The following is a 72,089-nucleotide window of genomic DNA, read 5'->3' as shown; positions in this document are numbered from 1 at the left end:
GAATGCATATAAACTGAGAAACTATCGAAAACTACGGAAGATTGATCAACTATCTCAACCCCTGGTGACATCCCGAAAGCACACTTCATATAAGTTCGATATATCCAATGCATCCTGGTTTCTGCTCATTTTTGAGTTATTATCAGTCAATCGGGATAAAAATGTTTCAAACCAAACTCATAAATGATATATAGGTTCTAGTTATATAAAACTTCTAATCAAAGTATTTTGAAGAGAAACATAATGAAGTCTTCATTCGCAACTAGCCTTCCGTTACTGTCTTCGAATACTATATAGATCAGAAAAGTATAACATAATATACCCAAAACCTGTCACCTCCCTATCACTGAATAAATATCGTTAATATTTATTTCTTTATAATTTTTGTAATCACTAAACGGTAATCAACCATTTAATACGACCTCTCAACATTCTTACTAGTTACTATACAGCCTGCCAAGTTCATAATAACTAAATTATTTATGAAATAATACTTTTAATAGTGACTATATTCAACTTATTATTTGAATATCTTTCTTAATTCATACTCTTCTATTGTTTCTTCACTAGTAAAGATTTAAAATTATCTTGTTGTTAATAGTCAGGACAAAATATTGATCACATTTTGTGCACACATTTATATAAAATGCGCTTCACTTCCGTTTAGATGTTTTAAATCCAAGTTATCAAATATCATACACACTGAACAATTTATGGTACTATGTGGTGCGTGCTACTTATATTGATATAATTAGTATATGGCGCGAGTCAGTAATGTAATGTCTGGCAGCAGAAGATGAGGAAGATCAAGAAAGGAAGAGCGGGAATAGAAAGCATTTAGTATGGAAACTCAAGAACAACAAAGTTCGAGACAATTATTGAACATTTTGCAAATTAAGTATTATAGTATGGTTTTTCTAGTTTACCAAGTAACTCTGTGATTGTGTGCTAAATATAATTCGATTTTCCCCACACGTGTTCTGTTCACATGAATTCATATTCCTTATAGTATATGTATCAGATATACGGTTTTATAAGTCTATTAGCTAATAGCTATAGAAAATAAACAGTAATTAATTAATGGTGAATAAATTAATAGCATCATAAATTCCTATTCATCTAAAATGGTCACAAGGACTGATCAAAGAGGAGATTTAATTCTTAAAGTAGAATAATCTCAATATAATGGTTTTGATATAATAAGTAGATTACGGCATACAGTATTACAAATGACAATACATGATAACCGGTATGAAAACTGGAATATTTTGCAAAATGATCACACTTTTGTACACGACTATGCACGATTAGAGAGAATAACAACGACATATATAATTAGGGACATAGGATAAGACCGAGAAGTAAGTTTAAAATCACTCTATCATTTATGAAAACGTTTAAAACATCAATTTCAAAAGTATTAAGATAGATCAAGTAAATTTTCTTCTGAATTAAAATACTCTTTTCGTCAGATTGGATATCGATAGCTTCAACAGTATGTAGTAGATGTTTGAAAATTAAGAAGCAAAGTATTTGGATTTTTATAGATGATTCGAAATTCAAAAGGAGCCTTTATGTTTATTAAAAAAAATGAAAACGTTTCAGCAGAGGTAATTTTATTTTCATCGAATTTCTTTTCCTAAGCTTTGCAATTTGTAACCTACAGCAAATCAGATGAGTGTTATAAAATCAGACTCATTCAAGTATCGGATGTAAAAAGTCAGTGAAAAAGAAGTAGTGGTGTATAATATAGTCAAGAAATATTTTAGGAATTAGATATAATAACTAATAAACGGACGGATATTATTTCAAAGTAACCAGAGTTGCTTGAAAATTATCAATACTGATATTTTATTTGATGTCAATCAAATAAAACAACAGGATTCTAAACTGCCTATTAAATTTTTATTTGGTTGCTCGTGGTAAATTAAAAAGTCGATTTAATTGTTCTGTTTAGGTAGTTGAGCTTTTAATTAAGCATATTTTAGTTTAGACTTATATTAAAAGCTTAGTTATATGGTAACATAAATTTACCATACTTTTAGCTGACAATAAATTTGTTCACTAATCCACATACTTTCATTTTAAAACAGTCTTATCCTTCTTGTTCACAAAGAAGTAACTTATGGTCTCTACTTTAATTGACCGAAAGTAGTACTGTTGTGTAGATCGTACAGTTAGTTAATATATACACTGACAGAGTAATTCTTAGGCAATTACTTTCAAAAACTAAATTAACTGCGCAATATTACCATCGAACGGATAGAAAAAACAGGATAACTTACCAGTAAAACTAGTCACTCTTACAAGGAACATCACATATCTATGCTTAAAAATATTTAACAAGGGGATGGGCATGAATGTATATGAAATAAAACATAATTCATAGCAGGATCCATTTTATACGTCATCCACAAGTCTATGAAATTAACAAATTATTAAATTCAATTCTTACCACAAATTCTTTCCCAGAATATATATCATATGCTGTACCTTAAGGCCTGAACGTCTGTAGTGGTTACCACCTGACTGAAAAACCTCTGTCCTCCCAAATCGCTGAAATATTTACTTCCTCAAATTTTGTAATTATCTAGAGGCTAACTGTGACCTCTTTAAGAAGAACTGCCTAACGTTTAGAAAGAATATATGGAAAAAAACTTCATTCTAGTCGAGTCGAATGAAATGAACATCGTCGATGTACTGGATGAAATACACTGAATATAGCAAATAAGTTAAATTTAAAAATATGAAGTTCAACATTATTTCTTAGCAATCCATAAATAAAACAGTCGTTCATCGCTTCCTGATTTTTAATAGTTAACTAGCCGAAGTAAGACAGTGATGTAAATTATATTTAATTTTTAAGAGTTTTAGTATCGACGTTAGAGATTGAAATAAATCTATTTATATTCAGGCGCATAAGTGTCAAAGTAATTTTATCTCAATAATATAATATTGTTCTATTTCAGATTGAACATAAAAATTTGAGAACTTGTCTTTATTTTTTGAATGATTTGATACAAACTATGTCTTCTGTAATTGTGTTGGTAAATGTAAGTTTATGATTTTCGAGTTTCAAGAAAAAATCTGAAAAGAACAAATACATTTAATTCATTTGGTATTGTTTTGCTTGTATCTTCCTATTGTTGTTCAGGACTGAAATTGATCAGCTAAGTAGATAACGTGATGGCGTTTAAAGCGAACAGAATTGGGTTCGAGCCCTCGAGCGAACATCAACTCTGAGATGTAGGTACACCCAGCTGACGAGTCCCAGATAGGACGAAACGCACGTTCTGGATTCCATTGCTAGCCAACATTCATCTTTGCTAATAAATACATTTGCTTAAACGTATCACAAAAACAGTTGAACAAAGTTCTAAACCCATAAATAAGGAGATTATTACAAAATTATATTGGATTAAAAAATGGTATTTACCTATTTATCTGAAAGTCATAACAGTACTCCAATTATCAGATATAATCATTATTCAAGTAAAGATCAAGAAACGGGAAAGAGTCTGAACAGGAAACGATCAACTTTTAGTGGTACGAGATACCTTAATCAGGTGTAAGTTTAGGTCAGCTGACAGTAGTGTTCATATAAATAATATCATTTATAAACATTTCTATTTCATTCGAATATAATAATCTGTAAACATGAATACAGGTAGCTTTATATGTCAGTTACATGCATATCTGAGTAATTGATACCATAATTTATATTGGATATGATAAATCTAGTGATTTTACCTACGACAACTTCAAGTCGCACAATTACCAAAACCTTTTTTAATTACACTTTGTGTAGTACAACAAAAGTTCTACGATAAACTTGTTTATTTGTATGCTCAACTGACAACACAAATGACATTTAAACTTTCATAATCATAATAATAATAGTAATAATAATGGTTTTATTCGATAATCAAAGATTTCATACTGTAAAGAATTCTCAGCATCAATTGTATAATGTTACGACAAGTATTTATTCAACGCACATTCAAATTTAAATCGTTCGAACTACATTTTAAAAATGTTGTATATAGTTAGTATTTTTTAACCCTGTTCAATCAGCAAAGCTGCTACAACTATTTTCTCATCCACATATACAAGGTGTTTGTTTCAAATACATTTGTGTCTTGTTTGTCAAAGGATAGATAAAAAGAGAAGTATGTCAAGATCTGTACAACGTGAGTACATACAACTACCATTTGAAATTATTCAGTTCAAATAAATCTAAGTTGTTTGATAACAATATTTCCACGTTTGGAAAATAGGTGAACCAAGCCTTCGGAGAGACATCTATATTCTGTATCTAGATTCACACACGCAAGTTGAATCTAGAAAGTCTATTTATATTTCTCTGAGTTAAGTAGTATTAAGTGAACAGATTTAGAGCTATGGACATTCTTCACACATCTTACACGTTATATTTCCGTTTTGTAGTTAACATGAAATATGAACATTTCATTAACTCGGTCCAGATAGCCACTCAGTTGTGCAACAGATATCAATTTTAATTTAACTTGTACTGATAGCTAAGTGGATAACGCGTTGACTTTTGAAAGTGAAGGTACTAGCTCCAAATGCTAGGGTGTATATGAACTCTGGGATGCAAGCTTACCCATACGACGAGTCCCAAATAGAAATAAACAGACGTTCTAGATTTCACTACTAACCGTATTCCATCTATTCAAAACAACTATTTGAAATAATGGCTACATTGAAGCAATTCTCACAGGATGTACATAGTCTAGCCGTGACTGATCAAAATTCACTCAAAATATCAACAACAGAACCACTCATGTCATTACAAATTAGGTTAACTTATAATCACGTTTGCTTTGAAACAATTTAAAATATACGAACAGATTTTTCCACATGAAAATACATTTATACTGACTTTTGTTTCTTTGATCACAAGATAAATTCATAAAGGTTAGTGCAGAAATCCTTAATGTTAAAAATATAACATTTATCATATACACATAAACTATTCAACACATCTTTATTACATTACATCCAGTCATCAATTTAATATTGAGGAGTTTTAAATACGATTTGTTTTTTTTTCTTCGAAAATACACTTCATACCTTTCAGTTAGTGTGATTATCTTTAATACTTAACCATATAGATTATTCATTAAAAAAGTGAATTTTTTATATATTACATCGAAAAAGTATTACATTTGTCAATATTTGATTATTACCTAAGTGTATTTGTCTAATTTTTTTAGGGGTGTTTACACAATAGCAGTTCGTAACTATGGTATCATTTATCTCCAACTGATAAATGTAATAGTGATGGATAAGTAAAAATGTATTTACACCATAGATTTCTTCTATAATTAACATTCTCCAACCCACTCTGTCCTGGACCTTCCTTTCCAGTTCTATCCTATTTTTGTTCATTCTTTTCATGTCTGTCTCCATTTCTCGACGTAATGTGTTCTTTGGTCTTCTTCTTATTATTATTCTTTGACCTTGAGGATTTCATGTGAGGACTTGCCTTGTGACGCAGTTGGGTGTTTTCCTCAATGCGTGTCGTATCCACTCCCAATGAACAGAACACGGGTGGGGACAATCGAACGTATTTAACGCAAAATTACAGAACTTGTTAATAAAATCTAACAATCATAAAGTAAATGCTTAATTTTCAAAATGTCCACCAATTGTCTCAAAATGACTCAGACTTCATTGTTCTTGCATTTTCGTACAAATTGCATTTTGTTTCCATTCTTTACTGTTCGATCCCCTTGTTTCTCTGCTGCCAGACCTTCTGTTCACGACTAACATCACATACTACTTATGTCAATATAAGTAGCACACACCACACTTCTTCCTGAATTCTTCCTCCGTTGGGATCTGGTTTGTTCTCTCCCATAGTGGTAGGTTGTTGCTGATAGTGTCTGGCCGACGGATCTAAAGAATTTTGTGTAGACAGCTATTATTAAACACTTGTATCTTCTGGATGATAGCTTTCGTAGATATCCAATTTTCCGCCCTAGTAGACAGTAGAACTGTCTTGACGTTTATATTGGAAATTCTGACCTTGGTGTTGGTTGACAGATGTTTTGAGTTCCATGTGCTCTTCAGTTGTAAATATGCTGCTCTTGCTTTGTCGATCCTCGCCTTCACATCTGCATCACATCCACCATGTTCATCAATGATGCTGCCCAGATATGTAAACGTTTTTACATCTTCTAAATCTTCTCCATCAATTGTGATTGGATTGTTGCATACTGTGTTGTATCGGAGAATCTTGGTTTTGTGTTTGTGTATGTTGAGACGTACTGGTGGTGAGGCTGCTGCTACACTGGTCGTCTTCTCCTGCATTTGTTGTTGTGTGTGCGATAGAAGGGTCAGATCATCTGCAAAGTCTAGATCGTCCAGCTGCATTCTAGCTGTTCACTGTATTCCATATTTCCCCTCAGATGTTGACGTTTTCATGATCTAATCGATCATCAGGAGAAAGAGAAAGGGTGAGAGTAAACACCCTTGTCTAACACCGATTTTTACCTCAAAGGAGTCTGTTAATTGTCCTCTATGCACGATTTTGCAATTTAATCAATATAAATCCATGTAAATGGTATATACTATCAATTATAAGTAAAATGAAAAAAAATACTTTTATAATCATACATGTTTTTATCATTAAAAAAATTAATTTATCTAGATAGGAAAATTGTAAGCACCTCTAATGATCCATTATTTTTTTGTGTTGTTCACATGAATTAGAATACAATCTACAGTTAGGTTTAACATTGAAGTTAAATTGTTTATTTCATCAGATTAAATCTCTGTCTAATTATCAATTTATATAAGTTCTCTCTTAAAAAATGATAGAATTAATTGTGTAATCAATGATTATTTGTACATATGAAATTCACAGTACAAATAATTAATCAATTAATTATCCTTTATCAGCTTGATTCGTGTTTCTCCCCTACGCTAGTATATAAAATGTCATATCATGAGAACCCTGTTAATCAGTATTTCACTAATTTACATGTATCAAAAGTATTTATTAGAGTCAGGATTATTGTATTTAAATTCTAGTCCACTAATATGTTAACTTATCTGCTTGTCTTATAAAACATACCTAAAGAACAACATTTCATACAAGATAAAACATCCTGTAATAAATCGATGAAATTATAAACATTTTTATTATTTATGAATGTTTATAATTAAATATAGATTTTGGTTTATCTGATTAGTAGACTATTGCCTTTTTCCTATATGGTTGCATTCATATAAATGGCAATTAATTATTTTCAGAATGGGTTTTGTGGAGAGTTTTAGAAATTTCACAGGTTGAAATCATGAGTTGATTGAAGCTAGACCACCATGGAAAACCTGAAAGCACTGGACGGCCGTTTCGTCCCATTGGGAATCCTCAGCAGTGCGCATCTACGACCTCGACCCTTGCGAGATTCGAACCCAGGACCTACTGGTTTCGCGCGCGAGCACTTAACCACTAGACCACTGAGCCGGCATCCAACGGTGTTAATGTCTAACTTCAACCAGTCAACGAAGTTGCGCCACCGTACACCATTGTCTTCAGTGAGTTGTTATCTCACAACAGACCTGGTTGAACTCCACTGGTCACTACTTCTCACTAGAACTCCAGGAGTTGCGCACTGCTGAGGAGTCCCATACTAAGACGAAACGGCCGTCCAGTGCTTCCAGGTTTTCCATAGTGGTCTAGCTTCAATCGACTCATGATTTCAACCTGTGAAATTAATTATTTAACCAAAAGATCTTATATAAATCCTATGAGATTTGTGAATTAGAATTTACAATCAAATAAATTTTCACTATATTTTAAACAAATAAATAAATAATCTCTCGTTTATATTTTCTATAAACATTTTTGTTGGCAATATAAGATTTTTCTAACTTCACAAACTGTGTGCCCATACCTTTAAAATGTAAACATCAATGAGACACTCTATCAAGATAGACGTTATGTTAAATTTGTCAACAATGGAAAAGCTTCTGTTTTAGTGATAGTTAGTTAAGAATGTGAGTTTGATAATCTTTTTTTCTAGATAAATTATTCGATACTCGAAGACTTGGATAATCTTTAAAATAATAAGACACTTCTAATGTTTTTTCCAGTGTGAGTGATCAAATCCCTTTCTTCTGTTTATTTAATCAAGGATATTTAATGTATATATTTTACTAAAAACATTATTGAATACATAAATAGATTAGATCCTTAATGGTGATTTTTGTTACATAATTTGACATCACTGTTCTTTCGGTAGGTTACATCAATCTATTAGGGTATTTAATTAATACAACGTTTGTTTCTTTTTCTACTTTTAGTTACTAACTTGTTGTTATTAGTTCAATGAGAACAGAGATTGCTTAGTTCTTTTACTAGTTCTTGAACTAAATGTTCGAGAAAACTAAACCATGCTAACGGCCTTGAGTGACTTATTATCCAATTAGAAAACAGTGTCCAGTTATAAAATACATAACTTTGTCAAGTAATAGAATTACAATAAGTAAAGAGTTTTTACATTAACTCTTAAATATTGGATTATTTATTACAGTAAACGAAAGAGTTAAGATTTGGTATTCTAACATGAACCTGAGTCAAAATTTAGGATTAAGAGTTACCATAATGATGAGTGATTAAAGTGACATAATAATTTTTATCCACTCAAACACACATGATAAGGTTATTAATCACACTCATTAATTTAGTATACGACCAACATCAGGAGCAGATACCTCATATAATTTAAATTACAGATCATGCTTATTTCATTGTATGGTTGTACAAAATCGGAATTTTTTCAGCTTCGAATATTTCGAGAACTGAATGTTGGTAATTTTTACTTAGTTCTTTCATAGAGCAAAAATCCATCCAGTGTTATCATGAATACGGTTGCCTTGTCATTACAGCTTATCTTCAATCCCTTTCTCCGTTCAATAATTAAATACACTTGACAATGCCGTAGCAAAAGTTTGGTATGAAATATTTTTAAGACAAATGTTTTTTAGACACTGACTCAGAACAGTAAACGTATAAAGTATACATATCAATGTATCAAACAATATAATCTAACGGTAACAAGGAAAATTGCAAAATTTATCTGATTAGAAAAAGTAGTGCATTTTTATGGACATGACTGGTGAATACGACCAATGTTCACGAAAAAAAAGTCATGTCTACTATTTTATCATTTAATAACTGTTGACTGAATAATAATCACTGGTACTGAACTAGAGAGAAAAACAGCAGACTGAAGTGTGGACCAACTGATAAAAAGAAAACGATCAATAAAATTCCTTTTTAACTGTCATGATAAAATATAGACGAATAATTAATCAATTAATTATCCTTTATCAGCTTGATTCGTGTTTCTCCCCTACGCTAGTATATAAAATGTCATATCATGAGAACCCTGTTAATCAGTATTTCACTAATTTACACGTATCAAAAGTACTTTCTGGAGTCAGGATTATTGTATTTAAATTCTAGTCCACTGATACGTTAACTTATCTGTTTGGTACACATAAGCCTAGATAATATTGCCATTTTTTTAAAAATTGGAGAATTTATTACTTAAAATGAACGTTTTGTTTATTAAGTAATAAAGTGGCAGTCACTACTTCATTATATGAGACAAGTAATTTGCTAGACTATGATTAGTTTATTCTTTATTCTTATGTAGCTCACATTTAGTTTGTTGCTTATTTATGTGACCATTAAATCAATCAATTTTACCATACAGTTTAGTTAAGTCTGACTGAAAAGCATTTACATACTTTATACAACTATCATGCAAAAACAACTGACAGTTCTTTATCGAAAATTAAAGATGTTATTATAAATAATGCATTTTGTGCGAATAAACCTTATCAGGAAATTAAGATATTCGTTTGTTGTGTAAGTATGGAAAAGAGTGATTATGAAGAAATTTAAGGGTAAGAACAAAGAATTCCTAAAACACTTAATTCAAGTTTCATACACATAGTTCCTTTTATCATTTTGAAAAGAGCAAGAACAAAGATTCTAGCAGAATAGCATGAATTCATTTTATTTCGTAGGTTCTCATCAGCTGCTTACAACCTGTGATATTTAAGAATCACAATAACATAATGGGTTTAAATTGCTAACTGAATATTGTAAATATATACCTAATGTGAAAGAATATTCTACAACATTAATTGTGACAACAGTTCAAAAGTGGGTTAGAAACAATCGATTACATAATGAATAAACATTGATAGGAATATAGTGAGTAGAGTTCAGTTGAAAGATTATTAATTTGAAAGATAGTTGAAAAAATAAAATAGAGTCAATGATGTAATAAATACAAAAGAAAAAAGAAAAAAATTTTAAGGTGTGGTGAAAGAATATTTGTCGCCAAGGCAAGGAAAGATTAACCACCGTCTCCTTTTGAATACATAGGTTAGGTTTTTGACGCCTGATGGCAATGGCTTCAGCAAACTTCAGAAGACTGGAGTTTGGCTGCTTACTAATCACCCTAAAGGATTGTAAGGTATCTACCTGATGTCCTGTATCAAGGAGATGTTTGGTTATTGCACTTTTCAAAGTCTTTTTTCCCTTGTTCTAAGACTTTTTGGAACATGTTCAAAAAATCTAAGATATGCTCTCCTTTCAGTTCGGCCGATGTAGCTGCTTTGGCAGGTACACGTAAATTTATAAATACAGTTGGCGGTAACATGAAAGGGGTGCTTGTCGATCTTTGATTGGGTTATTGAACATGTTGTTTTATAGAGAGTTAAAAGTGTAGCAGCCGGATAAGTTCTGGCTAGAGCAGTGTTCAGTTTCCTGTTGATTATTTGTGCGACGTTATCACCTTTAAAGTTAAGATTTATATATACTGGCTTTTTATTGACCGTAGTTATTTCCGTCTTGTTTTCTTTGGACTTTTTATATTTGTCAATAAACTTTTGTAGATAAAAGTTGTCTTTTAGACATTTCTCTACGTTCATTAATTTTTCTTCCAGTTTGTCGATGGTACATACCTTTTCTACCCTGTAAAATAGTGTTTTAACCAATGCCTTCTTGTAACTAATTGAACAAAAACTATTGAAATTCAGGTAGAGGCCATTCCAATTACTTTTTCTATAAACTGAACGTTGGACTATCCCGTCTCCCATGCGTTTTATGGCAACATCAAGAGAGTGGAACATGTCGTTCTGTTCGTGCTCCATAGTAAAATGTATGTTAGTGTGAGCGTTATTGAACAGAACATTTGTGTCTAGTGAATACCATATCATGTTAGTATTTTGTAATGAACCTTCTATTTTGAATTGTTTCTTTCTGTAAATCATTCATTTTAGATGATAATAATAATAATAATTTTATTTTTAGCTGTTTCCCCTCATTTCAATACGTTTTCGAATACCAATGATTAATTATTTGTAGAAAAAGTAGGCAAGTACTGAATTTGTTATTTGAAAAAAAATTTGTTTTGAGTTTAAACTCATGACAGTGACAAATAATAAACTAACGTTTTTAAAATAAACCTGATGAAAAATTCAGTGAGTAACCAATTTGTCAGACAACGATTAATGACTGATTAGTTTTAATTACAAATGTGACTAGGCAATAATTTTTTTTCAAAAGAATTAGATCTATTCTATCTGGTTAAGTTAGGTAAAATTTCTTAGATTATATAGTACATGAAGTATTTGTGTGTATACTAATTTATTTCAAGTGTGAAGAAGTTTGGTCTTACACCGATTACTTGATAAGCAGTTCACTTACTCTTACTTATGCCTGTTACCCCTTTTTGAGGAGGATAAACCACCCAACAGCATTCCCCATCTAACCTTGTCTTCGGGATTCCTTTCCAGTTGTCTCCAGTTACAGTTCATCCTTTTCATATCTGCTTCCAATTTCCGACGCAGTTTGTTCTTTGGTCTTCCACTTTTTCGTTTCTCTTCATTAATCCAAGTTAGCGCTTGTGTCGTGATGCAGTTTGGTGATTTCCGTAATGTATATCCTATACACTTCCAGAGTTTTTTTTTATTAATTTCCTCTTCAGATGGAAACTGATTTCTTCACTGCCACAGTAATTTATTACTGATGGTATCCGGCCAACGGACAATTATTTGTAAATACTTGTACGTCTTTGATGATTGTGGTAGTTTTCCACGTTTCAGTTCCGTACAGTAGAACTGTCTTGACGTTCGGGTTGAAGATTGTGACGTTGATATAGGTTGAACGTTGATAAACATTTATACAAAGTAAAATGTAGTCATTATGTTAACTTGAACATAGTTTGATAAAATGTTTTTCAAAGTAATATGAATTGATGCAATCAGGAACAAAACTCTTAGTTTATATTCAATAATACTTTCAACCATAGAAAACATGAGCGTATACAATCCAGTTACTCATTCATTAATCATCATTTAAATATTATAGAAAAAACTACTGGAACAAAACTCGGAAACATCAACGAAAGGAACATCCAAAGCTTAAATGTTTTGAGACTATGAGAAATACGTTTTAATGATCCAAACTAGAAGGGATTATTTCTGTACTCTATTTATCTATTTATTTATCGTATTTTAAAGAGAACAAGAACGAAGATTGATGCAAAATAATATGAATTCAGTTGCTTCCAACCTATTTCGAAATCAACGTTATTACAGATAATGACATACGCATATATATATATATATATATATATATATATATATATATATATATATAATAACGTTGGTTTTAAAATATTATAGGTTGTAAGTAACTGATGAGAATGTTACGAGATAAGATGAATTCATATTATTCTGCATCAATCTTCGTTCATGCTCTCTTTAAGATAGTAAAGGGAACTATATGTATGATATTTATCGTATATTATGTTATGTTATCGTATGTAATTTATGACAACTATCAGTAATAGGTATTCTTAATACAATGAATGTTGGACTTTGAAATTTTTGTTATATTATTAAAACGAATCACGTATTACTACTAACGTCTAGAATTTAATATTTGATGAAACGTTTTGTCTTTCAATGAGAGTCCAAACATTTTCTTTGATAATTTCTCTTTCATTTGTACATTTCATTCAAACAGTTTGTTAATTTATTCAGTACGTAGAAGATTGCATAGTACGAATTAAAAACATTAATTTTTGTGAAATTCACTTAAATTTTACAAGGATATTCAGGTAAATATATTATTTAAACTTTAGGTTGGAAAAATACTTTTAGATGTTTTGAGAAGATATGGTTCAACACTTCATTACTTCTTCATATACAATTCATAAAACTAAAGTTTTTAATATGACATTTACTTCAACGTCAGAATTAATAAATATAGTTTTGTAATTGTGACTACGGACCACGAGTGAACTCGAGGAAGCTGTAGGAGGCTCAGAAGTAGCCGAAGATATCCCATCCAATCACCTTTTGGAAGAATGTTCTAGAATTGCTACGTGTAGCTTCCCGATTGAACAATGCTAATAACCCCGTGTATGCTGATTGGTGGACTGTAATGATGAATTTGTTGTTACTAAAAACTATAAACACCTGACAATTTTGTACTATAATTGACACTGTCTGGGAATAATATTTCTTTCATTAGTCTTCTGTCTTCTCATTGCGACTTGGAAGGGTTCTGGCGTTCTAGTGCTCACGTTATACGCGGTATATCAAGAACAACCTTCTAGATATAACAGTAATAAACTTCATTTTTAATACAGAAGATGAGTATGGTTATTAATGTCTAGCTTGATTATATTCAGAAATATTCATGTTTTATTCAGATAGGAGATGTGAAATGAATATATAATTCGAAATATTATTCTTTCCTAGAAATATCATTAATTTGAGTATACCATTACAAAAACACAAAACATTATATGGAATTGTAACTGAAAAGCTAAGCATTAAAAGTGATGGATTCCTATTTTGGAACAAAAATATACGAATCTTCGAATGATAAAAGAATTTATACCCTCTGATATTAAGCTGTTTAAACTGAGTAGTGATTTTAATGAATAATTTATGAAGACCAGCCGAAAACCATAGGGTGATTAATGGAATAATGTCAAGAAGATGAGAGATATAAATTCCACAATACTTACAAAAAAGATTCATAGAATTCATACATTAGTATGCAATTTGACACAGCAGTTATATGTATCAAGTCTAAAAATCTAGCATATCAAATCAACTCCTGGTCATATTATCCCACAACATTCTTTTGTATGTATGATAATAGCTAGCATTACCTGAGATAATATCTCTTAAGCTGAGGGATGAAAATTAAGAAGGTCAAACCGAAAGACCATATACTGAACATTCAAGGGTGAGTTTCCAACCAAATAATATTTCATGATGGAATAATTCTTCTGTGAACATGTTTCATGTATCTCAGTGACAATGATTTAATGGTAGTTTGAATAGCTTCATCTGCAACACCGCTCTACAATAACATCTGTTTGAAGAATCACTAAATAAATAAACTGAATATCCATAAATAAGTATATCCACATACGTCACATCATCAAAATTCGGTAACAAAATGTAACACTCAAACACGATTCTGCAACTTGGGAAATGCTTCAGCTGGAAAAAACATCTCTCTACATTTTTCGCTTTGCATCACATAGGCGGCAAAAGAAACATGAATAAGCTTTTAGGTATCAACAGTAGATCAGTAGTAAAATTAAACTATGATCGCACTACTATGTTCACAATCGCTTAATTGATTTAGGCCCGGAACTGAAACATCGAAACTGACTTTGTGTCCTGAGAACACAAACACTGCTGATATGGATCTCCACAAAACCTCTTCTGATATAAATTCATATGCAAATACATATGTGAAGTATCCTGATGAGCTGCTTCCACGCAGACTAAATTTTACTCTTTTGAAAATTTCATTTCAATTACGTTTCAGAAATAAAATGTGCAAATAACCATTGGATTAGAAATAAAAACTGATTTAACATCACAAAGTCGCAAATAAATATTACTGGGGACAATTTCTAATCTCTTTTATCTTATCTCGGTAATGTACTTCAAATACACCGATTTTCCATTGACCACCTGTATATTAACACTCATTAAAATAACTTTCTTAAGATAGAGATTACTTTGACTTTCAACCATTCATTCTTTCATAACATCACTAACATATATTGCAAATTCTCTGAATTACTGAATAATGAATAAGCAAAGAAACATGTAACATTGATCAACTGCACGCAATAATCCTTTATATTAAATAAAACAAGTTTAGTTATCCTCCCTTACATCGTATTTCTATCAACAATATATATGAATAAATAAATTCATGTATATATATATATATATATATATATATATATATATATATATATATATATATATATATATATATATATATATACATGCAGACCACTATTGATCACAAACTTATTTATCATACATCATATACATGTATAATTGAGTTCATACACATTAAACTAACAAGACATATTGCCAAAATGAGGGCGAAGTCTCACTCTAGTTCTCTTTACTCAAATAAAACAATAATTAAGAAGAAATAGATAACAATTGTCAATTAAGCATGTAAACAAATAGTTGGTGTTGAACAAATTTACAATAACATATTATTCAAACAATTCATACACATGAACCATTAATAATTACTCCCCTCATATTCAACCTCACTTCTCCCAATCGCTATATTTAAACAACTTTCGACAAACAAATCAATGTGATGTAAAAATATGTTTTTGTGTGGTAAACGATGTTTTGGATATTTATAGAGTAAATACATTTCTTAAACTCATCAAGTAGTTAACAAATATATTAGTCAATAATCCTAATAACAATTGAAATTTGAATAAATGTTCAGATTATTAAATGAAGCCTAGTGAGAGTATAAAGAATGAGATTATTCTATTTATATGTTGAACACTCTTGGATCAGATCGATTAATCCTCTGTTGGTAGTATCAATAAATAAATTGGTCGATAATCACATAAAGACTACTGATATGGCTGTTAACAATGAGGAATAAATATGGCATTCTGTGGATCTCATTCAGAAATGTAACACCGAAACAGTTCCTGATCGATCGAATAACAGATTTCGGTGAAATGCTTTCCGATTGTATTGTATTATTACAATCTGATCAATATTGAATATTAAACACAAAAATAGAGCATGAATACCTATTTAGTACATTTTTACTCTCATTTAAGCAATATTCAGTGTTTCAGCACTGCTAAGTTCAAATTATACCAATCTGATTGTTAGCCTAACTGTAAAACTAATCATGAGTTAGTATATTCAGGTATCAATTTGATTTCTTTCTAAAGTTAAATAAATCTATATCAGCAGTGGTTGTGTTCTCACTACGCATCGCAAGAAAATATTCAGTATAAACAGCTGTGTTTTGTTCTCTGAGCTAGATAGTTTGGTCGTGGAGCTTTCGATACACGTGAGTCTCCAGTTTTCCTGTGTTGGTTCTAGTGATTAGTATATCCAACAATGATAGTTCATTGTTCGACTTCTGTCCGATTGTGAGCTTTATGTCACCGAAGTTGTTAGTCAGATTCTACCTCGTCCTTTTTGACATTGACAAATATGTCATTCACAGAACAAATCCTAATTTTTGGTTTGATCGCTGGTAAGATTCAGGCTTCCAGTCTCTGTATCATTGTTGAGATCTTGGATAGATGGAATACTAAAAACACCAGGGAATTTTAAGGAACTTGAGACTCAGGTCGATCAGTGATCAATAAACATATTAAAATCGATCTAATCTATCAACCAATCAGAAAAATCATGGACAAATATAGGACCAAGAATCAAATCAACGGGGGATACAATCAAAATAAAGAAATGAACAGTGACAGCTTACAGGTCAACAAAGCCAATCAAGATCGGGTTTCACGGGACAAACTGTGAGTCATATGTGGAGGAATTCGAACACTTCACTTCTATCTGAACAAAAAAAGCTCCACGACCAAACCATTCTAGCTCAGAGAACAAAACTCCACCAAAATCACTCATCTGTATTACAAATCTTCTACACCATCTCAGAACAGCCGTGTATTATTTCCTGGATATTTTAAGATTGTAAAGAATCTTGTCTTTATAAAGCAGAAATGACATTTGGAAACATTAGTTTTTTTCATTTCTTTCTGTGTATATTTTACTATATAGGTTACATAAACCATTTTACTTTAATATGGTTCATTATTTCTGTTGTGAAATATTTTTGATTTATGTAAACTCTGCTCACTGGCTATAATATCCCTTTAGAATCGAAAGTGAATTTAACTTCGTTGTTGACTCGTCTGTATACTATAGTCGCAGGGGATTTTTCACATTGTAAATATGATCGTTTTATATTAAAATAGCTAAAAGAAATTTGTTTAATGCAATTAAATCTACATTCAGGGAAATTTAAACATGAAACAATTATTTCTTGAATTTTTAACTCAGTATTGTTTAATATTTCTTTGAACTTGAACCTAATTCATAATGTTCATACTGATAAAATCAATCTTATTTGACTGAACAGTAGAAAACTCATAAATTGATGATCAAATTAAGTCAAGATATAAGTCCATACATAACGTTTATACTTATTTGTGAACTAGCTTTACCTTAACTAATATATATATATCGATGATAATCTAAAAATTTTAATTGTACTTTTCTGATTCTGATATTAACTGTGTTGGAAATGGTGTTCATTTCGTACCATTTATTTAGAAAGTTAAAGTGTTTAGTACAATACTAAGGCTACTACGTAAATTACGGGAAGATTTATAGCTTTGCCTTGAGAGAAACTCATCTTTCAGTTTCTCTTGGTTCTTGAGACTCGATTTATGACATGTGTATGATAATCAACTTTGACAAAAACTGTCGATTCTATCTGTTCTCATGCAAAGCAATTTACTTTCACCAATACAGTAAAATACTATGCGTTATCAGTCATAACACTGAATCATTCTAGTAAGGAGTATACAGAACATAACACTTGTTGAGACATTGTCACTCTAACAGGCCAGTGAAGTTCTTGACGCTCTCATTTTATTATTAGTTAATCTTAAATATCAGTATGAGAATTTGTGGAGGTTGTAGTATTTTCGCAATTGAAATTACGAGCTGATCGAAAGTAGACCACTATTGAAAAGCTGGAAGCACTAGACGGCAATGGATGAAGGGTTCCACAGGACCATGGATCGATTGGAGCTAGATATCAACACTATTGGATAACGAGCCAGTAGTCTAGAGGTTAAGCGTTTGTACGCGAGACCGAAGGTCCTTGGTCCGAGTCTCACGTGTGGATCGTGTAGTTTTGATCTAAAAAAATTTTCGTTGAATTGGACAGAAAAAATGTAAAGTAATGTGGAGACCAAAGCGCCTGTCATAAAACATTTCCATAAAAGATAGTGTAATTAACTAACATAACAACATCGGACAGTGTTGGACTTCTTGAAATGTTTTGTACGACTTAAGAAATTTTGTGAAACCTCATGTTACAACACAATTTGTTGGTCCGAAACCTATATACACCATTTACTCCTAAGCTATATATTTATGGTAGTCCCATGTAATAGTCATTAATTTGGTACACAATATGAAATACACCAAACAGCTGAATCATTGGGTTTTTTTTTCAACAAAAAGTATTACACTAGCACAACCACAGTTAAAAAAACACAAATAGTAGGGCAAAGCAAGATAAGTGGAAATATAGAGCAAAGATAAATAACAAAACAAAAAATTAAAAACTATTATTCCAAAATAAAAATACTGATGATAAAACACATCGTAAATAAAGCTGAAAAAGGATAGAACATATAGATACATACTTTGAGAATAGGGGTTGGAAAATAAAGATTCATCAGTCATAAACATCAACAACAACTAAATCATCAAAGCACATTGTAGTAGCAAGAAAAACACTTTATACATAGATAAAGAACGAAATAACTAAATTACAATTCAACAAAAAAGAACCAAAACGACAAAATGGAATGATTTGAAATGTTTACCAAAACGACGATGATGATGACGACAATGTTATGCAAGATGTATCCAATTAACTTTAAGAAAAGTTTGTTTTACACTTTTTCATTTCATTTGTAATCTGATGTATATTTACCAACTGATTACGTATAGGCATATTTTTGTAGGGACTTTGTGTCATCACTTTTTGAAAACGATGGTAATGTTGAATAAGTTGAGCAAGTAAACCCTATAAAAAGAGTAAATTTATTGATACTAAACATAATAAGATTTTATGGTTGAAACATTCTAAAAGGGATATTAAAATTCCGTAGTCAGTTCTCACCTGCATGTACCGCGGATCTTTTAAATACTCATCAAAGTTACTTATCAATATGAAAAACGGTACGATCTATAAAAATTATCAAATAGGTGTTTATCTCACAGCAGCGACACGTAGCACAAGTGTGATCAACGCTACCAACTGATAGGTTCCAATTAAACAAATGATCCACGTGAGAAACAATCGCTTATATACCAAACTGCATACATTATGTTTAACAGATAGGCTACAGAAGCTTATAGCTATATGTGGTCATAACTAAATGATTACATTATATAATTTACAGTTCATTAAACCAGTAGGTTGAATGGGTGCAGATTCTCGACGAAGCCAACAATCACTGTGAGTCCCAAATGTTTTTTACGAAAACCCTATAAAGTAAGTATTTACAATTTCTTGCAACAGACGAATGTTTGAATTTTCGCAGATTCCTGGGATTCTAACACTATACCGAACACAGAAAGTATAGATTCAAAATCTATTACTAATCGAGAATGTGATTATCATCCTAATGTGAATAATTATTTTATATCTAGTATCAATCAACAGGGGTAATTGCAAGAATAAAACTAGATTTTATGAGGTAGTGAGATTTCTAATTGAATCGATAAGTATAAATTATTTGCACAATATATGGAAAGTAAGCTTTGAATAAACAGCTGACGCAAGTGTATGAACAGTCAACAATGAAAGCACACATTACAGTACAAGGATATGATGGATTTATTATTATTTATTTATTTGAACACATGAATATTGGTACAAGAGGGAACCAAATATACATGCGCCACACAAAACTATGAGAATAAGAAAAGAAAAAAAGGTAAGGAGCGTAAAGGAAAAAAGAACAATAACGACCAGACTAGTGTAAGGTAGTGCAATAATAATAATAATAATAATAATAATAATAATAATAATAATAATAATAATAATAATAATAGTAATAATAATGGGGGAAATGGAAAGGTATAATCAGAAGAAATCTTCCAGTTAAGGAAGATACAACCACTTTTTACGACGAAAGTAAAAGAAGGTTACAGCAGGATCGCCACTGACTCCTATTCTGAGCCATATCTGGTAACGTCTCTAGCCACTGTATTGTACCGTCTTTCGGACCCCAGCGGAGGAGTCGTGAAAGACCAACACAAGCCACCTCTTTGCATCTTCCTTTCATACCACGACACAACGTCATACACCGACCACCTCTCCGCCTTTTTCAACCAATCCCAGAGTCGGCAAATAATGCACGACGTGGAATTCTCTTGGACGACATTTGTAGAACATCTCCAAGTCACCGAAGTTGATGTTTCGAGATGGTGACACCAACTGAATTATCGTCGCCGTGCCCGAACACACGATGCTGAACCTCTGCATTACTAACAAGGTGTTGCCACTGGATGTCAGCAATCCTTCGGAGACAACGATGATCAAACACAGAGAGTCGTCTAACGTCCTCAACTCGGAGAGGCCAGGTTTCACACGCATAGAGCAGAACTGCTCTCACCGACGCGTTGTAGATCTGAACGTTTACAGCCAGACTAAAATCACGAAGGCGCCAAAGACGGCCCAGATTTGCATAAGCCTCTCTGGCTCTCACTATGCCTGGATTGGTCGCATCACTCACGCCACCACCAGCACTTATGCAGCTACTTAGATACACGAAATTACCAACTACTTCTATCTGCTCACCATCCAGGGTGAGTACAGGATTAGGATCCTGTCAGTCTTGCAGAAGTACTTTGCACTTCGAAGGTGCAAAATACATACCATACCTACGGACACTGATTGCCAACTGATTAAGTGCGGATTGCTTGCCTTGGGCATTATCGCACAGTAAGACAATATCATACGCATACTCAAGATCGAGAAGTCTTTCTCCAGGCAACAGATCCACACTGCCATTACTTACATTCATCAGAGCTGTTTCCAGAATGTCATCGATGGCAAAGTTGAAGAGGAATGGTGAGATTGGGCAACCCTGCCTAACCCCACTGCTCGAATGGAACAATGGAGAAAGGTGGTTGTATGCCCTTACTCTGCCTGAGGTGTTTTTATATGGGGCTTTTAGGATGTTAATAAACTTCTTAGGCACACCCTTCTTCAATAGACAATCCCAGAGAACAGCCCTGTCCAACGAATCGAAGGCAACCCTGATGTCAAGAAACACTACGATTGTTGGCCTTTGATAAGTATGACGGTGTTCGAACATTTGGAGGAGGGTGAGATATGATCAATACATCCTCGACCAGAACGAAACCCAGCCTGCTCCTCGCGAGTCAATCTTTCTCGGGTTTTGAACAACCTACGAAGTATGACGGAAGCCAATAGCTTGGACGCAATCGGAAGTAGACTTATCCCCTGATAGTTGTCACAGGAACAACGTGAACCCTTTTAAAAGATAGGGACAACTATCGACTCATTCCATGACGTTGGAACACTCTCTAGTTCCCAGACCTTTGTAAACAACCTTGTCAGTTCCTTTGCCAGAAAGTCACCAACATCTTTAAAAAGGGTCGGAAGAAAGTCATCTGGGCCCGGTGATTTGTAGCGCTTCAAGAGTTGGAGTTCCTTGAGGAATTCCGCCTCATCTGGTGGATCAGTCGTCACCGGCCATGGAGGGCAGGGCAGTCTGACCGATGATGCCGGAGCAGCAGGCCAGTTGAACTGCCCTTCGAAAAATTCTGCCCATCGTCCAAGAACTCGATGGATGTTAGTGATTGGCATCCCATCATCCTCACAGATTGTTTCACTCACACCAGACTTCTTGTTGCCAGTGGCTCGGATGAGTCTTGAATACGGGTCTCGGATAGACAACAAACGTCAATATTAAGACTTTCCAAAGACATAGCCAGCCCTATCTGTTGTCCAACCTGCATAAGTGTGCGAACGTTGAAGGCAGCCAGTTTGAATGGTGCACGTGGTTTCAGAAAATCTGCTTCAGTACTCATATTCGGTGGTAACATACAGTTTTTAACCAGGCAGTGACTCGAGAACGTTTAGATAGAGCCGAATTTCCACCATAGACGAGCTGTTGTATAAGTCGAGAAATAAGGATAGACAGAGCGGAAATAAAAGAGAGTGGATAAATGACGTAGTAATTAATAATAATAATAATAATAATAATAATAATAATAATAATAATAATAATAATAATAATAATAATAATAATAATAATAATAATAATAATAATAATAATAATAAATTGAATCGTTTGATTGCTAATCAGCAAGTATAGTATTTTCCGTAAGTATTGTCATTTCATTCTGTTTGTGTGTGGTACTGTGGTACTGCCTGGGTGCCCAGACCGAAGCAGGTGGTTTTCTTAGGGGGCCACAACCCAAGCCTTTGACCTAGAGGTCTGACCCACAAGGCAGTGGAGCATCGTGAGGAGATACGGTCCCATGACAGCCAGTGACTAACGACTGGCTCATACGCCATTTGTTCCCACAGGATACTGAAGCCCATGTGCACCATTGGTTTGGGATCCGGTTAAAGCGCCGGACATTCGCTTTTCGTCTTCTCATTTTCGTAGACAACACCCCCGCTACGAGAATGCAGTGAGTAGTACTCCCCTGGCAGAGGCTGTATACGCGTGGCCGTGTGAAAGCATTTCGAGAGGGGGCGGGCCCGCCCCACTCTCGGTCATATCAGGGCATTCGGGGGCTGATAATCAAACATGTTTAAATATTTGCGGGGTTTTGAAAGGAATACACAAAATAGGGATATAAAATGATACAGCCACATATGCAAATAGTTTAAAGATTCTCAATTAAACATGCAAACAAAAATAGAAGGGAGAATCATAAATTTAGTCATAAATGTAGGCTCACAAAATAAAGTAATACTAACCTGAAATATTTGTGTCCCCAAAGTAAAATTGGCAAACTCCATCATGATTTCATCATGTATTTTTTCAATCGAATTCTTCCAATCAATATTGAAGCCCTTCACTATTCGTGTTACCCGAGCTGATGAGAAATAGAGGTGTGAAGGTATAAAATGAAATAACTGCAGACTAAACCTACAAAATATCACTATTCACCATAAAATTAACATAGCGCACTGTTTACCATATTGTTTAGCAATAAAAATAACTCAAGTATTGTTCAGTGTAATACATTATCTTTCTCGGTTGTAAGACATTTTGATGTAGTGATAATTAAAAAATATATGTATTTCAAGATATGCTTTGATAAGATACTAACATAACTAGTTTATAATTCAGTCTTCAAAAGATCCTCAAGTATTCAAACTACTATAAACTACAACACTATTTAGAATCTCAGTGGTGCATCATGAGAGATGTTTCCGAATGAATCTTCAACCAAATAACTGATTGATACCATTTGGTGGGACTTCGCAAATGACCTAGCTCTTCTATCCCATACACACACAAAATGAAGATGAAGACAACTAGTGCAGCAGCAACCTCTACATCAGTAGGGGTCAACATACACAAGTGAAAAAGCGAAATTCGCAAATACAACACGGAGAACACCAACCCAATCACATTAAGTGGAGCTCTGGAAGAGATGGGATCTCCCATGTACCTGGGAAAGATCATCAACGAACAAGGAGGATCAGATGCAGACGTAAAGGTGAGGATTGGCAAATCAAGGGTCACTTTCCTACAACTGAAGAGCATATGGAACTCAAAACAACTGTCAACCAATATCACAGTTACAATCTTCAATACGAACGTCAAGACAGTTCTACTGTAGGGAACTGAAACGCGGAGAACGACTATAGCCATCATTAAACACATACAAGTATTTATAAACAGTTGTTTATGCAAGATACTCAATATCCGTTCACCGGATACAATCAGCAACAGCCTATTGTGGCAGAGAAGAAATCAGTTCCCATCTGAAGAGGAAATTAGGGAAAGACTCTGGAAGTGGATAGGATATACATTACGGAAATCACCAAACTCCATCACGACACAAGCGCTAACTTGGATTCCTGAAGGGAAACGGAAAAGTGGAAGACCAAAGAACAAACTGCATTGGGAATCGGAAGCAGACATGAGAAAGATGAATAGAAACTGGAGACAACTAAAAAATATTGCCGAAGACAGGGTTAGATGGGGAATGTTGGTGGGCGGTTTATCCTTCTCCACGAGGGGTTACAGGCGTAAGTGACTATTTAGCTGAAAACTTATCAGTCGGCTTTACTACATTAACACGAACGATAATATTTAGGACCAAAGACAATATATGGCTTATACAGCGGTATTTTTGTGACATCAAATCACGTTGACCGCCTGCTTTGAAGTCAAATAACAATTAGATTAATCCACGATAGGTAGTAGACTAGGATTATTTTAAGCACTTATGGTTCATCTAAAATCCGTTATTGAGAAATTGAGTCACATTTTTGTTATGTCCCTTAACAAAGAAGGAAAAAGACTTTTGCAAGTTGAATTGCTTTATTTCTCTTAAGTTACTGAAGTGAAGTTAGTTTGTTTCAATTAGAAAATGTCAAACAAGTAAAACCACTGTAATTACCCTAGAATAACATTTTACTACTGGGACCTAAATGAAACTCCATAAGTAATTACCTTGATACGCATTTTTTGTAACTAAACCCAATAAAGTTAAATACATAAGCATTCACTATTTCTCGAAAGAAACAACCTGAATGAAGGCAAATGACATCATAGTGTCCTTAAACCATAATGCCTACGATTATTTTGAACAATGCAAAATAAAATTTGATAACTGGGAATCAAGAATATATTTCTACTGCTACAATAACTTGACTATGAAGACCACAAATCAATTATCGTCGATGTAAACATGATAACTAATACTGTTCTTCAAGTAAAGAAAGTAGCAGGGATAGAAAACATAGGTTTATTAAAAAAGGCATCATATAACTGCAGACACCGTACTGTTAAGCTGCTAACGTATTCATTAACACTCCACACTTTTTTACATGTAATCACTCTGTTATCGAATGTGGAAAGAGTTCGTTCTTCCTTTCATCTTCTATTCACAAATCTCATATATAAGTGTTACTATGTAAGTGAGAGAAATTGGATGATAAAGAACGCACAAGAAAACTTACCAGTTAATCCTTACATAAAACAAGATTTATTAAGATCTACAGACTGTTCCTTAATATTTGAATAATTTCATCAATTTACACTTCACCACTTCATTTACATTCATGTTAATACTAATTACAGAATCATTCTCACAGTTGATGATGAAGTCAAAAAAGAATAGTGAATAAAAAATGCATGCAATTTAGGAGACACAATAGTTTACTTTATCATTATTTTTAATCTCTGAGTAACAAATTAGAAACATGCGATAATATACTGCTATTTACAGCTAGAGTGATCCAGAATTTTAAACGGCCAACTTTAGTTTCTATATGCAGTCGAGCAAAATAATATCTAAGACAGCCTATGATTATAAATTTTGTCTCAGAGAGATTTAATAGAGTTGAAAGAAAATCTAGAATCCAGAAAGATTCTTTAAAGTACATAGATACCACGATAACCATAGATAATGTTATTTTAACAATGAATGGCAGTATAATACCTTCCTCACTACGAATATTTTGGGTCACTTCGTCTTGATTTTTCGACAGATGATGACATTCACTAGTTGATCTGGCTTCGACGTCGCGAACAAAAGATATCAGACAACCAAAATAAGGTGACAAGGCTTCATCGATATATGATGTCATATGCTTCGCTACAGCTTCACGACATCGAGTAACCTCGGAAGAATCAGCAGCTCCATGTTCCTACACAATAAATAAAGCGTTCAAACAAGCAAATGAAACAAATGAATATAGATAAGAACCAATAATTTAAAGTTTTATGCACATCTATATAACTTACAGTTAGTACACTTATAACCAAATCATAATTGTTGATTAGAAATATGTGTGCTAATTTTGGACGTGAAAATGTTTTGGCTAGAGAATTCAGTACATGTTCAAATTGATTTTGCAATTGAGCCAAACGACTGAGGATACGAGGGTCTAAAGCAGGCTTCAAATTTGCAAGATTTTGTTGAAATGTTGGTTCATTGTGTAAAGAGTACTGTAAATTTGAACTCTCTGAACTCTTAGATTTACTCATACTGTCATCAAAAAGTGGAGCTGTGGAGTAAAATGAAATTTTACAGAAAAATTTACAATTAACTTTTTAAACGGCAGAAACATACTCATGCATTTCTACGTCATAACAGGAATAACCTATGCAAGAATAATGAAAATCATGTGTAGTGTCGGCATATATATATATATGCTCAGCTATGAGGTTCACTTTTTGTGACAACTAGCGAATTGCTGAAATAGGTAGAAAGGGGTTTGGATATGTGGTCGAAGGGTTGGAAGTTAAGGTTTTTAGCCACTAATCCACAATATTTGGAAAAACGTACTTATGATTAATTAGATGATACAAATTGTTGTACGGTCTGTTAAACGTATATAGAAACGGTTGATACCAAAATTAGATAACTAATTAGTAATAATAGTCATATTCAATACTATAAGTTTTGGTACAGTAAAGATTCCTCAGCATCAATTGTATAATGTTACGACAAATATTTATTCAACGCACATTCAAATTGAAATTGTTCGAACCACATTTTAAAAATGTTTTATACAGTTAGTATATTTCAACCCTGTTCAATCAGCAAAGCTGCTACAGGGTGTTTGTTTATAAATACATTTGTGTCTTGTTTGTCAAAGGATAGATAAAAAGAGAAATAAAGCAAGAACTGTAGTGTTTCTGTTTGAGTTTTTCAGTACTTAGTATCACAAGTTTGTAATCCTCTTATGGTACAATGTGAGAACGTATAGTTGCCATTTTTAATTATTCAATCCGAACAAATAAGCAGTTCATTTGCAATATTTGCACGGTTAGAAAATAAATATGTCAAATGTTTAAGCAGGCCACTGTATGTATTGATGGCTAACGTTTCAGTTTCATTACAACGAATAACACTTGTAAAAAAGCTAAATCGACAATAAGTTGGTTTTTATTAGTTTACCTTATTTGTTCTAGATGTACAGATAACAAACAAATAATCGAATAATAAACAACATTTCTCAAATCGTATTTAAAAACAAGTTTACAAGTTAGTACATCCGTATTCTATCCTAACGCTACATATCTTTAAACAATGTCTAGTTAGAGATTTAAGTTTGTAACATACCACAAGTCAGTAACAATTCGATTAAAGAATTATAAATAACACCTTCTACTTAAAGGCATCGATACTACTAAACTCCTTAATCTGTGATGTATAATATAAATATTGAACTTATGAGTTCAACACCGTGAGTAGATTTCTATGGGAGTAATGTATAGTTCGACAACAGGGAGCCATTTAACTCATCTCCGCAGCTACATGGTTAGAAATGGATTTGAAACAGAACGAAAGAGATGAGAAATAAGTTGGACAGTGACGTAGAAAGGAATGATTTTTATCACTGTGGTTTTATTATTGTAACACCTATGTGAAGATTTCTTTTAACTCCTGAAAAAAAGGTAGAACAAAACACTTGTTCTAAGGTAAACAAAACGATAAGTTTGAGGAATAAAAGAAGCTAAGTTTCTGAGTATTAATAACACTATCAATAAGAGCACACTTACTACCAGGGAATTGATGTCCGATTGAATGTAGGCTAGCAGCTAATTCAGCATAACGTCTGGCTATCCAATGAGGACGAATAAGAGCATACATTTTAGGGTGTAAACTGACAGTGGTATTTCCGGTAGCATTTGTAGGTATATTGACATTTAGGGTGGATAAATTGGACTTCATAATATCACGAGCATCTGTACTAAAACTGCTGACATCCAAATACTGCAGCATGGATGCTATATGTACATCCAGTCTATCAGTAACACGTACCCACAAAGTCTCAGTCATTTTACCCCAAAAACTATTAAATGAGCAAAATGGCACAAAAGTCAATTATCTAAGAGGAATCAAATGTACAATATAAATATCAGATATTCTACGGGAATTAGATTTTACTATTGATTTTACATTGATAAACACAAAACATCTGAAAATTATCCAAAAATTTAATCCAAATGTTTACTTGAGTTTTTAGGATTATACCTTCATTACTGAACTCGATCGATCAAAAACCTAGACAATTTTAGTCCAAAGAAGTGGAATTAATTCGAATAGTGAACGAAAGAGAAATATTTGGTCTCTGAATCATTTAAGTATGTTTTTCCACATTCTAAATGTAATTTCCACATACTTGTCCTCAGAGGTTTTTGGGTAACTAATTTGATTAATAGTCCCCATTGCTTACCATCTCATTTCAAGTGAAGGTTAATTCGGTAACATATAATTATGAACACACAAACAATCCTATCTAAGCTGAATTTTTGATATTGAAACATATACGCCATTTTACATTACCCAACCCATAGCATTTACGAAGTGAGAGAGATATCCAGTTGCTTACCAACAGAAACTTGGTGAAAACGTCTACGACTAATAAAAAAATATTTTTCGTGATATCCCAATGAGTAGAAAATTGTATTTTTGGTGTTACGTGACTTAATGTAAGTCACTTCTTCAGAGTAAATAAATAACCGAAATAAAATTAACACAAGCATAATTAGTACAACAAAATATATTCGTTATTAAGTCGATAACCAAGGCTCCATTTGAAACTATCAAATCTAAGATTGGCATTGACACCTACTTCTACAAATGTTACATACAGCTACCCAAAACGGATGTTATCGGTAGGCCAAACATATTTCATCGTGTTTTTGCAGCATTTTCATCTTTTGAGGTAACCACCACCAACTTTCTTAAATTCACACAAGACCAACACCTGAGGAAATCAACGAGACTACAGGACTGTGTATCTGAAGATCAAGTCTTAGTTATCTCGAAAAGAAACACGGGCAGGGACGAATGAAATAATCAATAAAGGGAAGTCATTCATGAAATAAATGACTGCTGCGTAGTGGAGTTGTTGAGTCCCTAGTTTTTATGCTTCATATTGAATGAATCATTGGTGTTATGACCTTGGGTGTCTGGTTTTTTTTGTCACACGACTTATCTACCAATCCGAATACGACTTATACGAATCTTCACACTAGGCCAACCAATGACGTTTAACCGGTGTGGGCAGTTTAGTGTCCTTATTGGTCCTATGTCCTACGAGCCCTTCCACTTGAGTCCAGAACAAGATACCAGCTTCCGAATCAGAGCAGATCAGACCAGAATCAGAGCAGATCGTTTATTTCAGGCATACTTAGTTTATATATCAATCACACAGACCGCAACGTACCATAAAATAGGAAATAATATTTGTACACAAATAAGCCCAAAAAGTGGCTGTGAATGTGGGAGGCAGTAGTTAGTAAACTGAACATAACTTAAGAACCGTAAATCGTACAATAATAAATTATAGGCCAAAATAAAGCTTGTCATAAGAGGGATATAAATATACATAGTGTAATTGTTGAGTAGTTATACAATAAGAATATCAGTCCATGAATAGTCCTCGGAAGTTACCTGTAACTTAATCTCCACTCGGATATAACACCTCCCCCTTTTTTTTTTGAAAATTCCAACTTTAGATTCTGATTAAAAAAAAGAATTATGTGACTTTAAATTCCTCGACATTCTCCTCCTCCTCGAAATAATGTTGGGTCCTTATGGCTCCAAATTACAACTAGTAGGACTTTATTTAAACCATGTTTCTTGTATTGACTGGAGAATCCACTAAAAATGACTAGATGATGATGAACGACCATCGACTTGAGGTCATTACTTCCAAATTCATTATGAATCTCGTTAGTAGATAATGAGTCATTAAGAAAGTCAACGCCTAACAAAATTAAATTAGATTTTTGACCATCATTTGAAACAGCCGACATATTTTCTCCATTGTTATAAGAAGTTTCATTAAAATTATATGTATTATTCTGAGAACCAATATTTGGTACATTGTCATTAGAAATCGGATAAGTCGACTCAATATCAATTTCTGTCTTCCGGTGATTTCGAGTAACATCTGGTACAATTGGGTTCATCGTGTTGCTCCAGTTATTTTCTGAATACGAGTCCCCACAGCTTTCTCGACTAATAGCACGTGGACCACAATTTTGTTCTAGCTGGAGTTTATTTTCAGAGCTAGACAGAACCAGTAGCGTTTCATTCAATTCTGGACTCTGGGCTTCATCTACAGGATCTGGTTCTTGATCATCTGGTATTGTCACAACTTCACGAGCATTTAGAACAGTATTTTCTTGCTGTGAGCCGGATACGTTACAAATATTACGTTCTGATTCAGGTATAAGGGGATGTGAATCCTCCACAGGATATGCTTCTGAATTGTCCATTGCTGCACCATTATATGCATGATATATAGATTTCTTATTTTCTGCTTGAATGCAAAGTCTGCCCAAAACTGTTATAAATAGCTCTTGTTGCAAGGCAAACATCTTCTGCTGGTGCTGTAATATTAACCGCAACTGTTCGAAAGAAATCGACATTTTTTTTTTTTGCCAATAATATTAGCTCCAAAAATCACCGGCAATTATACAGCTAATTTATTTCCAAAATCTGAGTCACCACTTGTATTATTATTATTTCTTTGTTGCCAAAATCCCCGTCGCCAGTTGTTATGACCTTGCGTCTCCCAATTATTTTGTTTTTGCCAAAATCCCCGTCGCCAATTGTTATGACCTTGGGTGTCTGGTTTTTTTTGTCACACGACTTATCTACCAATCCGAATACGACTTATACGAATCTTCACACTAGGCCAACCAATGACGTTTAACCGGTGTGGGCAGTTTAGTGTCCTTATTGGTCCTATGTCCTACGAGCCCTTCCACTTGAGTCCAGAACAAGATACCAGCTTCCGAATCAGAGCAGATCAGACCAGAATCAGAGCAGATCGTTTATTTCAGGCATACTTAGTTTATATATCAATCACACAGACCGCAACGTACCATAAAATAGGAAATAATATTTGTACACAAATAAGCCCAAAAAGTGGCTGTGAATGTGGGAGGCAGTAGTTAGTAAACTGAACATAACTTAAGAACCGTAAATCGTACAATAATAAATTATAGGCCAAAATAAAGCTTGTCATAAGAGGGATATAAATATACATAGTGTAATTGTTGAGTAGTTATACAATAAGAATATCAGTCCATGAATAGTCCTCGGAAGTTACCTGTAACTTAATCTCCACTCGGATATAACAATTGGTTGAAAGATACACTTAGCATATCCTAAAACTGATCGCAGTTTCGCAAACGGATACCTCCATTTAAATATAAGAGAATACTATCACACTGAATTTAGGCGATATGAGAATCAAGACAGAGAAATTTTACGAAATGTATGGTGTAAAAACCGATTTAGAACTGAGAAAAAAATAAATGCATAATCTTTAAAACTTACTCATCCAACACAGGTACCCCTCTCTCTTTAGCCAGACGAAGCAAAGCATGTAAAAGCTGGAGACAAATTAATAAACCGATTGCATCATGAGAACAAGAAGAAATCATGAAAGTCCCAGTAAATTTATGTATCCAACTTAAACTACGACTCATAACTTGCTCGAATAAATGAGCTAAGGCTACGCCACTTTGAGTTCGACCTTGATTGGGTGTACTTTGATCACAAGATGGTGGTGAATCAACAGACTCAGTTTCCGTGCTAAGAAGGAAGAAATCTGACAGAAAATAATATTCTCGACATGCAGTATCCAGAAGCGCGTAGTGAATGGAACGAAATAAAACTTCAATAGGGTACTACATGGGAAATAAAGGGTTTGGAAAGTAAAACAAAAGTAAAATCTTATATAAACTGATCACTAAACTCTATACAACAGAAAAAACCCTTTAAGACTATATAGTGATAAATGTCTATTGCGGGTCGTTATTTAAAATCAAAAGATACTGTCCTAAATTATTGTGAGAAATCCCTATGAAAACTACTTAGCGTTCAAAACAAGAATAGTTTAACAATCACGTCTGAATGACTTGTCGCTAATTTTGGCAACTCTTCTTGAAAAGTCAACAGAAATGAACTTGAAGTCGATAATAAAGTTTTATTCTCAAGACCCTAACATCCTTCCAAGTTTAGTATTAGGTTGGTGAGAATTGATTCCAGTCCTCTACGAAAATCTTTATACCATACTCTGTGTGAGAGCTTTAATATCAGTCACTGAAGTACAAATTAAAACAGGTAAGTCTCAATTTCAGAAACTGATGTGACGAAAAAAATAAATAGATTTCCTGTTCGCTATTTTTGAGGCCCTGGATGACCGAACCGTAATACAGGAGAGCAGTTATACCGATCTAATCCGAGTATTAATTAGTTAGCCTAGACTGTCTATCTAGTACTGATGACCGGCTAACAAATTACATGATGATAATGAAAGAACCAAGAGAAATATCTGGCGAAAATCGGCCCAGAATAGTTTTCCACGCCCGCTTCCTCGATAGTTAGAATAGAACACAATTTATTAAGCAAGTAACTTCTAATTAAAAAGTTCCAATTTGCATACAATAAAATAAAGGTCGGACTACATATCAACATAATTAAGAAATCATGATATGGGTATAACTACGTAGTAAAAGGAAGAAGACTGAGTGATAAGTCCGTAATAAATTAACAATAACTTGGGAAGGGAAAACACGCAACAATAGTTTATGTGTCAAACAAAAGCTTACAGGCACGGGGACATAAAAATACAATAATAATAATCACACAACAAATTATGAATATTAACTTCAGATGTGACCGTTGTGAAAGTTCTGATGTGCTTAATATTAATCCCAACAGAGCAGAGACAACAAAATGCAAACTCGTAATCAGTGTGACTGTGAATTTATTTCAACCCATATTTCAGTATTTTCTTTTGGAAAACTAAGGTGGAAGTGTATTATTTACTTGCTTGCTTACGCTTGTGTACCCCTCGTGAAGGAGTATAGGTTACCTGCCAGCATTTTTAGTGGCTCAGCCGCGTTAATCAGTCAATAAGAAGCGGCGACTAGTTTATTAGTGGATAGCACAGACAACAAAATTACAAGCAGATGGAGCGACTCCGAGCAGAGAAGTTAATGAGTGTACGAGAGAACACAAAGGCGAATTTATGGTCAAATCACATAAGTGCACAGCAAGGCAAGGCAAAGGTTAATAATAGGATTCGAGTACATATATATATGGGAAAGAGAATGACTCATAGAGCGATATTTAAGGTATTAACATTTTAGTTAGAGATATGTGAGTAAGCTGTCACATGTGCTCAAGCGTACATGTTTATACAGACATGATAGTGACCACAATAGTACAAAGAAATAGACGAACTTTTAGCATCAGAATAACATCATCTGTTAAGTAAGTTAGTAAAAAGGCTTAACCAAAATTAACTATAATCGAAATCGGTTGTAGGAGAGTTGCTATAATTCTTTGGTCTTACACTTTTCCGTTTCCCTTCAGGATTCCAAGTTTGGTCTTGCCTCTTCATGCAGTTTGATGATTTCTGTAATGTATGTCCTATCCACTTCCAGAGTCTTTCCCTAATTTCCTCTTCAGATAAGAACTGATTTCATCTCTCCCACAATAGGCTACTACGGATGGTAATCGGCCAACGGATATTGAGTATCTTGCGTAGACAACTGTTTATAAATACTTGTACCTTTTTGATTATGGAAATGTATTAGCATATTCAAAATCAAGAAATCAGAAAATTATACTGATTCACTTACTTTAGCATCCACGTTGCTGGCCACATGTGGTAAAATAATAGCACTTTCTAGATTCGATTTACTAAGTACACGAAGTGCACGATCACTTAATCCAAAAAGTCCAACACGTGTTCCAGAATTAGAAGACACTGATACGGTTGGATTATTAGTAACATTAGTAATTGAATTGAACATCAGACTGGATGTAGATGATGCAGAATTGTATTTATCTGGATTTTTCCCTAATAAATCATCTTTTTCATAAGTTGTATCAAGCTACATTAACGAGAGAAAAGAGAACAGAATTGTAACATTATGAAAAATTATAAATCATGCAAAATTTAATTAGATGGGATCTACAGAGATGGGTTTCGTAGGTTGATTACTGAGATTGTAACCACGTGATTGTACGTGGTAATTGTTGTGACTTTAAGCCCGGCTAATTACCATGTGACGTATTCGCCAATCAGAATACGACTCATACAATCTTAGCACTGTGCCAAACCAACGACGTTCGACCAGTATGAGCAGCCCAGCGTCTTTATTGGTCCTTTTCCATCCTAGCCCTGCCAGTTGAGTCCAGAATATCAATAATAGCTTCTACTATACGAACCAGTTATTTCAAACATACCTGGTATATATACAAGCCAAACGGCCCACATCACATCATAAAACAGAAAATGACATTTGTACAAGATCAAGCCAAAAAGTGGCTGTGATCGTGGGAGACTGTAATCAACAAACTAAGTATAATTTAAGAATAGTAAACCGTATCATAATAGTCCATAGGTCAAAATAAAGCTTATAATAAAAGGAATATAGATATACACAATCTCGTTACTAAATAGTTGCACAATAAGAATATATATTAGTCCATTAATGGTTCTCAGAAGTTACCCGCAATTTAATCTTCACTAGGATATAATAATAATAATAATTATTATTATTACTATTATTATTATTATTGGCAGTTGAGTGCATTTCTTACTGATTTCTGAGTTACATTGAACAAGAGAATTATTTACAATTAAAATAATAACTTACTATTATGAAGACGTATATTCACTGCATATTGGACGAAAGATTTTTTGTGCGTGAGAGACGGTTCCGATTAAAAAAGGGGGATTTAAACATACTACTCATACTATTTGTATATAAATTTAAGTTTATTTAAGAAACGCACGTATCTGATTTTCTTTTCCAAACAATTTATACCTTCTCCTCTTACAAATTATCTTTATAACGATATATTCTTTTGTATAGTTGTAAACGCTGATACCACCCAATTAATTAACCTAGTACTTTAAATCAGATAAATATTTAACAATCTCAATATTATTTGTTAAAATCAGATACACACTGATCATGATGTTTTCCTTTCATAAGAACATACAATAAACTAGATTATTATCATTAAGCACTATTATACTGGTGTTAACTACAACTAAGACAAAAATATTACTGAGGCAAACCCGTCCATTTAAGGCACAAAATTTGAAACGATACATTTTTACATGAAAAATAATAAAGTAGGACGGAATTACAAATGTATGAAGTTAAGCTTTAGTAAAACTTAGTGACTAACTTGTAATTTGGTTAATTTACCACCATAAGCCTTAAAATAGGCGTAGTAAACTTTACTCATCGTATTGATATACTCCACCCTAACTTCTTTAGCTATCTCTCGATCATGAGCTAAGAGGAACGAATTGTAAAATCTGGATACAAAGGAAGAAAACACCAATAGAAATGTTGAAATATGACTTGAAAAATATAACCAGTTATATGCATCAGGTAGCAACACATGTCGGAATTTTCGCACTTCAAAAATAAGTTTCTTATGTTACTATCACCCTTAAATTCTACATTTCTTCAACTTGTATAATTTAACTCAGGTCAGTCAGATTGAAAACAATTGAATCCTGACGTAACATTTACTCACAAACAGACCGATTAAATTACAAAAGCAAAAGTATATACCAGTTCTAAATTGATTGTTCATGTCTCGAAACACATAGAACGGCAATAATGTGATCCGCAATAACACAAATTATTTTCAACAGATCCATGCTGCAACTGGAATGGTGAAACAACTATCACTTCGAAAATAATATTTCGCTCTAGGATAATTCTTCTAGCTATTAAATGGGACTGTTTGTATCGTTAATCTGTAGTAAGTAATATTCAATCTAAATGAAACGAATTATGCTTTTAAATGGCTTCGAAGAGCGTAAGACGCTCTTGACCTCTTAAAACTCATTCTAAGGACATATTGTTTGTTTTTCGGAGGGTTTGGTGTAATAAGAAAGACTTGTGGAAATGTTGAATAACCAAGAGCTGTTTTTTGTACTCGGCTTTGAATCACATTCTTTGTGTGCGAACTAATTATTCTGCTCAGCTGATAAAACTGAAGTGAAACATGGTTCAAACATGTGATCAAGTAATTGAGTTGTTATTTATTATTTATTTTATTTGAGCACATAAATATTGGTACAAGGAAGCACCAAATATATATGCGCCACACGAGTTGAGTTGAACCCCTTATGTTACGCAGTAGACATCGTTTGGTATGGTTAATAAAATGAAACAGTTGACAAATAAACAACATAAGCAGCCCCAACCAACATCAATGATTAATTTTTGTCACCTGTATTGACTGACAATCCGAAATATATGAACTGGTTTGCATATGCGTTTTTCGACAACATAAATGTACGCTCTTACGAAGTAATGTGCTAGCCAATTTGATAGAGCGTATCATTCGATTGGCATTAGAAAGCAATTTGCTTTGATATTAGGTTTCATACAAAAAATATATTACCTCAACGATGAACGTACTAACAGAAGTACCAACGTCATGATAATTTAAAGGAATATCTAGAGGGTCAAAAGTATACATGGTGTTTGACGACACTACGTCTACAAAAATTCCTTTCTGTTGTCAAATAATCAATAGACAATTTGATTTAACCATCAACATTTTATGCATGCTATACGTAATTAATACTTATTATTTGTTGATAACTCGAGACTTCAACTAAAAGCATATCACACCTGAAATACTTACCGAAATTTCAGCATTTGGTTTTGAGGAACTTGATAATTTGTAAGTGGCTTACGTAAGGAGTATATTTTACCCAACAGAAATTCCCGGATTTTTGTAACAGCCTAAAGTTAAATTGAAATAAAATAACGTAATAACTGATAGCAGAAGTGAACAAAATATAAAATTTATGGATGACTACTACATATGAAGACGAATAGACAGTTGTTATTTGAAGTAGGTAGGCCCGACCGTTGCTGCTACCTTGACGTGGTGGTCGAGATTGCCTATCGTGACGAATCAACCAACCTATATTGGCTGAAACAATCGTTCCTCAAGTTCCTAACATGCCAGACAGGTCGGTTGAAGAGCAGCAAGACTAAAAGCAGTAAACCCAAGGTTTGAGGGCGACGTCGTACTGCTAACTGTACAGAGGAGTGACGGCAGTAAGGTGTTTCCTTAAAAAAAAACATAACAGCAATGCTGCCTTCCCACAAGGAAGGGTGGGTTTACAAAACGTCGACCTTAAAACTGCACACCTAGCCTTATCCCATGGATATCCGTCTCCTGCGGTAATGTCTCAACAAGTACGGAAATAACCCGACAATTACTCACAAAAAGGTCGTGTTTGACCGACCCCAAGCAGTTGTCCCTTGGGTACTGAGGTCACGCCCTCAGGTCACTAAAACCACCCCTAATCCAATTTCCTTTTCAGGTACCTCCAGAAGAACCCTTCCACGGTATGAGCAACTGGGAAGTGATAACCGCCCTCATACGTCTAACGGCACTCAAGACCACTGTATTCGTAATCAACCTCCCTCTTCAATTCCTATTATTCCTCCTACATCGGCTTTCACCTCTAAACTTCCTTTTTCGGCTTCCTCCTGAAGTGTCACCATAGCCAACGATTCTAGTGCGCAAAACACTGTCCCAGGTCTACTGAAACCTCGCTCCAAACTATACATTGGATCCTTCAACGTACGCAACCTAAGTCAAATCGGCCAGCAGGCCTCCTTGGCCAAAACCCTAGAATTTATTACCATTGATGTATGCTGTGTCTCTGAAACACGCATACAGGATCTTAGTGCGGTCATTCAGTTAACCTCACCTCGCCAAAACGGAGAGCCAACGAGATACACCCTCCGTGTATCTGGTGACCCGACGGCCAGTTCTCGTGGACTGGCAGGAGTAGGGATAGCACTAAGCATGATGGCGGAACAAGCAATGTTAGAGTGGATCCCCGTTAACAGTCGTTTATGTGCTGTTCGAGCAAATGGCTCCGTAAGAACTCAGAAGGATAGGGACACACGTCGCTGCCTTTTTGTCGTTTCTGACTACGCTCCCACCGACTGCAGCTCAGATAATTGAAAGATGAATTTTACAGAAAGCTATCTGAGCTTCTTCAGAAAGCTAAACGTTCAGACATAGCACTCGTAGCAGGTGACTTTAATGCCCAGATAGGTAGTTTAAACCAAACAGAAAGGCATTTAGGTGGGTATTTTAGTATTCCGGCACAACAAACAGATAATGGTGATCGTCTGCTGCAACTGTGCTCAGACAATCGTTTATTTTTAGCAAACACAAATTTTAAGCATAAGGAGAGACATCGTCTAACATGGCGACCCCCTAAACCAAACCAACGATGGACTCAAATAGACCATATTGCCATCAGTCATCGTTGGAGAGGCTCAATAGAAGACTGTAGCTCGTTCTCGAATACTTGTTTGGACGCCGATCATGCTCTAATATGAGGACACATATGCTTGCACCTCTATGGACGCAGGAAAACCACATTAAGGAGACCCATTAAAGCCAAAAGTAGATTCCAAGAACAACTGAGACCACACTTAGGCAGTTCTGAAAACGAGGCTGACCCAGATGTTGTTTGGAAAAATATACGAACAGCTGTGTAAACAGCAGTGACATCTGTTAGTGATTTGAACCAAATGGTCACGAAAAACCAGTGGATTTCCGTTACATCTATTGCGCTGATAGACTCTTGTAAACTCAGCCCATCAGGTTCCAAACACGATGAAGAGCAAAAACAAATCAGATCCAGGTTAACAAAAAGTCTGCGGAACGACCGTGAGCAGTGGTGGGCAACAAAAGCAAAAAAGATGGAAAATGTGGCGGCTGTAGGTAACACAAGACAGCTCTACAGACAAATAAAAAAAACCGAAATTAAGAAGTCAAGTGTGGGACAATCACGGAAAACGACAACACTCTTATCTGCTCCCAGTCCAGACCTTTAGAACGATGGGCGGAAAACTTTAAGGAGCAGTTCAGCTGGCCTTCAGCTACTCTACAACTACCCACAGTTCCCAGAGTGTAAATGGAACATTAAAGTAGGCCCCCCGACTCTAGTCGAAGTCCAAAAGGCTAAAGCTAGTCTGAAACGAGGAAGAGAAGCTGGTCCAGATGGTGGTCCAATTTTAGCGATTAGGTTGACTAGTATTTTAGATAAAATCTGGGAGTTGGACGCAATCCCATCGGACTGATTGCAACCACTGATTGTCCCAATATATAAGGGGTCAAAATCATCTTGTGAAAACTACAGAGGGAATAGTTTGACTAGTATAGCATCTAAAATACTAGTCTCAATAATTATCGGACGCCTGACTAAGACTCGTGAACTGCAAACACGAGGAAATCATGTTGGTTTCAGACCTGGTCGTGGCTGCATCAACCACATATTCACCATTCGTCAGGTTCTAGCACACAGACATGCTTACCGGTGTCCGACAATCGTGGTCTTTCTTGACTTAAAAACAACACTTGACTCTGTAGATCGCGAGATTCTGTGGCAGTGTCTGTCATTGAAAGGCGTACCTCAGAAGTAAATAAACATTATGCAGGCTCTTTATTCGAACATTACCAGTCGAGTTAGAGCTTATGGCGAATTGTCATCTGCTTTTGTAACCTCAAGTGGTGTCCGGTAACGCTGTCCACTTTCTCCATTTTCGTTTAACTTCACCATAGACCTACTGATGGAAATAACGCTGTCATTGACTGAGTTTTCGGGCATTGATCTCCTACCAGGAGGTCCACCTATCGACTTAGAATACTCAGATGACATAGTCCAGTTTGGTGAAAATGCTAATAAAGTGCAGTCTTTTGGTAGCACTGAGCAACAATGCCACGATGTCTGGGGTGCATTTCTCCCCCCCCCCTAAATACAAGTTCTTGCTTCAGGATTGGCCCGCATCAACACCTGAACTAAGGATAGGAAATGAAGTAGTCGAACGCGTCGACACCACTTATTTTGGAAGTTTGATCAGCTCTAATGGGTTGGTGTCTGACGAAATCTCTTCACGGATTCAAAAAGCTCGTTTGGCTTTTACCAACTTACGTCACCTATGGCGAAGACAAGATATCCGCCTATCAATTAAGGAACGAGTATATTGCACAGCAGTCCGTTCTGTTTTACTTTACGGTTGTGAAATGCGGCCATTAAGGGTAGAAGATACTCGCAAGTGACTGGTATCTGGTCACAGATGTTGCTCACATTTGCTGGGATCACCGGGTACGGTAAGTAATAGTGAGGTTAGACGAAGGGTACCAGGGACTGCTGGTAAATCGTTCGATTAGGTTGTGGATCCTCATCGACTAAGATGGTTGGGTCATGTATTACGTACGCCTGAACACCGATTACCACGACGTGCAATGCTAACTAGTGTTGGAGACGGGTGGAAGAAAGTTAGGGGCGGCCAAACTAAAACGTGGCATCAGCTCTTGAAGTCACTAACCTCTGATCTGAGCCATGTTGGTAAATGCAGACTATTTGGTTGGGGTCCGCGCGACTATTGTAACCAGTCGTTGGAAACTCTAGGTGACATAGCTCAGAATTTATCACAATGGTGTCGGTGTATACACTCTTTGTCTTCCCTTAAACCATGAGATTAAAATTACTTTATTTCTACGAACTAATTCTTTCTTCCTGCATTATATCCTTATACAAAATCTTTCTTTTATACATTACTACCATTGAAGTAACTACTTTATGAATTTGGTGTTCATCTTGTTGTGCTAATGAGGTATGGCAACCTGGACTGATGCATATATATGCCTGGTCATACGTTGTAGCTGACTGACTGAGGTAGGTAGGTAAGTAGACTAGGTGAACAGGATCTATATTTCAGACGTCCAACTATCACTAATTGTCACAATTGACAAGAACTGATGTTTATTGAGTGAAAAAATTTCAATATTTCAGAGAATCAGTAGTAACCTTAGAAATAAGAAAAGACCTCAAATGAATAAATCCTTAATATCACGTTGCACTACTGATTTTGTAAGTAAGTAGGCATATTTAAATTCGCCTAAATCATGCGGGAAATTGTCGTAACATATATACCTCCTTAGTGCTTTGATTTCACTTAATTAGTGCAGTATAATCAAAAAAATTAAAACTTTTATATTGGATAAGGGGTATTTAGACTAGTTATCTGGATAAACTGATGCAGACTGAGGACAGTCCGGAGCTGGTGCTTTGTAGTTAAGAGATGACTATCTTGGGTCTAGATAAATAACTAAATTGAAGTATATGCAATCAACAAATAAATCATACACATTTGCAAAGATATACCTACCTTAATTCTCAACTTTTTTAGAAGTACACTAACATCGTTAAATGATTTGTAATCCGCCATAGATTGCTCTGACGAGAAATTCATTTTATGATTTAATTCATGAAGGTTTTCAAGGAACTCTTGTTCAGTAACAGGAGTGTACATGATATGTCTAAAAGAATTATTATTAAAAAGGAGTTCGTGAACTGTTGGTTGTCCCAGATAAAATAACATCAAGAGCACTAAAATACCTCATAACTATGTAATTATCAGATCTTGGTTTACGAAAAGTTAAATTAAGGTAATAGGCATCAGGGTCAATACGCCTGATGTACGAGGTCAAACAGAAGACAACAAAAACCAATAAACTAAATTGAGTAGAAGTGTCGATGGGACCAAAATTGCTCTAAAGACTTATCAAGCTGAGCATTTTGCATTTCAACTGCAGTAAACAGGACTTTTACGATTATAACACTAGTAACTAAATTTTCTCCTTTGAGATGCAAGGAAGACATGATGGTCTTACTGGTGTGACCTCTGAAGTTGGCGTGTTAGTGATTACTTGACATATTTTCTTAGCCCAACAGTGAGAGTAGTGAAAACAGTTGATGCTACTCGGTATATGGAATAATTTCTATTAGATTACTTTCATCCAGCTTGTAAAGATATAAATATTCATGATCTAATTTTTGAACCTGTAACAAACGTATGATCAGATCAATTGAGTGGTTAATTCGACGTCTAGTATCAAACGGTTAAATGAAGAGATAACATTTGGACTCGTCTGGTTATTTACATACCTAGTAAGCAATTGATACTAATATCTTCACGATAAATGCCTGTCCAATTCAGTTTACTTTTTACCTATCGTTTGCTGCCGTGAATAGTTATTGCATACAAGTTTAGGATTGACTAGACCTAACTATCATTGAACCCAGTTCTATACACAGGTTAATTTATCACAAGCAGAATAACAAACAAATAATGAAATCCCGATTGTAGATACTACTTTGATGTGGTGGTTGGGTTTGCATATCATGATGAACCAATCCAGAAATAACGGCTGGAACATTTGTTTTGTTTTGGATTTCACCATACTAGGTACGTCAGTAGGAGTGACTGAATGAATTATTAGCCCCAAAATTCCCTCGCACGGCAGAGGGTGGGGAGAGTCTGTTTTCGCTCTCGAAATGCTCTCACATGGTCACACGTATACGGCTACTGCCAGGGAAGTCCTACTCACTGCCTTCTCGTGGTGGGGGTGTTGTTCACAAAATTGGAAGGACGAAAAGCGAATGTCTGGCGATCTAACCGGTTGGTGGATACTGAGAGTCTACCTAGGGGAGTTGAAAAACCCTGATTCCAAACCAGTGGTGCACATAAGCTCCAGGATCCTAAAGGGACAAGTGGAATATGAACCAATCACTGGTCACCGGCTACCATGGGACTGCATCTCCTTACTTTGCTCCACTGCCATGTGGATCAGACCTTTAGGTCGAAGACTCAGAGAGTGGCCCCCTAAGAAAACCACCTGCTTCGGTATAGGCAACCGGGCAGTATCACAGCCCACACACAAATCAAGTGACTTGTGTGGCGCATACGTATTCGGTGCCCCTTTGTACCAATATTTATGTTCAAATAATAAAAAAATGGTCGAATTATATTGTTAACTAATTGATTTATTCGGAACTTTTGGACGCGATGCACAATGATCGTTACAACCCAGTATCGAAAGGATTATAACTGTTCAGATTGAAGAGACTAACTGAAAGTGGCTGCTAGCTAAAACATTACTTGTTTTTAGTACTCAACATTATTTAATTAGTATACCATTAAAAACAGGTGGCAGCTTTCAAAGTGGGACAAACAAGTTTCGCCAATCAGCTTTAAAAACAAGAAGAGAATTCTGATATAACTTCAGAATAAAACTAATTCTGAAGAATTAATAAGCCAACGTCATGGACAATAGTACAAAGTAACTTTATAGATGTGGTCGAAATGCTTACCGTATAAGCTCTTCAGGAATGGCCATATCTGAAAGAAACTGGCTTAAATTACTCCGAACAACCTAGGGAGAAATAAATCAGTGAGGGAAAATCAAGTGACTTATTGGCTTGTCAGAATGTGACAAAAATGAAATTATAAGTCTGTAAGCTTTGAAAGTATCATCTCTTTACATAAGCAAGTGGCTCAAGAGTTACCGTCTACTTTAGTGTTCTTACTTACTGAGCGTTTGGATGAACATAATACCGTAAGCGCAAGGGATGGACATGTTTGTATGTTACCATAGAAAACTGTCTACTTTAAATATAATCATTGTATGTATTACAAACAAATCAATTGAAACGAAACTATACAATGTTCAAAGTGTCAATAGTACCTTAACATGGCTTATAGATTATATACGTGATACGATTCATCCAATTTGACTAAACAACTAGCTAACTGATCGTATATTTGTGTATTGAATTCACTTTTTTGAATACTGATCATGAGGAAAATTGATCAAAGTTGATAATGGAAAGTCTTACTGGCCGTCTAAAGCTTCAGAAGTTATTGATAAGGATTTTAAAATATGATTTGTATACAGAACAGTACACTTATGAATAATTCTGGCTCTTTTCCCTAAATGAATTCTTTTTCGATAAAGCTATAAAACACTTAGGAATAGAACATAATTTGTGTGATAATTTAACTAATCTTAGTATTACTCTGTTATTAGCTAGTTAAACCCGCCTATTCGTATTAAAGTATTTTCCAAGGTGAATCAACTGAATCCCCTTAGGCTCATTATGCAGGCGTGCTCTTTAAATCTAGACACCTAAAGAAAAACCTAAATCAAGATCGACACAAAACACAGAGGTAAATTCCCAGACAATAACTTTATTTAGCAGCTTAGATACCGACCAAGGGAATAAATATGATTCAATACAACCGAGGTCTATAAATCCTCATAAGTGAAGTGAGGTCGAAGTTCGCATTAAGATTATATATAGTGCTATAGATATCAATTTATCAAACACGTTAGATATATTTGAGCATTCAATGCCTATCATTTATTATATTTCGTGGTCGGCAGAAACACTGTATTTACCAATGTTTTCCTTTTACCATTAGGATTAACTCACTCCAAAATATACAAAATGAGTAAAAATAATAATTTTAGTGAACAGAAAATTAACTCATTACTGTGCAATAACATACCTGTCTGTTTTGCAACCGAGTGTTCATTTGTAGAGATTTGCTTTGCAAATCCTGGATTTCTGTGCTAATGGCACCCAAATCTTCATGAAAATTAGTCAGTATGTTTTCTATCCGCTTAATTATGATGGAAGTATACTTTAGAAATAAGAAACAAACCTCTAGGATAGCATCACATGAGATAATTTGGTTATGCAAACTAGCTACTTCAGGACTGACCGTTATATCTATGTATACCTAATAAATGTATAAAATTTACATGTCTTTATAAGTGATTCTTCTATTTTCGTTAACTCTGATTCAACTTGAGCAGCATAATCACGTACATCAATTCCCTACATTGGTGAGTAAGTAAACAAATTAACTTACCGATTTTAGAGCTATTTCTTCTATTTCCGTTTTCAGTGACTCTGAAATGACTAAGATTATATTACAAAGTAACAATAATCACACCATCGACATTCATTTTCTATACCACCACCAATATTTAACAGATGATGTAAAAATTAACGCGTTTGTAATTAAACAGCATTATGAATGTCGCCAATTCACCTTCCTGAACTCTAAAAGTAAATTTTGCCAATGGAAAAATATGAATATGACATGTGTAATGAATGAAAGCAGTTTGCATGCCCAATTGCTAATATTAAGTTTTGAACCCTATAGGATTACTATACACCGAGTATGTATTGGTTTGCCTTTGAAGTTTTAGTATACAAAGTTTGGTGGGAGATTGATAGGTTAAAAATCTATTCCCCCAACTCCATATCAATATAAAACTAGAAGTTTCCGAACTAACCAGTCGTTTACATCTCAAGACATAAATAAACGCCGGCGAATTCTGTTACGTCCTAGTAATAAAAGTTAAAGGGATAGGTACTACTACACAATGAAGGATGTAATACTGTCTAAAACTACAACCTAAAGTGTCGCCTGAACTGTTAGCTAAATGTGTCAACTTTCACCACTTCTACGTGATACTATTATCACCCTGATTTGGAAGAATCTGTTTTCAAGACTACTTCCACTGGTTATCATATTTTAGGTTTTAACCTAAAAATAGTAAGTGACATTGTTAGCCAGAAACGTAGATAGTAACACTTTGAATGTCTCGAATAGATAAATGACAAAGCCTTTATTTAAAATGCACATCAGGAGACTAAAAAAAACCTGTGAAAGAATATACGGTTCAAAAGACCAGCGGAAATAGATCTCAAAATAAAGTGGAGGATCACTTGACAATGCCTCTTCGCTCTTTAGTATAACGTGCCCAGAGACAGTCTAGGGGATATAGTTATTGTACTCGTCCGTATATGATTAGTTATTGTTTTACGTTGACGTCAAGTAATTATTTAACACAACTTTATCTTCATTCCTACAGCAACTCAAAAAAATGAGGAAACTTAACTAGCATTTAATAAGGAAATTCGGTGCGAATAAAGGGGGTCTTGTACCAAACTGTTTTCTTGTTCCCCATAATAGCTGCAGCACGTGATAAAAATAGTGAGATATTTAATCCTAAATCTCCCTATTAAAACAGGCTCCTCGAAATTAACGCCCTAAACTTAGCTTAATTTAACATTATATAGTCTACTTTCCACTTACAATAACACCAAAAGGTCTATTTTCCCTACGAATTCACGTCAAGTTATGTTTTAAACATTACTGTCGGTAAATTTATCAGTTGTTCTCGGAAAACAGACGTTGACCTTACTGATACAAAAAGTTTTGGATGCTCTGATGATAAACTCCAGTGTCACCCTTTTTAGAAACTAGTAACCAACTGCGTCGACACAACCCTTAACATATGTAAGTAGCGCAACCTTTGATTGCCTGCAGAATTTCAGATTGTTTTAACTAGTTGAGTTCATTGAATGTATGGTAGTTAATATTTCCTAGAATACAAATTTACATTGGTTTTCAGTTTGATCTGGGTTTTCTTAGTGTTAATAAACTTAGGTAACAAAGTACATCCTCAATCAGCCACAATATCACTAATATCTCATAGTCTATATAAAGTTATACTTAGCAGTCCCACCCACCTTTACATCTGCTTTATTGCTTCTGTTACTATACGCCCTTCTTAATAAAGGATCTATCCGGTATTCTGTCTGGCCAACTTCAGAACGATGCTGAGCTAAACAAGATTATAAACTGTGCCTAAAATCCCTCAGGAGACACCACCGGTCACAAGCCCGAATAAAGGAAGAAGAGTGGAATTAAGATCATTCGCTCCGCTTCTTTAAAAGGAGTCTCGCTAAACCGCAGACAGAAAGAACCACTAGAACAATTTTAAACTCTGGTCTGAGAGTTAAAGAGTCTTCATAAAACCTGGAAAACTCCGAAAGCCACGAACCCAATACTTTTTGTGAAGTCCAGAGAAACAGCAAACATAGAGATACAGAATATCCGGGCAATGTGGGAGAGTGGAGGAATCGTTCATATAGTCACAGTGGTGAGAAAACACAACTATGAGACTTGTAATAACTTAGATTAGGTTGTTAAGAGTTGGCAGAAAACATCTTGATGATGTCGAAACATTATAGCCCCAGTATTTGTTTACTTCCTTATTTTGTTTGGGCATTATATTTCCTATTATTCTGTACTGAATGGTGAAAACTTAGTGGATTTGAAAAGATAACCTCGTGCTCCAACTGTTCTGTTCCTCGATCCCCTATAACGATCTATTACAACCACTAGTCTGGCATCTCCCATGGATAAAACGAAGAGTAACTATCAGTACTCAAGGCTCTTTGAATAAGAATTTATTGAAAATCACCCGGATAAAAAGTCAGCTTTAAGATAGCTGCCATCGTATTCAAGATATAAGGAACGATGTGTCTCATGAATAAATCTATTACACCCCTTTATTAGCTCTCTCTTCAGTTATCTGCTTGCCGAAGGTGAACTGCCTGCCGACTGTAAACCAGTGTTACCCCATCCGTTTGTAAAAGTAGCAATTTTGGTTGAAGCTTTCAATTTAGGACCTATTGCTTTGATGTTTATGGTCGTGAAGATCATGAAAAGACTTACAAGCTTACCCATTTGGGGATGTTTACCTAAACTCCCAGTATTATAACACTCCCGAAATGAAATTCCTCCAGGTAGATACTGTTGTACTGAGTTGTATACAGCTGGAGTAGTTAGACGGTATTATTGCACCATAATTAATTTTTATACAAAGTCCTCTCCCACAATCTTTTTTTCAGGTGTCCTACGAAAATGATCAAATGATTCTTTGTTTAGAACTTAAATCAATAGATACCGCTGAACTCACATAAAGACTACAAGTTTGATAGGTTCACAACATCAAGCCCGGTGTTACATTCCCATACTGACAATGTTTGTTCTACACTGATATGACTGACAAACCTGGATGTTCGAGCTTACCACTCTATACTGGACTGCCATAGTTCCGTCTTATTTGATTGTGACCATTGTGTTGAATAAGGTAAAGAAACGCATTAAGAAATGACAAATACTTTGTTCGTATTAATAAACAGAAGAAACTCTTAGTTGCTTGACGATCGTATTTTAGTGGAACGCCATTCACTTGTATTTCGAAACATTGGTCAATATACTTTTTCTTGCTGCATGAGCCGTTCGTTTTATTACTGAGAACCGGGTAATCTCCAATCTTCCGGAATATTTCTTCAGTAACCTGTCAGCCACTAATAAGTGCAGTCGATCGAAAAATAGCAGAAGTACTTACAAAGGTCGTACTACTGCACTGACTTGTAGTTCAATAACCTAGATGATATGTGTCGAATGATTAGGGGCCTAGTCGAGTTACACGGAAATTGTGTGAATAACCAGCTATCATCGAAGTCAAACCTCGTGGTTCTCACCTAACATGGATTACCCTTTCTTCGTACCAAGGCACGATGGCTGCTCTGAAGACCGTACAACACAAAAGACATTACTACAGAAATGTATTGGTAAGAGTAGGCACAAGGAAGAGATTGTGTCCAATACCTCACGAATCAGTCCATGGCGAGCGATTAATTAATGCGCGTTAGTTGTTATTGACATTGAGGAGGATCAGTGAACTGTTCAACCTGACTGCAGGATGAGTTGGCTAGGGTTTGGTGATATTTCGTTGGCCCTACTATATTCCCCACCAGAATTAACGGCCATTTGAATCGGTAACAAACACGGTGAGGGTAATCGCACGCCGTAGGTCTCCAGAGGATGAGGAAATCATTCGGATATAACTGAATTGCAAGACAACTGGATATTCATCGACAGCAACTGATCGGGAAATAGCGAGTAATGATAAATTTGGGAATTTCGGATTTGTCGATGCGCCTATAAGTATGATTCGCAGGTTAGTTAAATGTTTGGCTATTTACATTGACGATAATAAGGAACAGTTTAACATTTTAAAGCTCTGCCGAGTCATATTAAAATAAATTAATTTGAAAAGTGATTGAGTTTCTCAGATATCCAGCTTTCAGTTTGCCGCAAGAGTACAATAAGTATACTATCAACTGATACTGACGTTAGAACTGCCATTGACTTAAGTTGGTCTGTGTCGTTGACAGTTTACTGTTCATATGTGTTGAATTCCATTTACATCTATATTTAGAAGGTTCACTGACAGTACAGACGTATAATGGTAAAACAGTGATTTTATCATATGAAGTTATGAATCACTTTGTAGTTAGAGTCTGTAAATCTGATGTGGTATATTAATAATTTCACTGATTTTTGAATGCTTTTGTTGTCACTGACTTTTTGAACTTGTTTATTTTATAAATTTGACCTCGGACATTTTAGTTTCATTCTGCCTTTGTTTTTGGTAACTTCGTTTGCGCTTTATTTACATGCAATACGGGTTTGGAAAACATACAAACGACCTATAGAATTCTCCACAAACCCCACCATAATATTCGTATATGTTTGTATTTACACATCCAAGTGTTACATTAGCGATGCACAAACGGACGTTTAGCGCAACCTTCAATATATTCATGAACGATGTTATTTCGCTGTGATATTATGACACACCTCAACTACTGTGACTATTCAATTCCAACTTCCTTCTTTCTGTTTCCCCGTGGCTGTAATCTAACAAATGATATCGGTTGATCAATCGGCTGTTCAAATACTCGATTGTATAAAACCTGTCTAGCTCAGTTGGTGGTCTCACTGCATTATCATTAGCACGAACCATCAGTCTACACAGTCAAGCGAGTCTCCTGCAAAATGTTAACGAAATTGTTGTCCCTATCCCAACATAGAATAGCATTTTGCACCAATGTCAATGGCATGAGTCCAGAGTAAAACCCTTGATTTCTTATGTTATCTTCGATATTCTTCAGTTAAGTTATTGAACTTATATACGGCACTCTCCACTTTTCATCTTGTGGAGATAATTTCGCCGAGTCACTTTCACTCTTGATCTGTGGTCTACGACGCATACTGATTACATTAGCAATCATCAGATTTACAGACTCTAACTACAAAGTGATTCATAACTTCATATGATAAAATCACTGTTTTACCATTATACGTCTGTACTGTCAGTGAACCTTCTAAATATAGATGTAAATGGAATTCAACACATATGAACAGTAAACTGTCAACGACACAGACCAACTTAAGTCAATGGCAGTTCTAACGTCAGTATCAGTTGATAGTATACTTATTGTACTCTTGCGGCAAACTGAAAGCTGGATATCTGAGAAACTCAATCACTTTTCAAATTAATTTATTTTAATATGACTCGGCAGAGCTTTAAAATGTTAAACTGTTCCTTATTATCGTCAATGTAAATAGCCAAACATTTAACTAACCTGCGAATCATACTTATAGGCGCATCGACAAATCCGAAATTCCCAAATTTATCATTACTCGCTATTTCCCGATCAGTTGCTGTCGATGAATATCCAGTTGTCTTGCAATTCAGTTATATCCGAATGATTTCCTCATCCTCTGGAGACCTACGGCGTGCGATTACCCTCACCGTGTTTGTTACCGATTCAAATGGCCGTTAATTCTGGTGGGGAATATAGTAGGGCCAACGAAATATCACCAAACCCTAGCCAACTCATCCTGCAGTCAGGTTGAACAGTTCACTGATCCTCCTCAATGTCAATAACAACTAACGCGCATTAATTAATCGCTCGCCATGGACTGATTCGTGAGGTATTGGACACAATCTCTTCCTTGTGCCTACTCTTACCAATACATTTCTGTAGTAATGTCTTTTGTGTTGTACGGTCTTCAGAGCAGCCATCGTGCCTTGGTACGAAGAAAGGGTAATCCATGTTAGGTGAGAACCACGAGGTTTGACTTCGATGATAGCTGGTTATTCACACAATTTCCGTGTAACTCGACTAGGCCCCTAATCATTCGACACATATCATCTAGGTTATTGAACTACAAGTCAGTGCAGTAGTACGACCTTTGTAAGTACTTCTGCTATTTTTCGATCGACTGCACTTATTAGTGGCTGACAGGTTACTGAAGAAATATTCCGGAAGATTGGAGATTACCCGGTTCTCAGTAATAAAACGAACGGCTCATGCAGCAAGAAAAAGTATATTGACCAATGTTTCGAAATACAAGTGAATGGCGTTCCACTAAAATACGATCGTCAAGCAACTAAGAGTTTCTTCTGTTTATTAATACGAACAAAGTATTTGTCATTTCTTAATGCGTTTCTTTTTCAGGATTCCATTGTCACGCACGGAAGAGACTCCGAATATTCACTAATACCTTACGTGGTCTTTGAAATAACGTTCAAATTTACTAATGCCAATGCTTCTAACATTTCATAACAGTGAGGATAGATTTCAGACGGACTTAACCCCAGCTATGTGAGCGTTGACCTTGCCATGAGATGTCTCAAATTAATAGATTTTACCTCATCACTACCGCCTAGATCACTCTTATCTACTATGGATTGGCCTCAAATGATAGTGGAAAGTCTTAAATTGCGTTACAACAAGTCTCATATCCACTCGAAATGAACTAGGATCTGTAGAAGCAAACACAGATCAACTAGATGTCTGAAGTTTAAGTCTAATACATGTTTCCCCAGCCACGGTGCAATTGATCACTAACCAGTACGGTAGAGAGGAGCAAAGTTTAAGCTTTTTTCAGTGATTTTGGATGATCTATGTGTAAGTGAAGCAATTTGAGTAGATTAATCAAGCCTCATTATTATAAAGACTCAAAGAAACCGGACCACAAATGTTTTAGTGGCCATGTATCTGTTCCCATTTGTATTGTATCATGATCGTCATCCAAATATACTTGTTGGCTGTCCTCGTATACTTTATTGGCTTGAATCGCGTTATTGAATAATGGAATCAAATACGAGAATGAAGTGTATATATATTTCATAGGCAATCAGAGAAGCGCAGCGAAGAAGAGAGGGTGAGGTGAAAGAGCTCGGAGAATACATGTAGTGCAGAAAGGCTATACGCAATAGGGTATACACTGGATCATGATTTTTTCACAGTACACGACTTCCATAGCAAAATCGCTAATCTGGTGGCAAAGGAACTCTAGTTCAGTTAATTCCAGTTTACAATATTTCTGGCGACTGACCTCTGCCCTGTCTCCTTCCAGTGTGACATTAGCATCGTAGAATTTGCGCCACTCAAAACCATAAAGAATATCAGTTACTTGTACCTACATAAATTTGATGGATAAGCTGGATATCCCCCCAGTCTAAAAAATAAGCACAGACCAACTTGTCGCTCTCCTTTCTACTCTATTTAAACGTTCTTCAAACAAGATTGGATTACCTTCTGGCTGGATAAGTGTGGTCATATCTGTGTGCGACAGGTTAACAAGACAGAGGGTTCCAGTTACACACATCCGTTTCCTCTCAGCGGGGTTGAAGGTCGTGGCTTGAGTTACAAATGGATATCTCTGTCATTATGAGCACGACAATTCTATTCATTCTGATTCACAACATGGTTTTCTCGAGGGGAGATCAGGTAAGGCCTAGATATCAACCTCTGAGATGACCCAGGTATCTCGTCGCATCAACACTCTGAAGTTGATAGATCAGCCAACACTGTCATGGCGCTATTACAAGATATCAGGTAGCATGTCTCTGTTATTATTTACGATTTCTTCTGGCGCTTACTTGAGACTACATTTGCGAATCACTCATTTCGGAGAAGGGCAATCATCATGTGCAACTCACATCGTCAAGCCCTGTCCGGAGCTAGACAGGAATTTCAAAGCTTTACTTATAAACAAAGACTAATTTGACCTAAATCTGGTTCATTCTACTATACTAAAAAACAACCTTAAGGTCACTGATCTTGGATTTACTTAGCCCAAACATTGTCCCAGAAAATCGGAATCACACATCGCACACAAATATCAGAAGGAATTCAAAGTGACCCTATAAACTTTCACCAGTTGAATCTTTTAATCCCTGCGAAGAGCGGCCCATTCAAGTGTCTAGTATTCACTAACCTTTCATCATTCCAGATGTACGGTTTCAGGAAAAACGGCTCCGGTGTATTCACTAAGGTAGATAGATAGATCAGATTTCGATATCGCAAAGGAAAGATGGAACAAAACTACATCGACCTCTGTAAAGCAGGGTCAGCTGCATACATCGTATTAGCAACTTACAGCTGGTAAGTATTAAGTTAACGCTGACAGACTATCATAAGACATATTTGAATGGTCAGATTTTCAAGCTCAATGTAAATCTCGCATTTTCTTGGGCTGTAACCAGGGATTCAACACTAGGATGTTCATCTCCTTTCAATGTGTTTAAATTATCCTCAGCAAGGATCATTTGGAATATCATGACAGTATGAAGCCATGGAGAGAACTTTTCGGCCTGTATAATATGCTAAAACGTCGGCAAGATGATACTATGCTTCGAATTTGGACGAACGACAATAGACAAAAGTGGACCATCTATAGAATTTTACAAACTACGCATATGACTTGAGTGGTTTCCCTCTAGAACCGTCACGAGTAGAAAATTACCTAGTTGTCTCGTCCCAATGGTCAAAAACTGCATTCAGGAAGACAATTTTCGCATAACGGTTTCCTTGGGGGAAAAATAAATATATACACGTATATATGAGGATGTTATGTAGTATCTCGTGTTCAGCAATCGTTCAAATGTTCCGGAAACCTTACTTCCCTCCCAGAACGCGTTGTTTTAGGGAGTTTGTCATATACAGACAAAGTGTTTTCGTATTTGTTGATTATCAAGTGAGATTTCATAATTATGATAGTTGTCTTTCAAATGTACTGTAGGAAAATTAACATAATTAAGTTCTTCTTCTAAATACGTGACTTTAAGACGACCAATGCTGACGTTGTCGTTGGTTTCGTTTTTAATGGTGATATGGTATTGAAATTTACGGTGAAGCACTACAAAGGGTCCTTCGTATGCTGATTCGAGAAGTCGTCGAAGTGAGTAGCGACGTACAAAGACATGTGTACTATATCATGAGTCAGGTTGAACGAAAACACCAGTTGATTTGAGTCGAGTGAAAACAGGTTTAACTGACCGCATAAGCTTGTAAGCATGCTCGTTTGGAAGTTAGGATCCACATTCGTTGAAGAAGGTCATTGATCCACGAATTCTCCTGAAAGTCGGAATGTCGTTCCGTACATCAGTTGTGCTGCAGTGTATCAAAAGTCGGCTTTCATTGCGTTGCGAATATCGATTAAAACGAGTGGGAGAGCATCGGTCCACTGTGGAACGTTTGCAGCTGATAGTGAAGCTTTTAGTTGTCGGTGAAAGCATTCTACCAAGCCGTTTACTTGTGGGTGGTAGACGGTCGTTCAGAAGCGAGTGATTCCTAATAGTGTGGTCAGACAACGGAAAAGTTCAGATTCGAACTGGCGTCCACGATCTGTAGTGATGGTTAAAGAGCAGCCGAAGTTTGCAGCCCATCGTTCGGCGAAGGTGAGGGCCACTGTTTCGGCAGTAATGTCCTTGATGGGCACTGCTTCTGGCCATCGAGTGCAACGGTCTACGCAGGTCAAAAGATATGAGTATCCATTTGAATCTGGTAAAAGTCCTACCAAACCCATGGAGTGTTGCAAGTGTCCTACAGCACAATACATGGCTAGGAGTTGCGTACCGAAAGTGCTACACCTCGATTTAGTGCCTTGCACCTGTGTCGAGAAGAATGCCAAAGTTTGCCAGTTATCGTTCACTCGTTGTTCTAAGACTCCTCTGATTACCGGGTCGAAGGCGTCTACTGCGATACTAATGGGTGCTTTGATATTCTGGTGTAGGAGCATAGCTGCGTTAGCCATAACTTCCTTGGCTGTGAAGAATGCTTTTTTCACCTTGTCGTCCAAATTGTTGAGCTTTCACGAGGTTGGCCTGTTGAAGGTCTCATGAAAGGCGCACAATTCGGTATGAGCCGTTCATGAAAACTTGCCAGACTGTTGAACGTACTTAATTGCTTGGCTGTGGTCGGTTCTTGGTAATCCAGAATAACCGCCGCTTTGCTTATCAGAGGGCGGATAACCTAAACGTCAACAGCGTGTTCGGGAAAATTCGAATACTCGGTGCCGATTTAATAGTTCTGAATTTTTATAGCTATGCCATGTTTTTGGAGTCGTTCGAAGACAAGGTCCAGATACTGAAGATGAGATGAATCTGTGGAAATTGTGTGCAGTATTTCTTAAACCTACGGGCATGCGAAAAATCCCGTGTAGGTCAAAAAGGGTGACAACAGCGGTTTCAGGAATGTCTTCAGTAGCTATGTGAATTTGGTTATACGCACTTACCAAATCGATTTTCCAACAACCAGCTGTATCTTTCACGATCAAATAGTGAATGCGCGGCAGCGAGTTAAGACCGGGATATTTTTTCTTATTTAGTCGCCGATAGTAATCAGTCGAACGCGAATCATTGCTGCCCTGTTTAGGGACCATGTGCATAGGAGATGCCTGGATGATTTCTCAGTCTGTCATGCGTTCGAATTGGTTTTTGGCCAATCTTAGCTTTCCGATAGCTAATCGGTGCGTTTTCGAGAGTAGAAGTAATCCTGTAGTTTTTATGTGGTGTGCAACATTGCTGGTTACGCACGGTAACTTTGTTCGTGTACGGTACAGTTTGGAGTACTTGTCAAGTATCTGTTGATAGAATGGTCGATCATATGTCTTATATTCTCATAAACATAGTTCTCTTTATTATCTTAAAGAGAGCAATAACGGAGATTTGGGCCTTATAGTTACACAAACAGACAATTTAGCATTTTTACCTACTAACCTCCGTTTGCACGGGTAGATGGTTACATTATGGTGTATGTACCAATGTATGTACCAATAATTGGCATCTAAACATCTGCAACAACGAAGATCCATTGAATAAGTTTGCTCAAACCCATAGTGAGATAAACATCTATAACTCTATGTGGCAGTCAGTGACCAATTCGCAACCTGTAAGTTGAAAACCGAATAATGCAGTCGTTCGTTAGGATTTGCAGAAAGAACGGCAATTTCTGCGCCGTTGTCGACGAGGTAGCAAACTCTCATCATCACACCGGTGATATACAACAGACGGCCGTGTTCACCCTATGCGGTTGCCAGTAACGCGTGCCGGTGGGAAAGTTTCCGAAGAGTTCTTCGTGTCAGAAGGTTTGAAGATTGGGAAACTGCAGGGTTTTCTGTAATTTGTAGAAGACTTACCATGCTTATTTTGGTTACAACACCAATCAGGATTATCTACCGCTTGTGGTCTAGGGACAGATTGTTTTCGCGAGGAGCTTGGGAGCATCTACGAAAGCGATGAATATTTAAGTAACAAGTAAGAGCATGATAGAGGTCTGTGACGTCATTTTGTGTTGGTTGAGGCTTTTCGTTGACAGAAAAACCTCGAAGTTAGGAATTCCGGTGACCTCCAGAATACGGTCTTCAGGTGAATTCAGTTCGTCTATGGAGTTATTTTGAAATGAGACAAGAACTACCTGCATATATTTGGACAAGATTAGACAAGAAGAGCTGTCTAAACAGGCCGTTATCATAAACCCGTTCACCAGCAATTCCTCACATATGTAGCAACACTTCCTTTGCTGAGCCATGCTGCGGGAGAAGTGGTCTAACCTTTGTCGGTCGGTTAGGTCTCCACGACTAAAAATATCCTTCTTCAGTGTGTTGTAAGGTTTGGAAGCATCCTTAGCGAAGATATCAGGTGTAACGTACCTGTTAAAATTGCGCGTGGTAGTGCCTTTATATAATTACGTTCTAAGTTCGCTATTAGTGCTGCGCTAATAATAAACGTAACCCTAAAATTGTAGATTTGTCATGATATGATTACCTCACATAATTGTTTACACTGACTTATCGTATCGTGATAGTTAGCACTATGATACTTGGTACTTTTGAAGAACACAGTGAGGCAAAAGATAGAGCAATATAATTAAAGTGAATAAAAACATGTTATACAGAATGTCCACGTCTGAGAGGTTAAGTCATGCCATTCGACTGAATCGAATATTTCCGCGTTCACCACTATTGGTCTTCTCTCCGTGTTGAATGTTGAATATATGTTTTTCCAGTTATCTCATGTTCAGCTTTGAAGATTGTGTGGTTACGATCAATACCACTAGACCTTCACTATTGCGAGGAACTATGCACGTGGGTCTGTCACAACGTGCTCGTGGAAATCAGCTTCTGGGTAGCAGAACCAGGCTTCTTTGTGGTTGGGCCAGAATAGCATGAGCTGAAATGTGGGAGGGGGTAAGAAATAGTCTTCATCCCAAAGAGCTTAAATGTCTAGTCCGTCTTAATTAAGACAAGATATACCAATGAACAAGAGAAAAATATACGAAAATACCTAAAAAAATACCTCAATATGTAGAAGCGAAAATTCAAAACAATTACATTTTATGTTTCAGGTTTGATAACACCTTTACACGTAACGCCTTTATAGACTTAGTATGCTAACTCAGTCAAATTAGAGTCAGAAATAAAAGGGGTTAGAAGATATATATGGAAGGCTACCAATAAGTCAAGTGTTAGGTCCAAGCTGGCTAATAGCTGAAAGGGATGCGTGGCGTGGCGCACACACTCGTGGTCTGGTGAGGATGCATGACCGAGAACTTTCAGTTAAATGCGGTCGGCAAAACTAAGGAGGTCAGCATCAATGCCGATAACTTACGGAACTATTCATTTCGGAAGTTAATTTACCACTAGTAGTATAACGAGGTTAAGACGATATGATATTAACATATCATACTACTCACATCTTCACACACTCTGACAGTTAAATGACTTATTTTAGTACCAATTTACACTTAAGAAGGTATCCATTTAGGATAAAATACTAATGAACTAGCACCAAAATACGTACAAATGTTTTCATGATCTGGATAAATCAACTGCGGAACTGCTTACCAGAGGTGATATTAACGGCATTTTATGCAAGATTTTTCAAATTAAGGTTTGATATTAACTTTAATTTAGTAGGCGCTCAGGAACAGGTTACTCTTCTACCATATTTTTGTAATAACTACTTCAATTTAGCCCATCTTCAGGAAGAAGATAACAAAGTTCATACCTCTTCGGTATCGAGAACGGTCTCTTACCATCCGGACACAGACCGCAAGAAACAAGTGGTTGGCTAATTCTCTGAAATAAAATTTTACGTTTCAGTGTTCCAAACTTGCGCGCGTTCGTGTTATTGGTTCTTGGCGTGTTTATGAACTATGACGGGGTGGGTATTCCTATTTCATGAATGGGTTGTTTCACTGTCTCATGTAGTTTATAACTCAGCAATTTGTACTAAAGGAGTTATGGCACATTTTTGATAAAAATTCTATAAGTGTATATTGAGTTACTGGAAACTAATTCATAATCCTATTTTAAATGCCCGAGCTCCCAATTTTGTGGAAAATTTGGGGAAGCCGCTATAGTGAACATTGGGGTAATTTCGGGGAAATGGCACCAAAACCCCGACATTTCCCCAAAATTTTCGCAAACTTGGGAGATTGGATGATTTAGGCAGTAGTGATTTTGTTGTTTGACAAGATGGAATTCGAAATAATGTTTAGTATACCTTGAGTCGATACATTTTCATTTGTTCTATTGATGTACTGACCAGATGGTAGAGAGACTCCTAAATGTTAACATTCAAGTGTCGTATTTGTGTACATAAGTACATTCTCACTTGATCATTCCTGTGAATTAATTTTTCTAATTATCAGACGAATAATTTGCGGTCGCCAAAATACCTATCATCTACTTCAGTTCCACGTGATATCCGGTAAATTTGGTGTCAGATTATGTCGTTACGACGTGTCTCTTAACTATCTAATTGTTTTTATATATTTATTCGGGCACATGAATATTGGTACAAAGGGGCATCAAACACAAACCCCACACAACAACAACGAGAATGTGAAGAGATAAGGAGTGTAGAGTGCGTATAAGGAAAAGGAGAACAATAACGAACAATAACTAGTGTGAGTGAAATAATGATTGTGGGGGAGACATTTCGGTTAGCAAAAGTACAACCAGAGAGAATTTTGGTTAAAGAAGTAACGTTCATTCTTTTATGAAGAAAGTAAAAGAAAGATATAACAGGATCTCCACTGGCTTCTGTTCTGAGCCATGTCTGATAACGTCTCAAGTCAGTGTTGCAACATCTCTAGGACCCCAAGCAGGGAGTCGTGAAGGACCAATAGAAACCAGTCCTGTACAGCTTTCTATCATACCGTGTCATACACTGACCACCTCTCCGCTATTTCCAACCAGTCCCAGAGTCGGCAACTAATGCACGACGTGAAATTCTTTGGGATGACATTCGTAGAACATGTCCAAGCCACCGAAGTCGATGTTTCAAGATGGTAACATCAATTGAGTTATCGTCTCTGTGCCCGAACACACGATGCCGAACCTCTGCATTACTAACATGGTGTTGCAACTGGATGTCAGCAATCCTTCGGAGACAGCGATGATCGAACACAGAGAGTCGTCTAACGTCCTCAACTCAGAGAGGCCAGGTTTCACAAGTATTGAGCAGAACTGCTCTCACCAACGCGTTGTAGATCCGACCTTTTACAGACAGACTGACATCACGAGGGCGCCAAAGATGGCCCAGATTGACATAAGCCACTCTGGCTCTCACTATACCTGAATTGGTCTCATCACTCACGTCATTACTAGCACTAACACAGCTGTCCAGATACACGAACTTCTCGAATACTAGTATTCACTCACTACCCAGGGTGAGTGCAGGGTCAGGATCCTGCATGTCTTGTAAAAGTACTCTGCACTTCGAAGGTGCAAAACATATACCATACCTACGGACACTAATTGTCGACTGATTAAGTGCGGTTTGGGCACCCGGGCAGCCCTCACACATATCAAATGAGATCTTTGTGGCGCATATATATTTGGTGCCTCCGTGTACCAAGATCTATGTGTTAAAATAAATAAATAAGTGCGGATTGCATGGCTTGGATATCGTTTCAGTTCGACAATATCATTCCCATACTCAAGGTCGAAGTCTTTCTCCAGTCAACATCTACAACACCTACATCCATCAGACCTGTTTGCAGAAAGTTATCGATAGCAAAGTTGAAGAGGAGTGGTGAGATTGGAGAACCCTGTCTAACCCCACTGCTTGAGTAGAACAATGGGGGGGGAGGTAATTGTTTGCCCTTATCTGCCCTAGGTGTTTGTATACAGGGCTTTTAAGATGTTAATAAACTCAGGTACACTCTTAGTTAGACAATCTCAGAGAACAGTCCTGTCCAACGAATCAAAGTTGGCCCTAATGTCTAAAGTAATAGTTTGGTTTTATTGCTTAGTCTCTTGTCTGACACCGCTTATAATCAACATAGAGCGTCATAGCAAGCAGTTCCGTGGTTATTTTGAAGTCATACAAGTTGAGGCTATCTCTAAAAATGTACGCTTCCGAATCGGTTATCTTAAGGTTAACATTCCCACTTTTGAGTTCTAGAAATAAAATGCGTGAGGCGTTAGAAGCAAAAAACAATAATTGAGCTAACAGGCCAAATCGTTTTGCTGTGCAGTGTTTGTTTTCTAAAGTAGGTATCCTCAGACAACTTGTAAACTGTGGTATGATTGGGGTTCGTAGGATGCTGGATGTGATGTTGTATCAATGGAATCTTATCTAAAGTAGCTAGATGCTTAATATATATGGATCATAATGTCAATTATTTTACGTTAGGCTCCTTGATGTGACTATTTTAATGTTTCGGTGTAAGTCCTAACTAGACAATAAAATTACTTACTCAATTATTGTTTGCTTATTCGTAATGTTTTCGACTCATGCATCAGTTAGAACACATACTGACGGTTTGGACATTTGTAAAGTACTATTATGTCACATTTTCTCATATTATGAGCTACAATACGTACCTTTTGATTTCAAACTTATGCTACCTATCTATTCGCAACAGTATATGTTTGTTAACATTAGAAATATGATGTTTTATGTGATTCATAAACCTCATTATAACAAGGAACTACAAGAACTAACAAGCCTTCGCTGCCTCTCGAAGTGAGACTGACTACGTTTCAGTAGCTCTTCTATTAGAATTCAAGGTTAATTTGGAGACCGAGAAATAGATTACGGGAAACGAGGCTAAATGTTAGATTAGGAATGCCTCTCTCAGTAAACTTGAGTATACCACACTGAAAAGTTCTAGGTCTTTTTAGACCACATTGTAGGTCAATAACCACCAGGTATTTTAGTTATAAATTTTAGAGAGTTCGTCTCTAGATATTATCTAATACTCACTTATCGTTTTGTTTAGTTTTTCAGTTAACAATCTTGAACCATCACGAATGTTCTCCCTTTTGATGATACATTATTTTATTAATAATGGTAGAATTTATTGATGCAGTGTAAGGAAGGATCTTGGGCCGTACTACCTAAATTTCCAAATGAAATCTGTAGATGTTTCGGTTAAATCCACTGCTGAACCATTGCTTCCACCGAATTTGGCTGGATTTGTGTGTGGTGGCATTTCTGGAACAGTTTCTCGAACAGTTACAGCACCTATGGATCGTTTAAAAGTCCTCAGGCAAATGGAAATTCCAGAAATCGTAGGTAAAAACATGGTTTCAAGTGAGTGTTAATGGTTTTAAATATATTTTACGCTTAGTGAGTTTTGTCATTTCAAAGTCTTTAAAATCCTTTTATTATTCTGTATTAATAATGGTCTGTGTCATACCAGTTTTTACATGTTCCTACATACAGTGTATTAGTTGAATAAACCATTGCTTTTGGTTGTCATCTATGGGGTATACGGTCGTTATGTTTTCTGAAGATATTTGACAATCACCTGTCTAGCTAAAGCTTCATCTATTAGACTGATATCTAGCGTCATTAGTCATTGATCTAATTGACTTCGATAGAGTCAGTAAAGAATTTTTAAGAATATTAATCTCGACTTCTACATATCCCCCCTTGACCCGCTTGTCTTTGACCGATCTATCCTTTTTATATGCCGTTAAGTTATCTAGTTCTCCCAACTTGCACACTGTCATGCCGAAATACTTCACCACTTATAAAGTCCATTTAGGGGTACTCTAACCCCTAAATATGTTGTAAGATTTTTCTACACAATTTGAAGCTTGATACTTTTCTCACTAATCCTCAGATGCTATATGGTCACCATTTGCATTCCATTTGTAAACTAGTCTTTCTTTTCATCACCTTATTTCCAAAAACATGAATATGTCTACTTTATGACTAATAAACTTGATAAATCTTATAATCTTTATCAAGTTTTTGATAAGAGTGGAAAAACAAAGTTTTCCTAATTCACTGTTTATGGTAAACATCAGGAACATCTATCCAAGTAGTATCAATTCCACTCAGTTTTTAAGTTCAGTGTATATCTTTCGCACTTGTATTTTAACTCTTCATGTTAAGTATGGACAAAATTATTATCCCTATTGTTGTATTTCTGCCCATACACCTAAAATGAAACCTGATCACGTTGTTTTTCCTCTACTCTGCCCTGGATTTAATAAGTCAGTTGTATATTCCCATAGTTTAATTTTTATTTCGAGCTATAGTCCGTCTTTAAGTCGTTTGATGAACTTGGCGGACTAGCCATTCCTTACAGTTTTTATCAGCTCATAAATCCTAAGTTTATCAAGTGGTCACTGACGAAATAAGGTGGAGACTTTGGTTTCCTGTCCAATTTAGTTTTACTTTGAAGATTCCAAAGTCTATATATGTGCAGCTTAATAGATTTGTGAAATATTCGCATATGTTAAAGGCAATTGAATTAAACCTTGTGTTTAAAAAAAGGACATCTGTCAGTAACAGTTATTTTCTACTGTGTACAGCAGAAATCTGTATATTTATTATCAAGGTACTTTTATCTTCTATGATATTTCTTAGGCTTGCGTATAATGATCAAAGAAGGTGGCATTCTGTCATTATGGCGAGGTAATGGGGTGAATATTTTAAAAAACTGTCCTGAAAGTGCTATTCGCTTTGGTCTTCACGGGTGGCTTAAGTCAGTAATTTTTCCTAATGTGAAAGGACCACTACCTCCAGAAGATCGTTTGTTGGTAGCTAGTTTGTCTGGTGCCACATCGTTAACAATAACTTATCCAGTTGAGGTAAGTTTAATCAAAAGTAAATAGCATAATCTTTATTTCGATTGATATTTCATCAATTTACACAATATTACAAGGTTAAATTTATTGGTAATTTGTTTGTTAGGATGAATATGTTTAACCCAATAATCAATCATTGGCTTATTTAATGGACTGTGAATCACATTTATTGTGAACATTATATTCATTAGCTTCATTTTCAGGTCGACATATGACTGAGATCTTATCATTTTACAATTTAGGCAACAAACGATAAATTTATAAAATATTCTAGATCTATCGTAGATGAAACATAATGACGTTAATCATAAACTCAATGCAAAAGTAGTTATGAGATAGGGTAACATACTCAGTGCTTGCAACAAGGTGAAAAATAGAGTACATTTTAAACCTCTCGTTGATTTTTGTTTATGTCAGCTAGAGTTTTCCGCCACTGATTAGACAGTTACTTTTAACAGAATGGAGCAGTCAGTCATAGTCAACATAGTATCTGGTGTAAATGGACGTCAGCTTAAGTTCCCATCCTACGTCATCACAGTAAGATGAAAGCAAGAAGATAAATACCAAAAGCCAAAATAATAGTGGTATCACTGGTAGTAATAAACACCAAATATATGTCATCAGTAAATTCTATTTAAAGAGTCGTCTATGGTAAAATTCCACAATTACAGGAGATACTGTCCTAATAATTGTAATAATAAGAGGAATCTAAGTGGTATTATTACTTATCGCCATTACTTACTTACTTACTTACGCCTATTACTCCCAATGGAGCATAGGCCGCCGATCAGCATTCTCCAACCCACTCTGTCTTGAGCCTTCTTTTCTAGTTCCACCCAATTTTTGTTCATTTTTCTCATGTCTATCTCCATTTCTCGGCGTAATGTGTTCTTTGATCTTCCTCTTTTCCTTTGGCCTTCAGGATTCCATGTGAGGGCTTGTCTTGTGACGCAGTTGGGTGCTTTCCTCAATGTGTGTCCTATCCACTTCCAACGCTTCTTCCTGATTTCTTCCTCCACTGGGATCTGGTTTGTTCTCTCCCACAGTAGGTTGTTGCTAATAGTGTCCGGCCAATGGATCTGAAGTATTTCGCGTAGACAATTGTTAATAAACACCTGTATTTTCTGGATGATGGCTTTTGTAGTTCTCCAGGTTTCTGCCCCATACAGTAGAACTGTCTTGACATTTGTATTGAAAATCCTGACCTTGGTGTTGGTTGACAGTTGCTTTGAGTTCCAGATGTTCCTCAATTGTAAATATGCTGCTCTTGCATTGCCGATCCGCGCCTTCACATCTGCATCAGATCCACCCTGTTCATCAATGATGCTGCCCAAATATGTAAAGGTTTTTACATCTTCCAAATCTTCTCCGTCAATTGTGATTGGATTGGTGCATTCTATGTTGTATCGGAGAATCCTGCTTTTCCCTTTGTGTATATCGAGACCTATTGCTGCTGAGGCTGCTGCCACACTGTTTGTCTTCTCCTGCATCTGTTGTTGCGTTTGGGATAGAAGGGCCAGATCGCCTGCGAAGTCTAGATCATCCAACTGCATCTTAGATGTCCATTGTATCCCGCGCTTTCCTTCAGACGTTGACGTCTTCATGATCCAGTCGATCACCAGGAGAAAGAGAAAGGGTGAGAGTAAGCAACCTTGCCTAACACCGGTCTTCACTTTGAACGACTTTGTCAACTGTCCTCCATGCACGATTTTGTAGTGTAATCCATCATATGAGTTCTGTATGATATTGACTATCTTCTGAGGCACGCCGTAGTGTCGAAGAAGTTTCCATAGTGTTGTTCTGTCCACGCTATCAAATGCCTTTTCGTAGTCAATGAAGTTGATGTAGAGTGATGAATTCCATTCAATTGATTGTTCCACAATGATCCGTAGAGTTGCGATTTGGTCTGTACACGATCTATCCTTACGGAATCCTGCCTGTTGGTAACGAAGTTGAGCGTCTACGCAGTCCTTCATCCTGTTTAACAATACCCTGTTGAAGACTTTTCCCGGTATTGAGAGAAGAGTGATGCCCCTGTAGTTATCACACTTGCTGAGATCGCCTTTCTTCGGTATTTTGATCAGAAGTCCTTCTTTCCAGTCTGTTGGTACTTGTTCCTCATCCCAAATCTTATTGAAGAGAATGTGGAGTATCCTTGCAGTTGCCGCTACGTCTGCTTTTAGTGCCTCTGCTGGGATGTTGTCCGGTCCTGCTGCTTTGCCACTCTTTATTTGTCTGATGGCCATGCTGATTTCTTCAATTGTTGGTGGGCCAACATTGATTGGGAGGTCTGTGGGTGCTGCTTCGATATTGGGTGGGTTCAGTGGGGCTGGTCGATTCAAGAGTTCTTTGAAGTGTTCTACCCACCTGTTTTATTGCTCTTCAATGTTGGTGATTACCTTGCCTTCCTTGCTTTTCACTGGTCGTTCTGGTTTGCGGCGATTTCCAGAGAGTTTCTTTGTCGTGTCATACAATTGTCTCATGTTTCCTTCTCTTGCAGCCTTTTCCGCCGTCGTTGCTAAATCTTCCACATATTTACGTTTGTCGGCTCTGATGCTCCTCTTCACTTGTTTGTTTACTTCTGTGTATTCAGCTTGTGCCTTGGCTTTTTCTGCTCTTGTTCGGCTGGTATTGATCGCTGCCTTCTTGTTCCTCCTTTCTTGAATCTTATCCAATGTATCAACAGTGATCCATTCCTTGTGGTGGTGCTTCTTGTGACCCAGGACCTCATGACATGTTGAAGTGATTGCCTCTTTGATCCCCTTCCAGTTGCTCTCCACAGTAGTTCCTTCTCCATTGAGTAGATCATGAAAGGCCTGGAACTTGTTGCTGAGGTCTATCTTGAATTTGTTGAGTTTGTTAGTATCCTGGAGAAAGGCCGTATTGAACTTTTGTGATACTGTCTGCCCCGTTGTCCAGTGCTTCTTGAGTTTCAATTTCATCTTGGCGACCAGTAAGTGATGATCTGATGCTATATCAGCTCCTCTCTTGGTTCTCACGTCCTCTATAGTCCTCCTGAACGTTTTGTTGATGCAAATATGGTCGATTTGTTTTGTGTAGAGTGATCCGGTGAAGTCCATGTGGTTTTGTGTATGCGTTTATGTGGGAATATAGTGCCGCCTATGACCAGCTTATTGAAGGCACATAGATTTGCAAATCTCTCACCATTTTCGTTTCTTTCTCTCAGTCCGTGTCGTCCCATGATGTCTTCATATCCAGTGTTGTCCGTTCCAACCTTGGCGTTGAAATCTCCCATCAGAATGGTCAGGTCCTTTGTTGAGCACTTCTCGACTATTGACTGCAGCTTATTGTAGAATTGATCTTTAGCGTCTTCATTGTAGTCGTTGGTAGGCGCATAGCATTGGATGATGTTCATTGAAATACCCTCTTTCTTTGTTTTGAAGGAGACTTTGATGATCCTTGGTCCATGAGATTCCCATCCTATAAGCGCATTTTGCGCTTGTTTGGACAGCATCAATGCAACTCCTTGTGTATGTGGTGCATTTTCTTCTTCATGGCCGGAGTATAACAGGAGCTCTCCTGAAGTTAGTCGTTGTTGTCCAACTTGTGTCCAATGTGTTTGACTGGTCCCAAGTACCTCTAGGTTGTATCTTCTCATTTCTGCAGCAATCTGGAAGGCTCTTCCGGTGTCCCACATTGTACGAACATTCCATGTACCTAAATAAATGGTCGCTCTGGTTGTCAGAAGGGGCATCGGCCTCGTAACTTCCGAAGGGATTCGGCTTTCATCATGAGGCGTCATAATTCTTCTAAATGAAGATCTTCTGACTCCCAGGGCAGAGTTTAAAAGGTTTGAGTAATTTTTTCTGGTTAGCGTTTTTTTAGCGAGTTAGTTTTCTACGGGATGGGGACGCTAACCCCATGCCCAACCCTCCTCCTTTATCCGGGCTTGGGACCGGCAGTAGCCCCCGGAGGGACTTCAGGCGGAGTTACTTATCGCCATAGTAAAGGCAAATATTATTTTTGATACTTTGAAGTCGCTTATCCGAAATATACGTCTGATTTTAGATTTTAAAAACTCGAATGGCTCTGCGTAGGTCACATGAAGCCAATTCCATATTTTCTGTAATCCGAAAACTACATAATGAGGGTGGTTTCCGAGGATTTTATCGAGGCTACAAAATCAGTATGATGAGTTACGTGCCATATTCTGGAATGGAGTTATGCCTTTATGAGGTCAGTTGTTATGTCTTGATTTTCAGTTAGTGAGTTCTATTTTTGATCTACTCTACATTTTCCGTGTTATGGTAAATCACTTTTTGCCTTATGCATTTTGGGGTCCTAGTAAATATCTTTCGTAGGAATTCCTCTGGTTCGAAGGTCCTGTCGAAATCTTATCACCCCTGTAATGTTGGGCTCCTATGAAATGTTAATCTATGCGATGCTGTAAATCAGCACATAAAAATTTTAAACCACATTTTACATCTAATTAGTTATTAGCTGACAGAGCGACAAAAGCAGAAAATAGATCAGAAGTGGAGTGTATTTCTTGTTCTACTCTGGTTTTCAGTGTTCCAAATAACCATTGTTATTGTTATTTTTAGAAGTTGTCTTCTAAGTCACTTAAAGAATTAACCTGGTTTTCAATATTTCCAAAAATGGTAGATTTATCTGCCTGGCACAGATGTATTGCAACTAATTTTCCTCCGGAACCCAGAAAACGGACAGTAACCGTAAACAATCAGCCAATACTTCAAAAGCTGAATTAACGAGTCGATCTAATCCATATCACCATTGAAAACCTGGAGGTACTGGAAGGCTGTATGAGACCCCTCAGCAGTGCTCATCCACGATCCCGAACGTGGGACTCGGACGCTTAACTTCTAGATCACTGAGCCGGCATCCAACGGTGTTAATGGCTGACTCCAATTGATTTTGCACAACCCTCGACTCGTGAAGCGAACTTTAAAAATACTACAATCTCTCCATACTGATAATCAACTAATAGTTTACAACATTCACGATCGAACAATGTAGTTCAGTAGTATTGGAATGTTTTGAAGTGGAAAGTAATCTGTTGGATCAACTAAATATACAGTAAAAATAGTCGAATTTGAATTATAGCTATTCTTCATTGAATATTAAACCCTAGCAATTTATTCCTCAATTAATAGAACGCTACATTTAACAGTTTACATGTACGTGCCAAAGCACATACATTGGAAGAAAGAACCAAGAGAAGAGTACATGTTCGCATTTCCGAGCATGTTCCAAATGACCTCTGACCTGTTCTTGCACACACATATATTTTTATTGATAACCTTTGTAATTCCAATTCCTTTGATTTACTTATGTCAATTGTTTCACACTATATCTTACCTCAATGCAAATTTTATCGCATTTGTTTGTAAGCTGATGAGAAACCACGAAATATAGTGAATTCACGTTATTCTGCATCCATGTTCGTTCTGGCTTTATTTAAATAGTACGCTACTTATGCGGTTTTTTATTCTACACGGAGTGTGTTTATTTCCGCGTAGTTTCGAACTACAAATACCTAGCTGCTCAAGTTCTTTCTGTTTTGACTGGTTGATTAGATAATATAGTCTGATTATAGAATAATTATATTTTCTCTGGAAAAAGGAAATTAACACTGGTAAGCCAGAACTGGAAATTTACTTCATATCAGATCCAAAGCCTTATCTACTAGTTTTCTTCAAGCACCATACCATAAAGTTTCTGAAACAGCATGTTTAGAGTATACTTCTTTTCCATCGTATTAGAGTTATGTCTAACTCAAATTTTTCCACATGTGCTTTATTTTCAGATGCTTAAACAGCGTTATGTAGAGTATCATTATTTCCTCCAGCCTAACACAGATCGTACAATGAAGGTTCATATGCCAGCTATGGTAACTGTTCCATTGATTTTAATATCTTGTTGTATTCCAATGATGATTACTTATCCAGCCAATTTACTTCGTACTCGATATCAAGCATCACCATCTCCGTCTGCTGCTCCTATTATCAAATCTTTGTGTTCCATTGTACAGAAGAATGGGTTTAAAGGACTTTATCGTGGGTTAAGTGCTAGTTTGTCAAAAACTGTTCCATCTGTTTGTGTTACTTATCTTGTTTTCGAATTTACCTCTGAATTGTTTGGTGTTCCTGGACTTGGTTGTAAGTAACAAATTCGTAAAATTTGGTGCTCAATTTCTAGAGAAATCAATTAGATGAATTTATCGTACATCCATAAATTTGTATCTTGAGTTTTTCTTACACAAGGAAATTTTTCAGTTGCATTTGATTTCTTTTCCTTCGATCAACTAAAATTTAGGACTGATTCATCTTGTTTTCGGTCATGATGTTGACATATTGAAATGTCTTTCAGTAAGTCTTAATCTATTTTAGTCAATGAATACCGATAAACGATTATTGTGCTTTAGCTGTAGTTTTTTGGAGTATAGTTAAGCCGATGTATATCAGGAGTAGTGTGATTCTTTCTCCCCTTTCTTCATTTTTTCTACACCCTTTACTCCCAAATCTGTTTTTAGTTGTATATTAATGAATTCGCGGTAGTTACCAATCATTCTTATTCTCGTGTGTCGCTATTCACCGCAGATGTTTCTTTCATTTTTCTGATAGCCTGTCGGTTTTTCTTCTCCTTTGTCACTTAAAGTGAACCAGTTGCCTCTGGTTACATAATTTTCCCTTCTTTTTCAGGTTTTTGTGTTTGTGTTGTCTATCCATTTAGTGGATATAAAATGATCAGTATTTTTATCAAACATTGTATCAGTAAAAAAATTGTATTTAGTTTTCTTTTCAAGATTTTTACAACAATATTCATGTTAGTAATCATAAAAATACTTCTATGTATATTGTTTGAAGCAAATGTGTAAATAAAATAACTACTTAGATATCTAAAATTCAGCGCTAATTTTCCATGATCTTCATATTAATCGGGCAATACATTCAACTTTGGATGCAATATTGTCAATAAATTGATATGTCACTTCCAACTTCTCTAGCTCTTTAGGTCATAACTTTTTCTTATAACTTCTTGAAATGCATCTCAAAACTAGTTAACATGCACTTGTTATCAAGTAACTTTAGTTTGTACTATCAATTACTTCCAACAATACAAAACTACCTTACTTGATGAGATAATTTCAGTCCATAATGGTTGTTAATAACAAGAATAATAAGTGACAAACAGTGTTTCTCCCCTTCTAAATTCAAATTGTTGCTTCAGGATTGGCCCGCATCAACACCTGAACTAAGGATAGGAAATGAAGTAGTCGAACGCGTCGACACCACTTATTTTGGAAGTTTGATCAGCTCTAATGGGTTGGTGTCTGACGAAATCTCTTCACGGATTCAAAAAGCTCGTTTGGCTTTTACCAACTTACGTCACCTATGGCGAAGACAAGATATCCGCCTATCAATTAAGGAACGAGTATATTGCGCAGCAGTCCGTTCTGTTTTACTTTACGGTTGTGAAATGCGGCCATTAAGGGTAGAAGATACTCGCAAGTGACTGGTATCTGGTCACAGATGTTGCTCACATTTGCTGGGATCACCGGGTACGGTAAGTAATAGTGAGGTTAGACGAAGGGTACCAGGGACTGCTGGTAAATCGTTCGATTAGGTTGTGGATCCTCATCGACTAAGATGGTTGGGTCATGTATTACGTACGCCTGAACACCGATTACCACGACGTGCAATGCTAACTAGTGTTGGAGACGGGTGGAAGAAAGTTAGGGGCGGCCAAACTAAAACGTGGCATCAGCTCTTGAAGTCACTAACCTCTGATCTGAGCCATGTTGGTAAATGCAGACTATTTGGTTGGGGTCCGCGCGACTATTGTAACCAGTCGTTGGAAACTCTAGGTGACATAGCTCAGAATTTATCACAATGGTGTCGGTGTATACACTCTTTGTCTTCCCTTAAACCATGAGATTAAAATTACTTTATTTCTACGAACTAATTCTTTCTTCCTGCATTATATCCTTATACAAAATCTTTCTTTTATACATTACTACCATTGAAGTAACTACTTTATGAATTTGGTGTTCATCTTGTTGTGCTAATGAGGTATGGCAACCTGGACTGATGCATATATGTGCCTCGTCCTATGTTGTAGATGAATGACTGACTGATACACTGCAACTATCCAATTCCTTTAGTTAGCGAAAAAGATCTTTGTGTATAAGAAAAGTAAAAGCTGGAAAAGTGAAATTTCGGTAATGATTCCTAGAAAATACATTCTGAGCGAGAGTAAAGATTAGTTGGAAGAATGTCTCAGAGTATTTCTGTGAGATTCTATTCACTAGATGAGATAATATACTCACAATTTAAAAGTACAAACATTATTATAATAATAAATATTTTTGTGATATGTAAATGAGTAGAAAATTGTATTTCTGACGTTTCTTGACTTAATGTAAATCATGGAACGTCAGAAATACAATTTTCTACTCATTGAGATACCACAATATATTTACTATTTTACTTCCAACCCAGTGCTCAATTTATTTGAAGCTGTCAAGTCCTACCTTGCCATTAATATCTATTAGTTATTACGACAATCAGTTAAGTTTATTTAAAACAGTATCTATAAACAACTGCCTTCAAAAAATAATTGGTCTGTATTACTAATTGTTAGTATTTTCATTAGAATAACTCATTGCCTTTGATAAACATAGTATTAGCTAGTAGATTCAAGTTTCAA

General features: G+C 35.9%; 2 protein-coding genes across 3 annotated transcripts in view; one reads left to right on the top strand and one right to left on the bottom strand.

The window, feature by feature from the left end:
- Positions 1-17,660: 17,660 nt before the first annotated feature.
- Positions 17,661-46,668, bottom strand: VPS52_1 (Vacuolar protein sorting-associated protein 52). 2 transcript variants are annotated; one of them, XM_051212051.1, is made up of 17 exons: positions 46,440-46,668; positions 45,288-45,397; positions 45,204-45,244; positions 45,094-45,169; positions 44,994-45,061; positions 44,838-44,951; positions 43,640-43,701; positions 41,655-41,805; positions 37,090-37,190; positions 35,608-35,740; positions 34,044-34,298; positions 31,729-32,081; positions 27,930-28,222; positions 26,166-26,428; positions 25,861-26,068; positions 23,159-23,277; positions 17,661-19,216 (listed from the first exon to the last, which is right to left on the bottom strand). In XM_051212051.1, exons 2-17 carry the CDS (start codon positions 45,298-45,300, stop codon positions 19,067-19,069), a joined length of 2,400 nt encoding a protein of 799 aa, XP_051072190.1. In that variant the 5' UTR covers positions 45,301-45,397; positions 46,440-46,668; the 3' UTR covers positions 17,661-19,066. The 2 variants fall into 2 exon arrangements, with proteins under 2 accessions (XP_051072190.1, XP_051072189.1); XM_051212050.1 differs by having other exon boundaries at positions 45,204-45,253; positions 46,549-46,668.
- Positions 46,669-58,472: 11,804 nt separating this feature from the next.
- Positions 58,473-72,089, top strand: part of EXOSC3_3 (Exosome component 3) — a 13,737-nt gene continuing 120 nt past the window's right edge. Inside the window, exons 1-5 of the mRNA XM_051212049.1 lie at positions 58,473-58,506; positions 61,577-61,890; positions 63,178-63,401; positions 67,428-67,595; positions 69,187-72,089. The exon at positions 69,187-72,089 is cut by the window's right edge and continues 120 nt beyond it. Coding sequence (XP_051072188.1) covers positions 61,707-61,890; positions 63,178-63,401; positions 67,428-67,595; positions 69,187-69,546 — 936 coding nt within the window. The 5' untranslated portion in view covers positions 58,473-58,506; positions 61,577-61,706 and the 3' untranslated portion in view covers positions 69,547-72,089. The remainder of the gene's footprint in view (positions 58,507-61,576; positions 61,891-63,177; positions 63,402-67,427; positions 67,596-69,186) is intronic.

This window comes from Schistosoma haematobium, chromosome ZW, assembly GCF_000699445.3.
Source record: "Schistosoma haematobium chromosome ZW, whole genome shotgun sequence".
Lineage (NCBI taxonomy): Eukaryota > Metazoa > Platyhelminthes > Trematoda > Strigeidida > Schistosomatidae > Schistosoma > Schistosoma haematobium.
This window is presented reverse-complemented; position numbering and strand designations above follow the sequence as displayed.

Excerpts from the sequence above, each read along its gene's own strand:
- VPS52_1 (XM_051212050.1), bottom strand. Across the intron at positions 43,702-44,837 it reads CTCGGTTGCAAAACAGACAG|GTTGTTCGGAGTAATTTAAG; the intron begins GTATGTTATTGC and ends ATTTCTCCCTAG. Across the intron at positions 19,217-23,158 it reads TGGGGACACAAATATTTCAG|GGTTTACTTGCTCAACTTAT; the intron begins GTTAGTATTACT and ends CTCTTTTTATAG.